This window comes from Halichoerus grypus, chromosome 10 (genome assembly GCF_964656455.1).
Source record: "Halichoerus grypus chromosome 10, mHalGry1.hap1.1, whole genome shotgun sequence".
NCBI classification, from domain to species: domain Eukaryota; kingdom Metazoa; phylum Chordata; class Mammalia; order Carnivora; family Phocidae; genus Halichoerus; species Halichoerus grypus.
This window is the reverse complement of record NC_135721.1, coordinates 52,654,507-52,726,595: the sequence shown is the minus strand read 5'-3', so window position 1 is coordinate 52,726,595 and position 72,089 is coordinate 52,654,507. Positions and strand designations below refer to the sequence as shown.

Sequence of the window (72,089 nt, the reverse complement as noted above, 5' to 3'; positions counted from 1 at the left end):
ATCTATAATCCAGCGTGATCATATTTGATCACATTCTGTTTTTGTTTTGTTTTGTTTTGTTCTGCTTTTGTTTGTTTTTATCTTTATCTTTTTCTTTTTTCTTTTTTTCTTTCCTTTTCTTTTTTCTCTCTTTCCCTTTCTTTTCCCACTGCTTCAGGTCTTTTCTGATTTGTTTAGAGTATATTTTCTGGGGACGTTGTTACCCTGCTAGCATTTTGTTCTCTCATTCATCTATTCTCCTCTGCACAAAATGACAAGACGGAAAAAATCACCTCAACAAAAAGAACAAGAGGTAGTACCAACTGCCAGGGACCTACTCAATACGGACATTAGTACGATGTCAGATCTAGAGTTCAGAATCATCACTTTAAAGATACTAGCTGGGCTTGAAAAAAACATGGAAGTTATTAGAGAAACCCTTTCTGGAGAAGTAAAAGAACTAAAATCTAACCAAGTAGAAATCAAAAAGGCTATCAATGAGGTGCAATCAAATATGGGGGCGCTAACTGCTAGGATAAATGAGGCAGAAGAAAGAATCAGTGAGATAGAAGACCAAATGATGGAAAATAAAGAAGCTGAGAAAAAGAGAGATAAACAACTACTGGATCACGAGGGCAGAATTCGAGAGATAAACGATACCATAAGACGAAACAACATTAGAATAATTGGGATCCCAGAAGAAGAAGAAAGAGAGAGAGGGGCAGAAGGTATCATGGAGCAAATTATAGCAGAGAACTTCCCTAATTTGGGGAAGGAAACAGGCATCAAAATCCAGGAAGCACAGAGAACCCCTCTCAAAATCAATAAAAATAGGTCAACACCCCAACATCTAATAGTAAAACTTACGAGTCTCAGAGACAAAGAGAAAATCCTGAAAGCAGCTCGGGAGAAGAGATATGTAACCTACAATGGTAGAAACATTAGATTGGCAACAGACTTATCCACAGAGACCTGGCAGGCCAGAAAGGACTGGCAGGACATATTCAGAGCACTAAATGAGAAAAATATGCAGCCAAGAATACTATATCCAGCTAGGCTGTCATTGAAAATTGAAGGAGAGATAAAAAGCTTCCAGGACAAACAAAAACTAAAGGAATTTGCAAACACGAAACCAGCCCTACAACAAATATTGAAAGGGGTCCTCTAAGCAAAGAGAGAGCCTAAAAGCAACATAGACCAGAAAGGAACACAAACAATATACAGTAACAGTCACTTTACAGGCAATACAATGGCACTGAATTCCTATCTTTCAATAGTTACCCTGAATGTAAATGGGCTAAATGCCCCAATCAAAAGACACAGGCTATCAGATTGGATTAAAAAACAAGACCCATCGATATGCTGTCTGCAAGAGACTCATTTTAGACCCAAAGACACCCCCAGATTGAAAGTGAGGGGGTGGAAAACCAATTACCATGCTAATGGACACCAAAAGAAAGCTGGGGTGGCAATCCTTATATCAGACAAATTAGATTTTAAACCAAAGACTGTAATAAGAGATGAGGAAGGACACTATATCCTACTGAAAGGGTCTATCCAACAAGAAGATCTAACAATTGTAAATATCTATGCCCCTAACATGGGAGCAGCCAATTATATAAGGCAATTAATAACAAAAGCAAAGAAACACATCGACAACAATACAATAATAGTGGGGGACTTTAACACCCCCCTCACTGAAATGGACAGATCGTTTAAGCAAAAGATCAACAAGGAAATAAAGACTTTAAATGACACACTGGACCAAATGGACTTCACAGACATATTCAGAACATTCCATCCCAAAGCAACGGAATACACATTCTTCTCTAGTGCCCATGGAACATTCTCCAGAATAGATCACATCCTAGGTCATAAATCAGGTCTCAACCGGTACCAGAAGATTCGGATCATCCCCTGCCTATTTTCAGACCACAATGCTTTGAAACTAGAACTCAATCACAAGAGGAAAGTCGGAAAGAACTCAAATACATGGAGGCTAAAGAGCATCCTACTGAAGAATGAATGGGTCAACCAGGAAATTAAAGAAGAATTAAAAAAATTCATGGAAACCAATGAAAATGAAAACACAACTATTCAAAATCTTTGGGATACAGCAAAGGCAGTCCTAAGAGGAAAGTATATAGCAATACAAGCCTTTCTCAAGAAACAAGAAAGGTCTCAAGTACACAACCTAACCCTACACCTAAAGGAGCTGGAGAAAGAACAGCAAATAAAGCCTAAACCCAGCAGGAGAAGAGAAATAATAAAGATCAGAGCAGAAATCAATGAAATAGAAACCAAAAGAACAGTAGAACAGATCAACGAAACTAGGAGCTGGTTCTTTGAAAGAATTAACAAGATTGATAAGCCCCTGGCCAGACTTATCAAAAAGAAAAGAGAAATGACCCAAATCAACAAAATCATGAATGAAAGAGGAGAAATCACAACCAACACCAAAGAAATACAAACAATTATAAGAACATATTATGAGCAACTCTATGCCAGCAAATTAGATAACCTGGAAGTAATGGATGCATTCCTAGAGATGTATCAACTACCAAAACTGAACCAGGAAGAAATAGAAAACCTGAACAGACCTATAACCACTAAGGAAATAGAAGCAGTCATCAAAAATCTCCCAAAACACAAAAGCCCAGGGCCAGATGGCTTCCCAGGGGAATTCTACCAAACATTTAAAGAAGAATTAATACCTATCCTTCTGAAACTGTTCCAAAAAATAGAAATGGAAGGAAAACTTCCAAACTCATTTTATGAGGCCAGCATTACCTTGATCCCAAAACCAGACAAAGACCCCATCAAAAAGGAGAATTACAGACCAATATCCCTGATGAACATGGATGCAAAAATTCTCACCAAAATACTAGCCAATAGGATCCAACAGTACATTAAAAGGATTATTCACCACGACCAAGTGGGATTTATCCCTGGGCTGCAAGGTTGGTTCAACATCCGCAAGTCAATCAACGTGATACAATACATTAACAAAAGAAAGAACAAGAATCATATGATCCTCTCAATAGATGCAGAAAAAGCATTTGACAAAGTACAGCATCCTTTCTTGATCAAAACTCTTCAGAGTATAGGGATAGAGGGTACATACCTCAATATCATAAAAGCCATCTATGAAAAACCTACAGCGAATATCATTCTCAATGGGGAAAAACTGAGAGCTTTCCCCCTAAGGTCAGGAACGCGGCAGGGATGTCCACTATCACCACTGCTATTCAACATAGTATTGGAAGTCCTAGCCACAGCAATCAGACAACAAAAAGAAATCAAAGGCATCCAAATTAGCAAAGAAGAAGTCAAACTCTCACTCTTTGCAGATGATATGATACTTTATGTGGAAAATCCCAAAGACTCCACCCCAAAACTGCTAGAACTCATACAGGAATTCAGTAAAGTGGCAGGATATAAAATCAATGCACAGAAGTCAGTGGCATTCCTATACACCAACAACAAGTCAGAAGAAAGAGAAATTAAGGAGTCGATCCCATTTACAATTGCACCCAAAACCATAAGATACCTAGGAATAAATCTAACCAAAGAGGCAAAGGATCTGTACTCAGAAAACTATAAAATACTCATGAAAGAAATTGAGGAAGACACAAAGAAATGGAAAAACGTTCCATGCTCATGGATTGGAAGAACAAATATTGTGAAGATGTCAATCCTACCTAGAGCAATCTACACATTCAATGCAATCCCCATCAAAATACCATCCACTTTCTTCAAAGAAATGGAACAAATAATCCTAAAATTTGTATGGAACCAGAAAAGACCCTGCATAGCCAGAGGAATGTTGAAAAAGAAAAGCAAAGCTGGCGGCATCACAATTCCAGACTTCCAGCTCTACTACAAAGCTGTCATCATCAAGACAGTATGGTACTGGCACAAAAACAGACACATAGATCAATGGAACAGAATAGAGAGCCCAGAAATGGACCCTCAACTATATGGTCAACTAATCTTTGACAAAGCAGGAAAGAATGTCCAATGGAAAAAAGACAGTCTCTTCAACAAATGGTGTTGGGAAAATTGGACAGCCACATGCAGAAGAATGAAACTGGACCATTTCCTTACACCACACACAAAAATAGACTCCAAATGGTTGAAAGACCTCAATGTGAGACAGGAGTCCATCAAAATCCTAAAGGAGAACACAGGCAGCAACCTCTTCGACCTCAGCCGCAGCAACTTCTTCCTAGAAACATCGCCAAAGGCAAGGGAAGCAAGGGCAAAAATGAACTATTGGGACTTCATCAAGATAAAAAGCTTTTGCAAAGCAAAGGAAACAGTCAACAAAACCAAAAGACAACTGACAGAATGGGAGAAGATATTTGCAAATGACATATCAGATAAAGGGCTAGTATCCAAAATCTATAAAGAACTCATCAAACTCAACACCAAAAGAACAAAGAATCCAATCAAGAAATGGGCAGAAGACATGAACAGACATTTTTCCAAAGAAGACATCCAAATGGCCAACAGACACATGAAAAAGTGTTCAATATCGCTCGCCATCAGGGAAATCCAAATCAAAACCTCAATGAGATACCACCTCACACCAGTCAGAATGGCTAAAATTAACAAGTCAGGAAATGACAGATGTTGGCGGGGATGTGGAGAAAGGGGAACCCTCCTACACTGTTGGTGGGAATGCAAGCTGGTGCAGCCACTCTGGAAAACAGTATGGAGGTTCCTCAAAAAGTTGAAAATAGAGCTACCATATGATCCAGCAATTGCACTCCTGGGTATTTACCCCAAAGATACAAAAGTAGGGACCCGAAAGGGTACGTGCACCCCGATGTTTATAGCAGCAATGTCCACAATAGCCAAACTGTGGAAAGAGCCAAGATGTCCATCAACAGATGAATGGATAAAGAAGATGTGGTATATATATACAATGGAATATTATGCAGCCATCAAAAGGAATGAGATCTTGCCATTTGCAACGACGTGGATGGAACTGGAGGGTATTATGCTGAGCGAAATAAGTCAAACAGAGAAAGACATGTATCATATGACCTCACTGATATGAGGAATTCTTAATCTCAGGAAACAAACTGAGGGTTGCTGGAGTGGGGGATGGGGTGGGAGGGATGGGGTGACTGGGTGATGGACACTGGGGAGGGTATGTGTTCTGGTAAGCGCTGTGAATTGTGCAAGACTGTTGAATCTCAGATCTGTACCTCTGAAACAAATAATGCAATATATGTTAAGAAAGAAAAAAAGAAGAAGAAGAATGTAGCAGGAGGGGAAGAATGAAGGGGGGGAAATCGGAGGGGGAGAAGAACCATGAGAGACAATGGACTCTGAAAAACAAACTGAGGGTTCTAGAGGGGAGGGGGTTGGGAGGATGGGTTAGCCTGGTGATGGGTATTGAGGAGGGCACGTTCTGCATGGAGCACTGGGTGTTATGCACAAACAATGAATCATGGAACACTATATCTAAAACTAATGATGTAATGTATGGGGATTAACATAACAATAAAAAAATTAAAAAAAAAAAAAAAAAAAAGAAATAATAATAAAAAAAAAAGTAATGAAACCAAAATCTGGCTTTTTGAAAAGGTCTTAAAAACTGATAAACCCCAGGGGCACCTGTTTGGCTCAGTCAGCAGAGCATGCAACTCTTAATATCAGGGTCATGAGTTTAAGCCCCACACTGGGTGTGGAGCCTATTTAAAAATATTAAAAAATAAAAAAATTGATAAACCCCTAGAAAAACTGAGCAAGAAAAAGAAGACAAATTACCAATATCAGGAATGAAAGAGATGCTATCAGAACTTTATACCAATATAGTTAATGAAATGGACAAATTCCTTAAAAGATACAAACTATCAGTAGACCTCCATCTACTAAGGAAATTGTATCTGTAGGTAAAAATCCTTCCAGAAAGAAAATTTCAGGCCCAAATGGCTTCACTGATAAATTCAGACATTTAAGGAAAAATACCAATTCTATATAAATTCTTTCATATAATGGAGGAAGGAACACTTCTCAATTCATTTTATGAAGCCCATGTTAACACCTTAACTTGGCAAAGATATTACAAGTAAAGGAAAATTGCAGACAAAAATTCCTCATGGGCTTATGCATAAAATTTGCTTTTAATTTTTATTTGCTTGAATTAGTAAATCAAATCCAGCAATAGGCTTTTACAACAGTACCAAAAGAGTTTTATTCTTGGAACTCAAGGATGGTTCAATATTTTAAAATCCTTATAATTCACCATATTAACAAAAATAAAGGAGAAAAAGCCATTATTATCATATCCATGGATGCAGAAAAAGTATTTGGTAATTCAACATCCATTCATGATAAAAACTCTCAGCAAATTAGGAATAGAAAGTTCTTCAACCTGATCAAGGGGCATCAATAAAAAAACCTATAGTTAACATCACCCTTAATGGTAAGACTGAGTTCTTTCCCTATAAGATGGGAAATAAGGCAAGAATATCAGCTCTTACTATTCCTATTCAGCATTGTGTTGAAGGTCCTAGCTACCTTATGGCAAGAGGGGAAAAAAAAGGGAAAGTAAAACTGTTTATTTTTACAGATGGACAACTGTTTGCAGAAAACACTAAGCAATAGAATAAAAAGCTACTAAAATTAATAAGTGAATTTAGCAAGTTTGTAAGATACTATATCAATTTATAAAAATTGCTATATTTCATAAAGAAATACACTAGCACTGAACAACTGGTATTATTTTTTAATATTTCACCAATTTTGTAGGTAAAAATTGGTATTGCACTATTTGTATTTTTTTCACCAATTGTGAAATTAAGCCATTTAAAAATATATTTATTGGGGGTTTGGGAGGAAGGGTTAGCCTGGTGATGGGTATTAAAGAGGGCACGTTCTGCATGGAGCACTGGGTGTTATGCACAAACAATGAATCATGGAACACTACATCAAAAACTAATGCTGTAATGTATGGTGATTAACATAACAATAAAAAATTTAAAAAATATACATTTATTGATTATTTGGATTTCTTCTTCTGTGAATTGCCTATTTATTTATTTTTGCTTATTTTCCCATTTCCCACATCCTATTGTTATTTTTTTTCTCATTGGCCTCTAAGAATTATTTATATATTAAGTTACAGATCTTTCCAAATGACTCCACAGAGCAGACACAAAGGAACGACTTTTCTATTTGGGAGGACATGCATACGGCTACCTAGCTCTGCACGCACAGCCCCCTAACAAGCTTGCATACCCTGTTACCTTATTCCTCCTAACTCCCATCAGTCTCTCACTGAAGAGGGCCAACAAAAGGGGAACCACGGAATGATGTGTGCAGACAGAATCTCCACCTGGACTCTCCCCTAGGAGGGACTGAATGGGGCATCAGTCACATTAAGGTACAAGTCAACACTGCTGTTTGAAATGGGGGTTGAGAGATTTTAGAGCCGGGTAATTCACTCCCGCTACCAGGGCCCCTGGAAATATCTGAATAAAGAGATCACTGCCATCAACCTAAGTCAGGTATCATTGGACTACTTCCTGACTTCAGCTTCCGTGGGCAGTAAAGGGCTGTGGAAAGTCACTATGGGCTGCAAGCCAAGTCTGCATCGGCAGTGGCTGAAAATCAAGGCCACATAGCCTGGGAGACTGTGCATGTTACACGTAAGTTTTTCACCAATTGTTACTTGCCTTTTAATTTAAATTCTCTTAAGGAAAATATAATTTAATTTCATGACTTTTGACAGAAATTTTATAGTGCATGTAATCAAAGCTTTCAATTTTTAGCTTTGGATACCTTCTATTTCTTTTGGGTTTAATTCTTTTCATATCAATTTTTTAAAAAGTTGACTTTTTACAGTTAACCCCTTGAACCATCTGAAATATATTTTAGAGTATCGTATCAGGAAAGAATAACAGTGACGTTTCCCCCAACTAGCCAATAATCCCAGCATTATTTATCCAATGATTAAAAAATTAAAAAAAAATACTTTGAAGTAACTTTACACTCCTAAGAAGTTGCTCTTGTATATCCTTAATTCAGCTTCCCTTACTGGATTCCCCTATTTGATTCATTGGATTACTTGCACATTTCAAGACTTCCTTGTTGTCTCTGAAGGTGTGGTTGTGTCTGTAATTTACTTAAGCTTGAAACATTGATGACATTGATGACAAAAGTCATAAAATAGGTTAAAGGCTATGTGAGGCTTTTATTACTAGAATGAAATTTGAATTTAACATTAGAACTGCTGACTTAATCAGGATCAGGAAAACTTCTCTAACTTCTATTGTTTTCCTTAGAATCAGCCTATTACAGATAAGATACAAATACATGGCCAATGCTCATACCAAAAGCCATGTGATCATTGTTGGAAAAATCAACTATCAATCACTTGCTTCTTCTAGATGTGGACATTCCATTAAGAACCTAGGCTTTACTATTGAGACTCATAAAATGCTAATACCATCTTAAATCCTTTGTAAGATGATATACAGTATAAACATATAAATCAAGTTTGAATGAGGGGAAAGTTAAATAACAAAATCTAAAATTGCAGAACAAATCAAAATAGACTGTCAACTCTGGAAAAATAACTTTCTCAAATTTAAATACAAGAAATCATAAAGGAAAATGAGAGGTTTAAATGTAATTATGTTTCTACACAATGGAAAATGTAAGCAAAGCAATACTGAGAGAAATAGGACAGATATGACAGATCTTTAAAAAATCTTTACTAGGACTCTGATTTTTTAAGATTTTATTTATTTGAGAGAGAGAAAAAGAGAGTGCATCGGTGTATTCACACAAGCGGGAGAAGGGGCAAAGGAAGAGGGAGAGAGAGAATCTCAAGCAGGCTCCCCTGCTGAGTGCAGAGCCAGACATGGGGCTCAATCCCACGACCGGAGAGATCATGAGGCTTAACCAACTGAGCCACCCAGGCGCTCCTAGGACTCTGATTTTTAAAAAATAATCTTCCATAGAAATATTAACAAAACATGAAAGAACTAATTTACACACACAAAAATAAAATGAAATGTTGAAATGTTCATTCTTGTAAATGATAGTAAAAAGTAAACTAGGAAAATTTATTTTTAATTTTTTTTAATTTTAATTTTTTTTAAAGATTTATTTATTTGACAGAGAGACACAGCGAGAGAGGGAACACAAGCAGGGGGAGTGGGAGAGGGAGAAGCAGGCTTCCTGCTGAGCAGGGAGCCTGATGCAGGGCTCGATCCCAGGACCCTGGGATCATGACCTGAGCTGAAGGCAGACGCTTAACGACTGAGCCACCCAGGCGCCCCCGGAAAATTTATTTTTTAAAATAATTCCCAATGCTGTCATAATTATAGCAAAGCCACCAGACTTCTATACTGCTGCTAACATTGTAAAATGTCACATACAACACTTTAAAAAAATACCCGAAATGGCTGTATGTGGGAACAGCCATAAAATTCATTCCTTTTGGGGGCGCCTGGGAGGCTCAGTCAGTTAAGTGTCTGCCTTTGGCTCAGGTCATGATCGCAGGGTCCTGGGATAGAACCCCGCGTCGGGCTCCCTGCTCAGCGGGGAGTCCGCTTCTCCCTCTTCCTCTGTCTCTGCCCGCCCCCCATGTTCTCTCTCGCTCTCAAATAAATAAATAAAATCTTTAAAAAAAATTCATTCCTTTTGACCAAATAATTTTACTCCTATTGAAGTAGCAGCACAGAATAATTCATTATAGCACTTTTTACGATGAGAACAATTGACATATCTAATATCTGAGGAGTAGTCTAATCATTACAATACAGCATGGTAGAGCCTTATATTGCCATTAAAACTGTAATAATGAATATGTAGAATGTTGGACAATTACATAATAAAATGGTTGCAACTATAAAATGTATATATGTGGAATGTAATCTGAAAATGAACTGAGTCAAAATGTAGGGATTACTGTTGCTTTAAAAATTTGCTCAAATTTCTGAAACTTATGTTATTTAACATTTTTTTTTTAAATCCTGCAAATCCCTTGAGATGCTGGGATGTATCCCCAGCCCTCCTCTCTGTATCTGTGCCCAATAAAAAGGAATCCTACAGGGACTTGTTGGCCTTCAGTCCTATTTGGTGTGTTCCTAAATGATAGTATTTGAGAATCTGACTTTCTTCATCACATAACTAGCAGCATCCCCTTAAGGGTAAATTTGTAATCCTTATACCACGTTAGAGCTGAAAGGGGCCTCCGAGATCAGGTAGTGGAATCCACCTATGCTCTTCCAGCTTTATCATCTTGAGCCAGTCTCTACCTCACTCTCTGCTCCACCCACATTGGGCTTCTCTCCTTCATTACAACACATGATGCTCTCCCCCCAGCTCTTGATCTCTGTAACTCCTCTTTCCTCAAGTGTTCCCTCTCCTCTCAATGCTCATTTATTGTTTATTTCTCACGAAAACCATCCCCAAAATCTTGGATTAGAATAAAACCTTTGATATATGCTCCAAGGGCACCATGATTTTAGTACACTTCGTGTAATAATAATTATTTACTTTATTATTGATAATCACATATAAAGTATGTTTTCCTTCTCTGGATTAGAAGCCCCATGAAGCCAGGAATATCTATTTTGTTCATTAATTCTCTTCCAGTGCCTGATAGGCAAGAAATCTCCATATATTTGTTGATGAATCAAGCAAATAAAAAATTAATAAAATAGAAATCTAAAAATCCTAAATAAAATATTAGCATATTGAATTTAGTGACATATTTTCAAAAATACATAACATTTAAGTAGGGTTTATTTTAGGAAATAAAGGGTAGTGTATTATATAATTATTAATGTATCAAAAGAGATCAATTATCTCCATAGATGGGAAAAGGAATTAGATAAAATTCAACACATCTCCCAATTAAAAAAATGTCTTGGGGCGCCTGGGTTGCTCAGTCAGTTAAGCATCTGCCTTTGGCTCAGATCATGATTTCAGGGTCCTGGAATCAAGCCCCGCATAGGGCTCCCTGCTCAGCGGGGAGTCTGCTTCTCCCTCTCCCTCTGCCCCTCCCCACTGTTAGTGCTCACTTGCGCTCTCTCAAATAAATAAATAAAATCTTTTAAAAAAATGTCTCTTAGTGAGCTAGAAAAAAGGATGCTTTAGCACGATAAATATTTAAAACAAACATTGTACCTAACAGTAAAACCCTGAAGACAAGGATACCCCTTACCACCATTAGTGAGCAACATTATTCTAGAAACATTAGCCAATGCAGTAAGGCTAGAAAGAAGATTCAGAAAATGATAGTTGTATGTAGATTATGACTGCCAATCTGAAAAACCTAAGATTAAATGAAAAGTTTTAGTAAGCAAGTTCAATAAGAGGACCAGTTACAAAATACATGAACACACTATAAAAGCAATACATTTAAAACAATGCATATTAGCATAAGAATAGACAGATCAATGGAATAGATTAGAAAGTATAGAAAGAGATTTAATTTTTTGGCCATATAAGAAATTACTTTGAAACTGACCATTGAAGAAGCATGAATTATTTAATTAATTGTATTAGGATATTATGGACAAATAGATTCCAATATGAAACTATGAATTAAGATAATATTTCATACTTTCATAATATTTCCTTTTATTTCTTAAGGGGAGATACTGATTGTTTTCTCTTCCATGGTTTCTGTTTGCCCTGACACCCTCATGCAGGCCTTACCGGCATTGTGATCTGGATGGGTTGCCGTTCTCCACTCTTGGTTGGGGCCACACCTTCTGTGTCATATGTGCCCGTATAAACAATTCTGTCCCCATCAGGCTCTTTAGACTTCAGCTCCAGTGGGACAACCACACCACCAATGGAAATGTTCCTGCAATGGACTGGAGTTGACTATACATGGTAGGAATTAATTTAGGCACCCTGTCCTGGTCTGGACCATAACCCTAGGCAGGAATCCTACAGGGTTTGATTAAAGGAGACATCTGGTGGGGTAGAAAGTTCTGAAAGGTCAGGAGGCTTGAGTTCTCCAACTTACCAGTCACGTGACCCTAGAGCAACTACTTAATCTCTCTGGACTGACCTTAGTATTCTCATCCAGACTACTTGTACAAGACTGAGTTGAACTCTATCAGTCCTACTCTATAGTTTCTTATCTGTGGGACTATTAAAAACTTACCTATACCCAGCCTCATCCCAAACCCCAGAATTTAGAATTCAATGTGGTCAGGTATGGTTTGGGCACAGTAAATTTATTTTAAGTTTCTCTAGGTGATTCTAATATACAGGTAGGGTTGAGAACCAAGAACCACTGAACTAGCTCTTAAATGATTTTTTTCTGTTCCAACAATCAGAGATCCCCTGATTTGGGGTACACAAAGCCAACCACATAACCAGAAATTCTCACTGGCATCATTCCTTTGTGTTAAGTTAGTGATTCTCAAGGGTTAGTCCCTGGATCAGCTGTGTCAGTATTACCTGCTCACGTATTAGAAAACAAATTTTTAAGCCCTACCCCAGACATAGTAAACTGGAAACTCGAGGGTGGGGCTCAGCCATCTGAGTTTTAACAAGCATTTTAGGTGATTCTGACAGACACTCAAGTTTAGGAACTACTAGTTTAGGGCAATGAAACACCCTTGATAAAATTAAAATGTAAATAGAAAAAGTAGTTCTGTCATTAACACAAATTCATTTTAGATTAGTTAAAAAAATAGAGAACCACCTTGAAGAAAATGGGATAGAGAACAGATAACTTGGGAGAATTTGCCAGGAAATAAGGGAAAGGAAAAGTCTGGATTATATGGAGATGCACGGAACACTGGGAAATGTGAAGGTAACTGGTGTGTGGAGCTGTGGGGGGTTGGTGACAAGCAGGGGGACCAGGAGCACTAGAAACAACCCACTGTGGTTCTAGGTCCTTGAATTAGGGCCTGACACCTAGAAGGCCAACACAAGTTTATTGAATTAATGACTATCGATGGAGACTGCAGCTATAAAAGTTATCTGGTGGACTCAAAGCCCTTCCACGCCCCGCTTCCACATTAGACTTCACACCATGCTTAGGTGGAAGCTGAGAGGTAAAGGACTTCATCCCTAGATACTTCCCTATAAGCTATGGCACCCTTCCATTCTGACTTTCTAGCCAGAAGTCTAGTGGGTGCACCAAACTGTGGTAGCAGGGAAGAGATAATCCCTGCCACAAATAAACCAAGAAACATCCTTTTGTTGCAAGGATATGGCGAATCCCAGGCACCATCCCCAGGGTGAACAAACAACTCAGGAGAAAATGAAAAACACATGGCAGGGAAAACGGTGAGACTAGGCCCAAGGCGAGGAGGCTGTGCTCTGACTTGTGGCTGCCCCTCCAGCCCCACGGTCTCCAGCCACGTAAGGGTGGATGGATGGTGGAATAGGGAGCGTCCCTTCGGGAGCCCCAGTAACTACCTCACCCTCGCCTTTACACCTCACTCCTCAGCCTTTCTCCCTCCTTCGGCCTCGCTGTTGGCAGAACCCCGCGGGACGCCAGGGCTGGGGAGAGGAGGGCTGGGATTGCGGTAGGTGAACAATCCGGGGCGCCTGGGGGTGCCCCGAGGGCTGGGCAGAAGGAATGAAAAATTTACAAGAAAATAACCCCCCGCGACCCTCCCCCCAACCCTGGCTTCCTGACGTTGTTTTAAACATCCCTCCCCAAGACGGGTGGAAGGAAGCGTGAATAGGGACAAGCAAGCGTAAAACAGAGGAGGGGACCAAAAGGAATAGGGACTGACCTCTTCCCCCCACCCCTGGGCCGCTGGGCACGACGCGAGGCCAGAGAGGCGGGGGAGAGGCTCGGGCTGCCCGGGGGCCTCGGTCCTCCGCGCGGACCCCAAGGTGGGGTCGGGCAGCCCCGGCGCGCGCGCTTACTCACTCGACCTGCAGCGTGGTGGGCTTAATCTTCACCTCCACCTTGTAGGAGGAGCCGGTGAGCAGCTTGATGGTGCGGTTCTGGCCGAAGCGCTGGCCGTCCACCTTGAAGAAGACCGGGCCGTCGTTGGGCTGGATGCGCAGCGCGATGGAGAGGCGCACGAGACCCGGCAGGTCCCCCATGGCTGGGCGCGGAGCGAGCGCGGCGGCTCCGCCGGGCGGAGGACTGCGCGGGCTGCGACCGAGCGGCTGGAGCGCGGTGGGCGGAGAGGAAGCTCGGGGCGGGAGAGGGAGGTGGCGGAGGGGAGGCTGCAGCTAGGAGCCCGCGCCGTTGCGGCCGTTCGCCCTGGCTTTTGAGGACCAGCTCCGGAGGCCGTGGCCTTCCGCCCCACTCCGCAAGGAAGCGCGCCCGGGAGACAGCTCCGAGGCCCCGAGCTTCCCCATCCCCCGCCCCGGTGCTGCGCCCTCCGCACCCTGATGGGTTCGCTCCGGCCCGCAGGCCTGGGGCAGATCCGCGCAGCTGGGGGCGAGAGAGTTAATCCTGCTTACGCACCACAATCCCCTTCAGCTGGAGAAGAGGACATTTAGGCTCCTCCTAGAGCCAGGCGGGGCGGGCGGAGGAGAGGATTGGGAGGGAGGAGGTATTGGGGTACTGGGGTTAAGCAACACTACACCAAGGACCGAGACCTCGGAATCTGGATACCATTTTGGTCGACTAAGGGATGTGGACATCATTGCTGGAGAATCGGGCCCCAGGCAGGCAGGAGGAGGCTGAGAGGCAAAAGGGAGACGGGAAATGGGGCAGGAAACAGCTAGCCAGTGATTTAAATTTCAGGAAATAAGAGTCTTTCTAAAGCTTAGGGGAAATGGCCGAGGGAAGGCGCAATTCCATCTAATGTGACCTGAAAGCTACACTGGATTAGAAATGTGTGCCAGAAAAAGAAAAAGAAAATAACCAATATATATTCAAGGAACTGCACCTTCTTGTAGGTGTGTATTTCTATTATGCATATTCTTGTCTCAAGAATGACACGGTGTAATGAGTTATATTTACATGGATCTTGAAAGGTGAGCTATTAACCCTGTAAAAGGCTTATGTCTAAGGCATAGTTTGTGACCAAGATTATTGACAGGGCACCCCTTGCGACACGGCAGAATTTAGATTGGCATAATAGCGTGATTAGAGCGTCTCCATGGGAGAAGTCCGCTGACAGCTCGTGATTTTGGAAGCAAGAGGAGTCCAAGGCTATTAAGGCTCTACTGAGAATGGTTTCGCAAAGCGGAGAGTATACACCTGCTTCAGCACCACCTAGGTGGATAGTACCAGAGCCACTGGCACACCTGGGGCATGGAGAAGCTTGTTAGCGAGGACAAATGGGTTGGGAAGGGTCGTATCGCAGTTTTTATTCAGTCAGATTAGTATTGCTTTCCTTTAGAAATACCACCATCTCGAAAGTGAGTTGTTTCCTACATTATTCTACAAAAATACATCAGATTTCTCTCATTTCTGAATTGTTTGCCATATTTCCTGCACTACTCTTCGAATAGTATTAAATTTCGTAGGCTGCAGAGTTTTGTGTACTTATTTGCTTCTCTACATTGACAAATTTGCTAACCACACCATAGTCGTTAACATTAAATAAAATCCCTTAAAAAAACCCCGATACACATATTCCTTACATAAAATGTATTTTGGCTCCCCAATAAGATTGGGGGCAGGAGCTCTTTTTCAGATCACCCAATAATATCTACCATAGTGTCTTCTGCAAAGGGACCCATCAAATATTTGTGTTTATCCAAGTTGTTCAGACTTCACTAGAAGGGAGGGAATAAGGCTGGAGAGAATGACTTGAAAATGTTCCTTGGCAGGAGAGGCAGTTTGTGTAGTAGTTAAGCCCAGAAGCCTTATAGTCAGACTTGTTAAAATCCTCGCTCTATCACCGTGCCAGTTGAGTGACCTTGGGCAAATTTCATAACCTCTCGGAAATGGTTTTCTTATCTGTAAAAGGGCTGGAGGAAAGCAGATGCTATCCCTCTGATAGGGTTGTTGTGATAGTCAAGTGAGATGATGCACATTCCAGGGCCTGACTCTAATATTAGCTATTGTTATTAAGTGGAGGGAAATACAAACGGTCAATAAACATATATCAGGATGCTCAACCACATCTCTAGTAGAAAAGCCAGAGGAATGTAGACCAGGTCAGTAATATCAAACTTTTTTTTGTCTGTCAGCTTGGCAGAATTTTCAAACACTTTAAATTCAGTATTGGTAAAGATGGGGCGCCTGGGTAGCTCAGTCGTTAAGCGTCTGCCTTCGGCTCAGGTCATGATCCCAGGGTCCTGGGATCGAGCCCTGCATCGGGCTCCCTGCTCCGCGGGAAGCCTGCTTCTCCCTCTCCCACTCCCCCTGCTTGTGTTCCCTCTCTCACTGTGTCTCTCTCTGTCAAATAAATAAATAAAATCTAAAAAAAAAAAAAGTATTGGTAAAGATGTAGGGAAATCAGCACTGTCATAACCTGGTGGAAGAATATAATTGCAACGGCCTTTTATTAGAAGTAATTTAATGAATTTATTGAAAGTTAAACCATAAATGGGGTGCCTGGCTGGCTCAGCTAGAGCATGCAACTTTGATCTCGGGTTTGTGAGTTCAAGCCCCATGTTGGGTGTAAAGATTACTTAAAAAATAAATAAAAAATTTTTTAAAGTTAAAAATATTAAACCATATATTTATGGATGTGTCTGTGAATGTATGTATGTATACACACACACACACACACACACACACACACGCATACTGCTGAGTCAACAATTCTACTTTTAAAACCAATCCTTCAGAAAAAATAAAGGCATTATTACATTGAATATATGTAATTTGGGTGTTAATTGCAACATTGTAAAAATCAAAACAAAGAATAAACTGAATGTCAACCAATAAATACATGGCTGAATAAATTCTTATATACCCATGGTATAGAATTTATGCCACTGTTAATATAATAAATTATATGTTGTACTGGCAAACACATATGCTAAAGCTGCTAACGATAAAAGCAGGGTGGCTACACAGTGGCAAACTGTGGTAGCCTGAGGGTAAGCACTTTGTTTTATGCGTTGCTGTATCCCAGCCTGCACAGAACAATGCCGGGCACATAGTAGGTACTCCGTGAATATTTGTTGAATTGAACTTCTGTCCTTGTTTTAAACATGTTCATATGTAAATTCTCCCATATCTTGAAAAGTAATGAGATCCACGTGATTTATCTGGAGTAATGTAAACTGAAAAAAAATCTAATTGCAAATAATATCTATAGTATGATGGTATTTCAAAACACTAAAAATTTTAAAATCATATACATGTGTATATGTTTTTATTAGCTCTTTTTAAAAAAATTAGAAGGTACACAGTACACGTAATTTTGGTTACCCTGGTGGATAGAGACTGGAAAGAGGGTGATACTCTTGAAATTATTTTAAAGTCTTTTTGGAAATTTTACTTTTTTCCTCCACTTTTTGTTCAGTAATCCCAGTCTCAAGTCAGCTTCCATCTGTGTATTGAAAAGAGTGTTGGATGTGGAGTAAGATGACTTCAGTTTGAATGCTGGCTCAGCCACTAACTGGTTTCTTTATGCAAAGCACTTAAAATCTTTGCATTTCAATTTTCATTATGTGTAAAATGGGAATTAAAATACATCCTTCCCAGTGCTATGAGAATTCAATGAGAAGATGGAGAGCATTTAAAAAAATAAGTTACTTTTCAAATATGAGGTGTTATGGATGCTGGGCAAAATGCATTAGGGATGACATTTTGAGAATGATAAAATGCAACTTCTTAAAATGGAATTAATAAATGTAAAAGTAACTGAAAATTTTCCTATACTGATGCAAATGTGCAAAGACTATGGGTATGCAGTATAATGGATCTGTGTTTGTATCCCAGGTTCGCTGATTATAGGCTGGTGACCTTGAACAAGCCAAGCTACTTAATTTCTGAGAGCCCCAGGTTTTTCACTTGTTCAATGATAATGGTAACATATATGATGATCATAGAACCCAATGAGATTATATAAAACACGCAGGAGTATCAGTCACATATAGATACTTAATAAATTATAGATATTTTTGTTTATTTGAAAATATATTACTATATATATATATATTAAAGATTTTATTTATTTATTTGCCAGAGAGAGAGAGTACAAGCAGGGGGAGCGGCAGGCAGAGGGAGAAGCAGGCTCCTTGCTGAGCAAGGAGCCCGATGCCGGACTTGATCCCAGGACCCTGAGCCGAAGGCAGATGCTTAACCGACTGAGTCACCCAGGCATCCCTAGTACTATATTTTTAAGATCTCTAGTGTTATTACCTCAAATTGATGTCCTAAAACATTGTCTATCAACAGGGCAACCGTTATTACTATTCTTTTGGAAATTGGTAAATTTAGCCCAAGTGAATGATGCGCATGGTAGAGGAATCAAGTCAACAACTTTCCATGTCCACTGTCCATTCTCTGTGCTGAATTCATATTATAGACTTCAAAAAGCAATCAGCATTATGACACAAGATATAGCTCTGTGTGTGTGTGTGTGTGTATAAACATGGACGTACATATAAGACCCAATCCCAGTACTCTTAGCTACTTTTTTTTTCATTTAATCTATATTCAGGTACAGTTTAACATCTACAGGAGCTCTTTCTTTCTTTCTTTTTTAAAAATCAGTGTCAGTAATTAACGATGTACAAGACTTCTCTTCTCCTGCCTCAGATCGACTTCCCATCAGAAATCTCAAGTACTTTACTGTCCATTTTATTAGGATTTACCCTCCTAGTTTCATTTGCTAGACTTGAAGGCATAGCCACTCTCCTGGACCAATTCTGAAGAATCCAGTTCCTACCTTAGGCCCAAAGGAGTCTGTAGCCATGGCGATGAGCCACGGCCTACTGTTTGTCTGTTAGACTCTTGGGGGAATCTGGTTACCTTCTTACACCGTTACTGTGCAGACTCTGGCTCAGTGATGGTGATCCTCACCTCAGTTCTTGCTTGCATTTGTTCTGGACCAATTCAGCATAAGAATTTACATCCAAGGGACCCCTGGGTGGCTCAGTCGTTAAGCGTCTGCCTTCTGCTCAGGTCATGATCCCAGGGTCCTGGGATCGAGCCCCGCATCGGGCTCCCTGCTCCGCAGGAAGCCTGCTTCTCCCTCTCCCACTCCCCCTGCTAGTATTCCCTCTCTTGCTGTGTCTCTCTGTCAAATAAATAAATAAAATCTTAAAAAAAAAAAGAATTTACATCCAAATAAAACTTTTGTTGATTCCTGCTATGGATGTAATCTGTGAACAACCAGGACAACGGTACTCGCTTTATTTATTTATTTATTTATTTATTTATTTATTTATTTATTTTAAAGATTTTATTTATTTATTTGACAGAGAGAGGCACAGCGAGAGAGAGAACACAAGCAGGGGGAGTGGGAGAGGGAGAAGCAAGCCTCCCGCCAAGCAGGCAGCCCGATGTGGGGCTCGATCCCAGGACCCTGAGATCATGACCTGAGCCGAAGGCAGACGCTTAACGACTGAGCCACCCAGGCACCCGGTACTCGCTTTTTCTTCACAAATGTAAATAAATATTCAATTAAAACTAGATTTCATAGAGATGGCTTTCTATATTTTTCTATACAGACTTTTTAAAAACAATTGTGGTTACAATATGCATAATATAAAATTGACCGTTTTAACCAGTTTTAAAAGTGTATAGTTCTGTGGCATTAAGTGCATTCATCATTGTGCAACCACCACCAACATCCATCTCCAGAAGGTTTTTATCTTCCCCAATTCAAACTCTGCACTGGTGAAACAGTAAGTTCTTATTCTCCCCTCCTCCCAAGCCCCTGGAATGTTATTCCTTGGCATCTCTGTATTCCTCGATCTTTCTCTCCATTCAGGCCCCTCATCAAATGTTAGCTCATTAGAGAGGCCTAAATTTAGCCCCCATGCCGTCCACCTACTTTATTACTTTTTTCAGAACATTTGTCAGCATCTGGAGCTATAAAATATACATGTACTTGTCTACTTGTACATTGTTTCCTCCACCAGCATATAGGGCATATAGGGCAGGGATTCTATCCTATTTACAACCTTCTTCCCAGTACCTAGAACTGAGACCAGCAAATAATAGGTGCTTAATATTTGTTGAATGAATCAGTGAATGAATTAATTTTTCAGAATTATTAGTAATGAACCCACCCAGCAAGGCCCAAGTCAAGTCTTGCCTTCTCCTTAAAGCTGTTACTGACTAGCCCACCCTTCACCAATACTCACTTCCTTTGAAGTCTTAGAGCAATCACAATATAGTCAACTGACAACTAATTGGAATATTGGGGGCAATGGCAGACTGCAAGAGGAGAAGATGGACATGGATAACCCTAATTCGTAATGAAAATAGAATTAGTCAAAATCTAATACAAAATGAATATGATATTTAGAGTACATTTAATATTTTATTTACTTATTTTTTTTTTTTTAAGATTTTATTTATTTATTTGACAGAGAGAGACACGGTAAGAGAGGGAACACAAGCAGGGGGAGTGGGAAAGGGAGAAGCAGGCTTCCTGCAGAGCAGGGAGCCCGATGAGGGGCTCGATCCCAGGACCCTGGGATCATGACCCGAGCCGAAGGCAGACGTTCAACGACTGAGCCACCCAGACACCCCTTATTTTTTAAGTAGGATCCATGCCCAGCATGGAGCCCAATACAGGGCTTGAACTCACGACCCTGAGATCAAGATCTGACTGAGGATCAAGAGTTGGATGCTTAACTGATCGTGCCACCCAGGTACCCCAAGAGTACATCTAATATTTTAGAGCAATATTGTTTGCTTTTTATAGATTCCTTCCAAAAGGTGAAGGTTATACAACTACTTTTAGGGTCACAGAATGTTATATACATTGTTTGACCAGGAAATGGCCCAGCATTCTTTCTTGTTCTCAAATAATACAACGAAGCCCATGAAATATGAGTCTATGATTGAGCAAATTATCTTTCTAGAGATCTACACTTTCTACCTATAGTCTGAAGTATTGGTCACAATTTTATAGTATTTTATTATTATTATTGTTTTAAAAGATTTTATTTATTTATTTGACAGAGAGAGACACAGTGAGGGAGGGAACACAATCAGGGAGAGTGGGAGAGGGAGAAGCAGGCTTCCCGCCGAGCAGGGAGCCCGACGCAGGACTTGATCCCAGGACCCTGGGATCAGGACCCGAGTTGAAGGCAGACGCTTAACGACTGAGCTACCCAGGCGCCCCCACAATTTTATTTTTGCTCTCTGCTTCCCTCCCCCACCATTCTTCATCCTCACACTGAACCACCTCACATAGATGTCATTTCTGTGTTCACAAACGAGGTTTCCATGTACTCTATTCAAGCTGTTGTTCATTTCCATTTTCTTCATTATGTTCTCTGAAAAGCTCATGGCATTGTATCAATATGGTTACCCAACAAAAAGGCAGTGAAGCCATCTTTTGTTCTTAGACTGCAAAAGTTTTTAGTTCAATGCAGAACAAACCAGAGCAGGGCATTTACTGAGTCTCCTGTGATGGGCTCAAACTATCACCATAGATTCCCTTCCAACAGGAGCACTTTTAAAAAATAGCCCCTCCCTTTTTTTCACTCTGTTTAATGCAAGTGACAAGGATGGAGATTGCTTAATCTTTTCCCCTCTTCCCATTTGTTCAGATATTTTGAAATTTTCTTCAATGTTAGGATGCTGTTAGGATGCTGACATTTTGATTACTAAGGTTATTTGAGTAATACTTAAACTTTTAGATGTTCAGCAAGAGAGTATGGCTCAGATTTTCATAGAACAATGGCAGAATGTCTGGCTATGGCACAATATTATGGATTGTATCTGATTGGAGAGGGGTTTAATGCTTAGCATATGATAATAACTAATATATATCTTTTAACATGCAAGTGTTCTGGTAATTCTAATAATTTTTTTCACAAATGGAATATTGCTTTTTATTTTATTTTTTAATTCATTTGTAATTTTTAAATTTTTTTAAGTAGGCCTCATGCCCAGTGTGGAACCTTATGTGGGGCTTGAACTCACAACCATTGAGGTCAAGACCTGAACAGAGATCAAGAGTCGGACACAACAGATTTAGCCACTCAGGTGCCCTGGAATATTTCTTTTTAAAAAAATTTTTAGGGGCACCTGGGTGGCTCAGTCAGTTAAGCGTCTGCTGCTGCTCTGCTTGCTTGTGTTCCTTCTCAAATAAATTTTAAAAAATTAAAAAAAATCTTTAAAAAACAAAAAAATTTTAAAGATTTTATTTATTTATTTGAGAGAGACACAGTGAGAGAGAGATAGAGAGAGAGAGCCCGCACATGACCAGGGGGGAGGGTCAGAGGGAGAGGGAGAAGGAGACTCCCTGCTGAGCAGGGAGCCTGATGCGGGGCTCGATCCCAGGACTCTGGGATCATGACCTGAGCGGAAGGCAGACGCTTAACTGACTAAACCACCTAGGCACCCCAGAATACTGCTTTTTAAATGCTCTTTAGCTGAAGTCCACTTAATACACCACCAATAACTGATTACTATAATAATTATATTCATGTACTCTCTTACATAATTCTTTAATTTTTTTTTTACATGTCTTGTGTTTCAGTCAGACCATAATTTCCTATTCTTTTATTTATACCATGACATGTAGCACAGTTTAATTAGTCAGGATTAATTTGCAAGTATCACAAGGAAAGGAACTCAGTTTTAACCAGCTTAGGTAAAGACCAACTGGGTATTTTATGAAACAAAAGGAAGAGTCTATGGAGCAGCACATACATGAAGGAAAGTATCAGCTGGACCCCTCAGGAATAACTAGAAATAGAACCTTTAGAACCAAATGGTTGGAGAGAGAGAGAATCATTATCCAAAAGAAGGGGTGTTGTTTCCTAAAAAAGGGCCAGTGAAGGTCCTGGTCAGGCAAAAGAACAAATAAAAACAAAAACAAATGATGGAGGAGGAATTCGAGCTGAGATGGTCCAAGTCTGGTGCCTGAATTCTGAGGACAGTGCCTGGCAAGGTCTTCACCACTGGTAACCCTCATCAACCCTTGTCACTAGACCCTGTCTAATTTTGTAGAAGACATAGTTATGGAGTTCAAAGACCAGATGGGGATTTTTAACGGTCTCTTGAAGTTTATTCTACATTTAGAGTTCTCTGATTAATTAAGAAACAACTTGAATAAGGGAAGTTAAAACAACTGGGTATTTCGCACTTCCTGAACCCCACCTCTCTTTCCCTTATGTGCTCACATGCCCACGTGCTCAGGTGTCTGAAACCCCCTCACACCCGAAACAGAAGGTAGAGAAGGGGTTTGTGGACATTAAGAAAGTCCCATGCACTGAAATCACAAAATACAATGAGATGATTTCTTGCTAATGATGACTGGCCTGGCTCCAAGCTTCTGTGAGGATCATGTGATTGGCTTGGCAGAGGGAGCATTATTATTATATTATTATTTTTTTGCTTTTCCTGTCTTATGTTTTACAAAATGTCATCTTGAATAATCATGGGACCTTTAATAACGAGGAGCGAGAGTGGAATAGACTGTGCGTTATATGGAAAATCAGGAGACTGAAAAACAGCACAATTCTCAAAGATAGAACTGTCACTTTAAGTGCAATATACTGTCTGAAAAGAAACTGGAATGTATGAAAAGGAGAGATGAGGAGTCACATAAGTAGGTTAGGAAGCAGCAAATTCATTTTTTTTTCTTCGGGGAGAAAAATGCTATTAAACTACTGGATTCAGAAAATCCAACCAGTGTTTTATGGAAAAGAATGCACAGGGAACTGTTCCTCTCTCCTTTTGCTAGTTCTGTATGTGACACACAGACATTCCAAAGGCTAGAGTTAAGTCTCAATTTCAGGGAGTGTCTGAGTGCAGCAGGGTTCATGGACTGGGCACCCAGACAAGGGGTTGTGTTTTGAATCAGAGCAGAGGGGGCTTGAGAGCAGCATGATGGGAGGGGTTAGTGTCAGGAGCCCAACAGATCTTGGTCATATGTAGACACTGCTTTACTTATCTATGGATGCATAAAAAATGACCCAAAACCCAGCAGCTGAAAACAATGCACATTTATTATCTTACAGTTTCTGGGGGGTCAGGAGGTCAGGAGGGTTTCACTGGGTGATTTTGGTGCAGAGTCTCTCATGAGGTTCCATTCAAGCCATTAGCCAAGGTTGCAGGGTATTCTTCTAAATTCACTCCCGTGGGTGTGATCAGGAGGACTCAGTTCCTCTCTGACTGTTGGCTGGAGGCTTCAGTTTCTTGCTGTGTGGGCCTCACCCCACAACATGGCAGATTCCGAGAGCGAGAGTGAGAGTGAGAGAGAAAGCATCCAAGACAGAAATCACAGTCTTTATAACTTCATTTTGGACATGACATTCCATCACTTATACTGTATGCTATTGTCCCATGGGAGGGGGAAACAGAAGCGGTGACTACCAGGACGTGAATATGACTGGGGGCCAACTTGGAGCTAGGTCCCACAGATACAAAAGCATTTATTAAGACTGTTCTCCCTAGGAAATGTCAGGTTGAATCTGAAATCTTCCTAATAAGGAAGTCCAAAAGCATATACATGTTTTTGCTTGAACAAATAGCTCTTTTTGGGGGGTGGTCACTGTGCCACAAATATTTAAAACATGGACCAGCAAACAATAGTCCTCGGGCCAAATTTGACTCTTCCTATTTTTGTATGAACTGTGAACTAAGAACGGCTTTACGTTTTTAAGTGGTTGGGAAAAAAAGAAAAAGAGTAATGATATTTAATGATGTGAAAATTCATGATTCAAATTTCAGTGTCCATAAATAAAGTTCTATTGGAACACAGCTCTATTGGAATACATATGTGTGTGTGTGTGTGTGTGTGTGTGTGTGTGTGTGTGTGTGTGTATGGGGGGGAGGCAACTTCCTAGAAGTTAGTTTGATATAGTGCATTTGGCTATCCAAAAATATAATATAGTAGGCAATGTTTCCCAAATGTATTTTGGCTGCCACAACCCTTTCCTCAAAACTAATATTAATATCACGGAGTATACTAGTGTTCCATACGTGGGTGTTCCCACAAGTATTGAGAAATACTGCATTAGATACACATCTGAGGATAATGCCTCTTAGGTCTCATGTGTTGAGGGTATAGAATAGATGCACACCATCTACGGTTAAATTTTACAATAAGCAGAATCAACCTTTGTTTTGCTCTAATTGTGTGTAATATTCTTAGGGACATTATGGCCTCCTGCCGAGTGTGGACTCCCTCTTCTCTCTTCTCCAGTTGGCCCAGCCATCTTTGGTGGGACAAGGGGCAGGAAGAGCACGGAGGCTGCAGACAGCCACATTCCCTAGCAGCTGATGCCTGCTCAGGAAATCCACTAGGAGAATGAGAATCAGGCCATGGTTTCTTTCTCACAGCAGTGGCATTACGTGTGGGGCAACATAAATTCATTAACACTTGGCTGTGACTACACAGGAGAGAGGGAAAAACAAAAAACAAAACAAAACAGGTGGTGCAGTGGTTTGAAACACTTCCTTCTATTCACCTTGATTTTATGTTAACAGAACCACCCTGTACTCATTTGTACCGGTTCTCTGGCTCTGCCCCAGCCCATGCAGTCTTAGTGGGATTGCTGAATGCGGTGCTTCATGCTGGCCCACACCCAGGAAAAAAAGTAGTTTGGAGATGAGTCAGCCAATGGCCAAGTCCAGAGGAGACTGTCTGTGATTTTTATTGCTGGGGGCTGAGAGCCACCAAGGTTACTGTCATTCGGAGGCCTGGCTGTTTTACTTGAATTATGGGGGCTCTCCAATATCCTTCTAACAAATACTTCTTACTGTTTTAAGTAAGCGAATGGCCGTGGAATTTGCCACCCCAAAATATGCCACAATATTTTGGCATAATGATTAATTTGAGCTGAAGGCAACTGACAAGAGTGGATACAAGGAAAGCTCTCTGCCCTCTCGCCATTTGCCTAAAAAAGCAGGACATATGTTTGTAAAGATGTAACCCCTTCCTCTCTCTACCCGGTAGGTCAGGAGTTAATTACTGAGACTACTCTAGAAACTTACCAACCAAGAGATGGCATCCAAAAAATCTACACAACAAACCTCACTGAAAATTGTTCTTCTTTTCTAAGGTACTATAATGAACCCAAGCTCTAACCATTTGAATTACTCACCACTGGGTACTCCATGGGTTAAATGTGATGTACATGTTAATAAATCTCTGTTTTTCTCTTGTTAATGTGTCTCTTCTCAGTCTATTTTGCAGGGCCCCAGCCAGTGAACATAGGATGGGTGGAAGAAAAAGAAAAATTTCCCCCCCACATAAGTCAGAGTCAGTTTTCCTATCTGGCAAGGAAATAACAATAGAGTTGGGGTGGTAGTGGGGAAGGTATAGTCAGAGGATGTACACTAAGGTTTTACTAGTAATAGGTTTTTAAATATTTTATTTATATTTATTTTTTTATTTTTCTTGCCTGTATTTCCTACAATGAATAATGAATATGTACTACTTTTATGACAGAAGTGAAAGGGTAATCACTTTATTTTTGCAAACAGGATCAGAGACAGAAATGGGACCTGAGATGTACTGGTTACCACAACTGAGCCCTTCGTGTAGATCTGATTTTTCTGGAAGTTAAGGAAAAAAGTTGAGACAGGAAACATATGGGTTATTTAGTCTGATAAAAAGAAGCAAACGTATTTTTCTAAAGAGACAAGGTTTTTCCTGGCATTGAATATAAGGAGTTTTTTTTTTTTAAGATTTTATTTATTTAATTGACAGAGAGAGAGACAGCGAGAGAAGTAACACAAGCAGGGGTAGTGGGAGAGGGAGAAGCAGGCTTCCCACCGAGCAGGGAACCCGATGCGGGGCTCGATCCCAGGACCCTGGGATCATGACCTGAGCCAAAGGCAGTCGCTTAACCAACTGAGCCACCCAGGCACCCCTACAAGGAGAAATTTTTTAAGTGTGTGGGTTCTTGTTTAAGGTACACTGAGTAATTTAATAGATACCTTGAAATGTGGTTTTGCTAAAGACAGAATGTTCTTTGAGTACATTTTTTTATATTACTATGCTCTAGAAACTAAGAGGTTAACATCATATCTTAATATGGTAAAGACATTTCTGCAACAGGCTGAAATAATAAGATCAAGGTAAGTTTAATTGTCCAGATACTACTTGATGTAAGTAATAGACCCTAGCTCTCACTCTTACTGCAGAGTCAAATTTAGAATTTCATTACCTCATCCAAAGTAGATCCAAATCACATTATTCTTTTTTAATTTTTTAATTTTTATTTATTTTTAAAAAAGATTTTACTTATTTGACAGTGAGAGACACGGTGAGAGAGGGAACACAAGCAGGGGGAGCGGGAGAGGGAGAAGCAGGCTTCCCGCTGAGTAGGGAGGCCGATGCTCAGCGCAGCTGGATCCCAGGATCCTGGGATCATGACCTGAGCTGAAGGCAGATGCTTAATGACTGAGCCACTCAGGCGCCCCTGGACCAGATAGTTTTGAGAGAAGCCTCTTCTTACAAAGCAACTAGAACTCACATAAAACACAACTTTTATTACATTGCTTTTATCATAGCAAGTAGGAAATCTTCCGAAGGGAAACAACCAATGAAAACCCAATGAATCTCAGTGCCTCTGAGAAGGTAGAGTTGAGAAGGAACAAATGAAATTGCACTATCAGCCCTGCAATCCAGAAACTAAGTAAGTTCTTAGGCCAGTGGCAAGATGGAGCGGGGAGGTGGTAGGAATGAGCCTGGGGCTCCTCATGCTCCAAATATGGGTTAAAAGTAGTTGTGGATTTGTAGCAGTCCCTGGCTCCTTGAAGAAGCAAATAAAAATCATATCTGGAGGAAGCATGCTCAACTTAGACCACACGTTTCAATAGATGAATATCAACCAAATGTCAACTTACAATCAAAGATCAACAAAACCACATAGATTAAAGAATGAGATTCCAAACAAACAATAAACAGCCCACTTAGACCATGAAGAACTTCAAATATTAGAATATTAGATAGGAAATATAAAATGGCTATGGATGAAATGTTTAAAAACTCAAAAAATGAAATCACAAAGAGGATCTAAGTTAAAAAAGACTGTATAAAATATACTCAGGGAGCTATGAAAAAGAATTTCAAACCTGATGAGACTGGGTAACAGCAATCTATTTCCAAAAAATACCATAGATTTTGGGAAAGAATTAAATATCCACCAGCAATAGAATGGACAAATAGGGAATACCATACTTCAGTGAAAATGAACAAACTGAGCTATATGCAATAACAGAAATGCATCTCTCAATGCTAAACCAAAAAAAAAAAAAAAAACAAACCCCAAACCAACAATATCCTCAAGAGTACAAATAGGATTCTACATAGTTCCAAAATAAGCATAATTAAGCTAGAGTAATCAAAGTAGTTTGGTGTTGGCAGAAAGGCACATATGTAAACCAATGGAATAGAATAGAGACCCCAGAAATAAACCCTTGCATATATGGTCAAATGATTTTCAACAGGGTGCCAAAACCCTTCATTAGGGGAAGGGACAGTTGTTTTCAACAAATGATGCTGAGAAAAACTGGAGAGCCATATGGAAAAGAATGAAGTTGGACCTTTAACCTACAGCATTTAAAAAAAATAACTGAAAATGGATCAAAGACCTAAATGTAAGACCTACAGCTATAAAACTCTTAGAAGAAAACATAGGGGAAAAACTTTATTACATTGGCTTTGGCAATGATTTTTTTGGTTTGATGCCAAAAGTATAGGCAATAAAAGTAAAAATAGATAAATTGGACTACCTCAAAATTAAAAATTTCTCTGCATGAAAGGACACAAGCAACAGAATGACAAGGAAACCTATGAAAAGGGAGAAAATGAGAATCATATTTCTGGTAAGGGGTTAATATTCAGAATATGTAAAGAACTTCTACAACTCAATAACAAAAAAATCCAGATAACTTCATTAAAAAACGGGCAAAGAATTTGAATAGACATTTCTCCAAAGAAGATATGCAAATGGCCAGCAAGCATATGAAAAGATGTGAACATCACTAATCATTAGGGAAATGCATATCAAAACCACAATACTGTATCACCTCACCTCCCTTAGGATGACTGTTATTAAAAAAAACCCTCAAACCAAAAAAACAGAAAATAGCAAGTGTTGAAGAGGATTGGAGAAATGAGAACTCTTGTGCACTGTTTGTGGGAAGGTACAACGGGCAGCTGCTGTGGAAAACAGTATGGTGTTTCCACAAAAAAATTAAAAATAGAATTACCATATGATTCAGCAATACCACTTCTGGATATATACCCAAAAGAACTGAAAGAAGGGTCTTGAAGGAATGATTATCCAGTCAGGTTCATAGCAGCAATATCCACAAAGAGCCCAAAGGTGGAAGCAACCCAAGTGTCCACAACAGGTGAATGGACACATGAAATGTGGTATATACATACAGTGGAATATTTTTTTTTTAGGTGATATCTTTTTTTAAATTATTGTGTTATGTTAATCACCATATATTACATCATTAGTTTTTGATGTAGTGTTCCATGATTCATTGTTTGTGTATAACGCCCAGTGCTCCATTCAATACGTGCCCTCTTTAATACCCATCACCAGGCTAACCCATCCCCCCACCCCCCTCCCCTCTAGAACCCTCAGTTTGTTTTTCAGAGTCCATTGTCTCTCATGGTTTGTCTCCCCCTCCGATTTCCCCCCCTTCATTCTTCTTCTCTTGCTATCTTCTTCTTCTTCTTCTTTTTTTTAACATGTAATGTATTATTTGTTTCAGAGGTACAGGTCTGTGATTCGTCAGTCTTACACGATTCACAGTGCTCACCATAGCAAATACCCTCCCCAATGTCTATCACCCAGCCACCCCATCCCTCCCACCTCACACCACTCCAGCAACCCTCAGTTTGTTTCCTGAGATTAAGAATTCCTCATATGAGTGAGGTCATATGATACATGTCTTTCTCTGATTGACTTATTTCACTCAGCATAATACCCTCCAGTTCCATCCACGTCGTTGCAAATGGCAAGATTTCATTCCTTTTGATGGCTGCATAATATTCCATTGTATACATATACTACATCTTCTTTATCCATTCATCTGTCGATGGACATCTTGGCTCTTTCCACACTTTGGCTATTGTGGACGTTGCTGCTATAAACATCGGGGTGCACGTACCCTTTCGGATCCCTACATTTGTATCTTTGGGGTAAATACCCAGTAGTGCAATTGCTGGATTGTACATACAGTGGAATATTATTCAGACTTAAAAAGGAAGGAAATTTGGGAACCTGCTACAACATGGATGAAACATGCTATGTGAGATAAGCTAGTCACAAAAAGACAAAATATTGTATGATTTTACTTACATGAAGTATCTAAAGTTAGTCAAACTCATAGAAACAGAAAGTATGGTGATTGTCAGGGACTTTGGGGGAAGGGGAAATGGGAGTTATTTAATGAGTATGAAGTTTCAGGTTTGCAAGATGAAAAGTTCTGGAGATCTGTTGCACAGCAATGTGAATGCACTGAACATTACAGAGCTGTACACTTAAAAATATTACTGTGGAAAAATTTGTGTTATGCGAATTTTACCACAATTAAAACATGTAAAAAAACAGGCAAAATTGCTATACTGTTTAGAAATACACTTCTCTGGGGCGCCTGGGTGGCTCAGTCATTGGGCGTCTGCCTTCGGCTCGGGTTGTGGTCCCGGGGTCCTGGGATTGAGCCCTGCGTCAGGCTCCCTGCTCAGCGAGAAGCCTGTTTCTCCCTCTCCCACTCCCCCTGCTTGTGTTCCTGCTCTCGCTGTGTCTCTCTCTCTCTCTCTGTCAAATAAATAAAGAAAATCTTTAAAAAAAGAAAAAAGAAATACACTTCTCTGTGTGCATTTATGTGCACAAATAAATTATAAAGGACACCCAGAAAATGATTACTATGCAGTCAAGTTGTTGCTATCTCACTGGGGAGGGACAAATAGATGAAGGGGAAGGTCATACGGGGGTGTGTAGGCTAGGCTGCTGGGAATATTCTATTTCTTGACATGGGTGATGGGTACACACATATTTACTTCATAATTTTTCTTTAAACTGGTTATATATTTTATGTATACATATATAACTTCTTATTTTTTTAAAAAGTGTTTTCTTTAAACTATATATAATATATATGTGTATATATGTATATTTATGTATTAGGTGTTTCTTGCTGCTGTAACAAATTACAACAAAGTTAGGAGCTTAAAACAACACAAATTGGGGCGCCTGGGTGGCTCAGTCGGTTAAGCGTCTGCCTTCAGTTCAGGTCATGATCCCAGGGTCCTGGGATCGAGCCCTGCATCGGGCTCCCTGCTCAGCGGGAAGCCTGCTTCTCTCTCTCCCACTCCCCCTGCTTGTGTTCCTGCTCTTGCTGTGTCTCTCTATGTCAAATAAATAAATAAAATCTTAAAAAAAAACAAATAGCACAAATTAATTATCATACAGCTTGGAGGTCAAAAGTCCTAAAATAATGTGTTGGCAGGGCTGCAGTTTTTTTTCTGATAGCTCCAGGGGAAAATCTTTCCTTGCCTTTTTTAGCTTCTAGAGATGACTTGCATTCTTGGGTCATAGCTTCAACTTCTGTCTTCAAAGCCAGCATAGCATCTTCCAATCTCTCTCTGCTTCTGTCATCATATTGTCTTTTCCTGACTCTGACCGTCCTGTCTCCCTTTTATAAGAAACCTTGTAATTACATGGAGCCCAATTGGATAATCCCCGATAATCTCCTCATCTCAAGATCCTGAACTTTATCATATTTAAAGCCATCTTTTGCTGTGTAAGGTAAAATATGCACAAATCCCAGGGGTTAGGATGTGGGCGTCTTTGGGGGGCCATTGTTTAGCCTACCATAAAATGTTTATTGATTTTTTTTTTTTTGGTCTTGGGTTGTTAGTTTTTTTTATTATGGAGTTTTGAGACTTCTTCATATATTCTAGATACAGTACAGAAATGTGATCTGCAAATATTTTCTCCCAATCTGTGCCTTGTTTTTTTGTTTTCTTCATGGTATCTTTTAAGGAGAAAAGTTGTTAATTTTAAAGAATTCCAATTCATCAATTTGCTTGTCTTACGGATCATGACTTTACTGTTGTATCTAAGAAATCTTTGCCTAACTTAAGGCCACAACATATTTTGCCTGTTTTTCTTCTGCAAGTTTTCTAGTTTATGTTTTGCATTTAGAACTATTACACATTCCGAGTTAATTCTTGCATAAGGTGTGAGGCATGTGTCTTTTTTTAGGGCTTTCAATCTTTTTTTTTTTTAAAGATCTTATTTATGTGACAGAGAGAGACACAGCGGGAGAGGGAACACAAGCAGGGGGAGCGGGAGAGGGAGAAGCAGGCTTCCTGCTGAGCAGGGAGCCCAGTGCGGGGCTCGACCCCAGGACCCTGGGATCATGACCTGAGCCGAAGGCAGACGCTTAACGACTGAGCCACCTAGGCATCCCAGGACTTTCAATCTTGAATGAAGAATGCAAAGACTAAAATACAGTTAGAATTCACTGGTGGAGGTGGTGGTTCATGGTGTATGTTCTGTAGCCATAGCAGCCTCTTGGCTGGGTTCCTGCCAAAGTACGCTTGATTTCTCTCCTCAAGCATGACAAGGTAACCAGGCTATAGATAAAAGTTGTATTTGTGTTCACCAAAACACAAACAATATCCCCAAACAACATCAACACCAAACAAAAACACCTTCCTTAAAAACCAGTTTGAGATGATAAATACCCTTTTATCTACCACATTGAAAAATATTCAAATAGAGGTTTTATTATAGGTACTGAACAAGAATAAAACTGATTTACATTGCACTGTTTATTTGAGAAGTTATGTGAGGAAACCTGAATGGAACAGTATAATTTTTATTTATCCCAATGCTATTAGGTTGACATACAGATTGATGTCCTAGAATATTGCTTGTTTGGCCCATCCCTTAATGCAGATCTCTGTTTATGTGTCTCTTCTCAGGTTTCCGTAAGGGAAAGAGATTTCCCCCTTATTATTATAGTGTAATATTGTGTTCTTATTTGGTTGAAATTTGGGAGAGGAGGGGGATGGCATATTAGTCTTCAAAACACTCTGGGCCTTTGAATGCTTAAACATGATTTCTATGTTTACCTTTGCCTTTACGCTGTTGTTTATTCTGTTTATTTTATAACATACATACAGGTTTACATGGATATTTTCTGAATGAGCACTCACAGATGCTAAATGCTCCAGGATCAGAATGGGAGAACATGGGCCTTGGCACTAGGTAGATCTGGGTTTCAATCCAAGCTTTGGCACTTCCTAGACTTTAGAGAGTTTCCTAGTCTCTCTGAGCCTCAGTTTTCCCTTCTGCAAAATGGACGTGATGGTACCTTCCTTGGAAGCACAGATTCTGTGCTTTATAAACACAGCTCTATAGAGGAGGCCGTGGAGGGTTGAGAGGAGGCAGAATTTACATTCTCCAGAGCATTGACTGAAGAGAGCTCTGGGCTGGGTCCTGAGAGATGAAATAGGCTGCTTTCTCTGACTTTTGCTTTTCACCTATTTTTTGTCACTGTGACCAAGCGTGCGTCCCGCCCCCACTGCCTGTCTTTGCTGTTACCATAGCAATCCAGGTTCTATTTAGCCAGAGTTTGTGGCAGGACAGATTGGTTTTGTGATCTGTGAAATCTCACTCTCTAAAATAGGGACCAGTCACAGAAGCAGTAACTATGTGTCGTGGGGCAGAGCTTCTGCTGCCTCTCACAGTAGGGGGAAAACCTGTTGCTAGCCTGGCTCTTCGAGATATCAAGGAGGGCCGTACCTGAACTGGTAAGATACAGCATTTGAGAACTGCCCTTAGCTCTTTGGTTTCCCTTCCCTGCAGCTTCCTTTTTTTTTTTTTACACTGCCTGCTTTCATATTCGGCCATCAAACCCCTGTTCTCAGATGAGTCATTGTTATGAACTTGACACAGAAGTTATTTAGTGGGCATTAAACAGAGTTTCTTATCATTAATTTTAGAAAAGTTTTTATTATGGGAAATTTCAGACATAAAAAAGTAGGTAGTATTCCTCACCCAATTTCAATAATTATCAATTCGTGACCAGTGTTTAGTCTCATGCAATTTCACCCTCACCCGTATTTTTGGAAGCGAATTTCAGAAATTATATCACTTAGTCCATGAATATTTCAATGAACTTCTAAAAGACGAGGATTATTGTTGTTGCTGGTGTGTGTGTTTGCACATCTTTAACATGACCGCAATATCATTTAAATTGACCTTGGAGATAGTCTTTATCGCTCTTGGAGAAGTACGAAGGATAAAATTATTGATTTATACCTCTTCCCATGAAGGTTTAACTGCAACAAGAATTTCCCTCCTGTAATAAGGAGCTAGAAATTCAAACAGCAGGAGCAACTGTTTCCAGACAGTGGCCAGCAGAGCAGGTAGCCCAGACTGTGAAACCTGAGGGAGGGAATGATTAAGACGAGCCCTCTGATGGCCCCCGCTGGCTGGGTGAACCCATTTCCAGGCCGTGCCGCAGCAAGGAGAACTGAAACAGAGCCCAGGCCCCTCACCAAACTGAGGAGCAGAAATGAGAAGGAGGGGAGACTGGCTAGAATTTGCAGGGCAGGTTGTCAGCGGGGAGAGATGGAGCAGAGAGATCGAGAATGCTCTAGATGTCTGCAGAGCAGTCCGCTTGGGTCTCGGCTGACTACGGATCTGTGCAGGTATGGGGCAAAATTCTACAAGGCCAGGAAAGCAAGCCGCGGGGTTGAATCATTCCCAGAAGTAGGGCTGGGAAGAGTTTGCATTGCTACCAGCCAGAGTGGAAAGACTTCCCAGTATCTGCAGCCTGTTTGTTGGACTTTACCTTGGACTTTAATGGGCTAAAATACATAGAAGCCATACGTAGATAAATATTGTCCAGTCTAGGCCCCCTGATACAGAACCCATGCTGTGATAACCAGTTAGCAGGAACAGTCTCCTATTAAATCATAGGATAATTCCGAGTGGTATAAAGATAAAGCAGTGCAGTGCAATCCATCTTTTAAGTTTATTTCTTAATAATTTTTAACAATTCTTGGATTCTCCGTAAGCTTCTCCTTATCTGTTTCATTTATTACACAGGGAATGGAAAAAAATGTATTTTTCTTTACTCTTATGTAATGTATATTTTAGTTGTTATGAAATAGGAATATTTACGGTTATTTAACTATGGTCAGAAAGCTTAATATAAACTCCTTATAATGCAAGTTATTATTTTTTTAGCGTCCCTTACCTCAAAACCTATTGATTGATTTTCAACAACTTCATAGGGAAGATGAATATGATTAATTACTTTAGGCTGTATTATTTTCCAACGTCTCTCTCCTGACGGGATGAGTAGGGTCCCATGCTCAACCTCTGCCTATTTACTGCATACCACTCTTCTGTAATGTCTGCTTGATAATATCCCAGTTCAAAATCATTATTGCCTATGATATACAATCTCAATTAATCATTTATATGTTTACATATATGATAAAGCAGACCACAACTGTTTTCCAATAAAAACCTTTATTTTTTTAAAGATTTTATTGATTTATTTAAAAGAGAGCAAAAGCAATCACAGAGCAAGAGGGAGCAGCAGACTCGCTGCTGAGCAGGGAGCCCGACTCAGGGCTCGATCCCAGGACCCTGAGATCATGACCTGAGCCAAAGGTAGACACTTAACCGACTGAGCCACCCAGGGACCCCCCAGTAAAAACCTTTAAAGAAATCCTGTAACCACCAAAGGTAGAAGTGCACTCATTTATTGAGGTGCGAATTACTTGTGCCTTTGACCAGACTTGGCCTGTGCCAATGGAAGCAATATTACCTTTTTACACAAATGGTAACGTGCAGTGTTACTATTGTGCACCTTGATATTTTTCACTTAACATTATTCATCCATCCATTCGTTTATCATTTAAATCTTATTTACAGAGTTGCTCATGTGTACCAGGTCCTGTTCTAGATGCCAGGGATGCAGCCTGCCTTCTGGGGCACTGTCCTGCCACCAGGAGTAATTCCAGGTTCAGACTAGCAAGGCAGCTAGTAGGACTCAGTTGGACCAAGTCTAGCAGGAAGTTTACTCTGTAGACCGAAACAGGTCAGGAAAAACAGCATGCAAAGCCCGTTTGGTCTTTGCAGTGGTCCAGCAGCTCCATGTGGGGAGTACAAACATAGTTTCAGGTAAACGAGGTCAAGGTATGTGTGATTCATTCTGAAACAGAGAATGTACTGGCCTAGGTCCCCACCTCCCCTGTAATTCCAGTTACATAGGCCCAAGGCTTGAGTGCCAGTTTGCGCCTCTCCCAGTAAACAGGACAGATAACCAGTTTGTGGTCTCCGCATTATGCTGTGAGAAGGCAAACCGGGCTCCCCAGGCAGGCCTGCTCCTCACCCTTTACGCACACGCACACTCGCGTGGGGGAGGTGGTCAACACAAATAAGCGGATCCTGAGGACAGTATTGGTGCTATTGTGACCAAGAAAGGAGAAAGAAATAGAGGATGGTGGAAAATACTACTTGTACCTTAGTGAGGGGAATCCTTGTATCTTTGTTGTTTGCACGCAGGTAAATATATCCAAGGACTTTTGCTCAGAAGCAGATTTTCTGGGTCGAAGAATATGTGCTTTCTGTAATTTTGGTAACCATTGCCAAATTTTCTTCTGTCGGGTTTGTTCTACTTAATCTTCCCACCAGCCATATGCCTATTTCCCTGCACATTTATCAACAAAGAGTGTGATCAGAGTTTTGAATCTGAGCCATCTGATATGTAAGGAATATCATCTCGTTCCTTTGCGCATTTCTTATTATTATGAACGGGTTCACACATTTTTCATAAGCTTAGGAATCATTTGGTCTCCCTTTTCTATGAGCTGTTGGTTCATATTCTTTACCCATTTTCTGTCTTTATCTTATGTTTATGTGCATTCTTAGTACACTAGGGAAATTAGCTTTTTGTCTGTGACTATATCATCATTTATTTTCAGTTTGACATTTGTCTTTTTGATTTGTTTTTCTCATATGTAATTTTTAACTTCTATGTAATTTAATCTGTCAATCTCTTATGTCATTCCCATTCTGGGATTAGAAAAATAATTTTATCTCATGTTTTCTGATAGAGCTTTCCTGATATTTTTAATATTTTTGATCCATCTGAAATTTATTTTGATATAAAGTATGAGATGTGGAATCCAAATTTTTGATCCATCTGAAATTTATTTTGATATAAAGTGTGAGATGTGGAATCCAAATTTATCTGTTTTCTTTCCTTTCTTACCTTTACAGCATTGCTGCTAGAGGGTGCGCGATGTCACTCGGCTGCTGGAGCTCCACCCGGCTCGGTACCCCACCGTGTCCCACGCAGTCAGGCGGTCATCAGCCATGACTGTCGCTGCTGCAGACAAGACATTGTGCTGACCTCGAAATAACAGCTCGGAGCTGATGATGCCAGTAACTTTTAAAATAGCTTCTTTAAACATCTCTTCAGTGACCTCAGCCACACTTAATGCCACTTAGCTCATCTGGAAGTGGGCAGGAAATGTAAGAAGGATGGGTGACAACTGGGACTCCAAGCAGCAGCTGTATCTTCAGAAGCCCGTTTTAGGAAAGAACTTGTTGGAACCAGTTGAAGAGTGAAGATACCCTAGGTATCTTGCATCAGTGACCGTGATGCAGATATAGAAACTGCGTGTCCCCAGCCCCACAAGTCTGGGGGAAAGTCTGGCTCCCAGCAGCAGTTGCACATGGTACTTTTCAGCTGTGCACAGAACTTCCGTGATGGGAGCTCTGGCCCCCTTCCCTGGGCCCCTGTGTACTTAGAAGATGTTGCGGGAGATGACTCACGTGGACTCATGGACACGGCCCCGTCAGTTACTCTGGGCTTCCCCTGCTGGCCCTCCTTAGATTCTTTCCTGCAGCCCCTGAAGCCACCGCGGTGCGCGGTGCCTGGTGCGTCTGCTGCATCCGGCCTGTGAGTGCCTGACACCAAGGATGCTGCCATCTGCTGTGTGAGCACGTCTCCTGTGGCAGAGCCCAGCCGAGGGTGGTGCTGCCGCCCCAAGTGCTGATGGGCCGGAGCTCCTGAAAAGCTGTGCTCGGTCTTCTGGAGCCTTCGTGTGCTAAAGCTACACCAAAGCAGTGGGTACTTCGGCATTCATTAATGCCATTCCTCTGTTAATTGGACACCAAAGCTATACCATAAAATCTCCAACATGCTGTCCCTATAACTATTGAGATATTTATGGTCATTATTAGACATGGCTTGTTAAAAATTTGACAGTTTATTCCTCAGCACCCAGATGATCACAGGACTCCACCCCCTTTCAGCTTAATAAAGGTTCCATGTTCGCTATATAAAAACTAGCACATAAAGTCTCCAACTGGTTTGTGTTCTGCTTTTTCCATTTATTCCTATTGAATTCCATTTATTTTATTCTACTTGTGCTTCATAAATCAGTTAACTAAGCTTTTATTCTTGTATATTTAGATACACTCCCCAGCTTCTCATTATTATAAACCATACTGCAAAGAATTATACACTGCATTAAAATCTTAAGCTGAACCAAGGCACACTCTTTAAAAAGAGGTCTTCTATACCTCCATAATCCTCAGAAGGAGAGAAAGAACCAACAAAACAGTTCCCACCGCAAAAACAGTTCTTACTGACTTAAAGCCTTTCTTTTTTTATATTGAGGTATAATTGACATATAACATTATATTAGTTTCAGGTGTACAACATAATGATTCAATATTTGTACATTTTGAGAAATGATCACCACAATAAGTCTAGTTAACATCCATTGCCATATATAGTTACAAAACATTTTTTCTTTGTCATGAGAACTTTGAACATTTATTCTCTTAACATCTTTCAACTATGCAATACAGTATTATAAATTATAGTCTTCACACTGTATATTATATCCCCAGGACTTACTAATTTTTTTTTTTATAACTGGAAGTTTGTATCTTTTGACTTACTTCCCCCGTTTCACAGCACCCTGCACTCACATCTCTGGCAACCATCAGTCTGTTCTCTGTATCTATGAGCTTGGCTTTTGTTTTTGTTTTTTTAGGTTCCATATATAAGTGAGATCCTATGGCATTTGCCTTTCTCTGATTTATTTCACTTAGCACAATACCCTTGAAGTCTATTCATGTTGTCACAAATAGCAAGATTTCATTCTTTTTTATGGCTGAATATTTCACTATATATATAGGTACACCATACCTTCTTTATCTATTCATCTGTTGATGGACACTTAGGTTGTTTCCATATCTTAGCCATTGTAAATAATGCTGCAGTGAACATGGGGATGCAAATACCTTTTCAAGTTAGTGAATTTAAAACCTTTCTGAACAAATGGAATGTGAACATAACTATATGGAAATTGTTGCATTGGAATCTCCATCTGCACGTTATGGAAATGAAGAAGATGAAGATGAATTAACCAATATCTGTATATTATTATTATTATTTAATTTTTTAAAAGATTTTATTTATTTGTCAGAGAGAGAGAGAGCACAAGCAGGAGGGCGGCAGGCAGAGGGAGAACTGAACAGGGAGCCCGACATGGGACTCGATCCCAGGACTCTGGGATCATGACCTAAGCTGAAGGCAGACGCTTAACTGGCTGAGCCACTCAGGTGCCCCTATACATTATTATTAACTAAAGTCCATACTTTTAAAGATTTATTTGGGCTTTTCATAACATGCTTTCTCTGTTCTGGGATCCCAGCCAGGATCCCACATTACAGTTAGTTTCATGTCTCCTTAGGCTCCATGATAGTTGCTCAGACTTTCCCTGTTTTTGATGACCTTGACAGTTTTAAGGAGGGCTGGCCAAGTATTTAGTAGAATGTCCCACAACTGAGGTTTGTCTCAGGTTTTTCCATGATTAGGTATCAAGGGTACATACTCTCAACCTGACTTATCACTGTTGATATTGACTTTGATCACCTGGGTAAGGTAGTGTTTGTCAGCTTTCTCCACCATAAAATTACTCTTTTTCCCTCCTTCCATACAGTACTCTGAAAGGAATTCACTGTAAGCAGCCCACAATTAAGGAGTAGAGATATATGCTCCATCTCCTTAAGGGAATAGTATTTACACAAATTATTTGGAATTCTTGCCATAGATTTGTTTATTCTCCCTCATTTATTTATTTATTCAATCATTTATTTACCTATTGTATACCTTGAGATATATATAACCCAATACTACTTTACTTATTTTGTTGCTCAAATTGTTCCAGCTTTGGCCATTGGAAATTCTTTCGGTTGGCTCCTGTGTCCCTTTGACATAACCCATCATTGTGGTTTTACTTTTTGTTTTTTAACTAAAAAAAAATTTTTTTCAGCGCTTCCTTACTTCCTGGCACTACAAGATGCTCCAGGCTCATCTTGTATATTTCCTGCTCCAGTCCTAGAATCATCTATTTATCCAGGAAGCCCAGTGCCTTTTATTGGAGAATAGTATATCAAGATCAGGGCACTGTGTGTGTCTCAGTCAGTTTAGGCTGCTGTAACCAGCTACTGCAGACTGGGTGGCTTATAGACAACAGACATTTCTCACAGTTCTGGGGGCTGAATGTGTAAGGTCGGTGTGCCAGCAGAGTTGGGTTCCTGGGAGAGTCTTCTCCGAGTTGCAGACCCATTTTATCCTCACGTGGCAGCAGAGAGAGAAAGTAAGCTCTCCATGTTTTTTATAAGGACAGTAATCCCCTTTATGACCTAATTATCATTTAAAGGCCCCACTTCCTAATACCGACACATTCAGGACTAGGATTTCAACATATGAATTTTGGGGAACACCGACATTCGGTCCATACCATTATGCCCATTGCTACAGGGGTGTTGCTGCTTCTAGGCCCTCTTAGCTGACAATGCAAAGAAATATATGTATGTAAATACTTTCTTTGAAGCAAATGGGTATATGTTTGTTCACACTTTTATATTTCTTTTATCATTTCCACATAAATTTTGTGTATGTGTGTTTGTTGGGAGAGAATTGCTCAATATGTGGGCTTGGTTCCCCATCTTGAGCTGAAGCCCCATTGGGCACCAAGTAGATATTTTCTAGTGGGTTCAAATGAATGAACAACTTAAGGCTTTCCTTTTGTCGGGAGATAATTCTCCATGGATCTCTTATGTTTCTCTACAACTTGCAAGAAGAGGCACTATCTTTTCATGGATGTTTGTATAGTGAACAATAGCCTTGAAAGATAGAGATAGTGTATTCTTCCAGAGCCAAGGTCAGATTTATTCAGTATAATCGAGAAACGTGGCAACCTACTGAATGCAAATCATATATCTCATAAGGGGTTAATATCCAAAATATGTAAATAACTCACACAACTCAATAGCAAAAAACCAAACAATCCAATTAAAAAATGGGCAGAGGATATGAATAGACATTTTTCCGAAGAGGACATACAGATGACCAGCAAATACCTGAATAGATGCTCAACGTCGCTAATCATCAGGGCAATGCAAATCAAAACCACAATGAGATATCACTTCACACCTGTTAGAATGGCTATTATCAAAAAAACAAGAAATAATAAGTGTTGGCAAGGATGTAGAGAAAAGTGAATGCTTGTGCACTGTTGGTGGGAATGTAAATTGGTGTGGCCACTCTGGAAAACAATATGGAGTTTCCTCAAAAAATTGAACATAGAACTACCATATGATCCAGCAATTCACTTGTGCGTATTTATCCAAAGAAAATGAAACTCTCAATTTGAAAAGATATTTGGATCCTCATGTTCATTGCAGCATTATTTATAATAACCCAAACATAGAAACAACCTAAATGCTCACTGACGGATGAATGAATAAAGAAAATGTAGTATATATATGTAGAGTGGAATATCGTTCAGCCATAAAAAAGAATGAAATCTTGCCATTTGCCACAACGCAGATGGTCCTTGAGGACAGCATGCTAAGTGAAATAAATCAGGCAGAAAATGATAAATACCAATATAAAAAATCTAAATACCAATCTAAAAAAAACCACACAAAACAAAACAAAAACACTGAGCTCATGGATATAGAGAACAAATTGGTGGTTGCCTGAGGCAGGGTTAGAGGGTGGGTGAAATGGATGAAGGGGTCAAAAGGTCCAAGTTTCCAGTTATAAAGTGAGTAAGTCATGCAAATGTAATGCACAGCATGTTGATTATAGTTAATGATACTGTATTGTGTATTTGAAAGCATTTGGGAGAGTGGATCTTGAAAGTTCTTGTCAAAAGGAAAAAAAATTTGTAACTACATATGGTGACAAATACTAACTGAATTTATTGTAGTGATCATTTTATATGGAGTAAAGAAATGTTAAAATCAATTTACAAATGGACGAAAAGCTGGCTTATTTTAGTGGGGGTAGGGTGGGGAAGTGGAGTGGAATAGAGTTTATTGAAGAATAGAATAGAATATACATATAATAGAATGTATTTGCATGTTTATAGACAAGTTATTTGCATTGCTATCAATTATCCGTAATTTACAGAGTTGTAAAATAATTCAAATACAAGGAAAAGCACAAATTCCATAGAATCAGATAAGCTGGAATAGTGTGCTGTAAATGATGCATAGTTTTCCACTGGAGACAGTAGTCTTGTTTTGCTTATTCCAAAGTCTTAAATTTTCCTTACACAGGTATGATGTCCTATAAGAATGTTTCCAAGGTGTTAGTCACATGTGAGAATTAAAAGGAGGACAGAAAGAGATTTTAAAAAGTAAGCCTAGACACACGTACATGAAAAAGATATTGGAAGAGGTAATTTTTTGATCTGGAAATAGGATCTGCAAGAGCTGAAGAGCATTTGCTCAAACTGGTAAGTGAAGGAAGTCCTAAATAAAATGTCATTGATTCAGGCAATTCCTACACTGACCACTAGGTGTTGCTAACCAGGCATGATGACCTGTGGCCGGAGAGGCAGGAGAGGCGGCATCCAATCCATCCGTGGTACATTCAGCTGATCAACAAATTTGGGGCGCTCTTGGTGGCAAGACATTTTTACCTAGTCCAGCACATGGTAACCACTAAACACATATTTCTTGAAATGAATTATTCAGAATGCAGAGGGTGCTTTTACTCTGTGGGCATCCAAAAAATACGACATTTCCTGTGTAAGGGTTCTTCGTCATATTAGGACAAAGAGAGAAAACGTTATAAATTAGAAGTCACTTGATGAATTAAACAAAAGAAGATCAATTTAGTCACGAAATCAGACTTCGTAAATCCAAGAACTGTTTCCATTGCCTATACAAACAACCATAGCAAAAATACTTGTTTAAATGCAGACATTGCAAATCATCCCTTTATTGTTTCTGTTTCGCCCAAGTGCCATCAGATGTGGATTCTTCCACTCCTACTCCCCCCAGGTTTTGAATAATTTTGGTGCAATGACAAAGTGATGGCAGGCCATCTATAATTCTCCGTAATTTGCATTAGCTAAAAGTGAGAAACAGAGGGGTAGCAGAGAGCGAATCAGGAGGCTCTTAGAAAACCCCAAGAGCAGATCTTCTTCCCGCTCCCACTTTCCTGCTTCCTCAGATGCCTTCTGTGGACATCAGTTGGTATTGCCGGCCTAGGGACCTTTCACACTTCTACTGTGACTAGCGCCTCGATTTTCCTTCGGGGGATGAGCCCCCGCACATTGGGCGCCGTCCCGATGGGCCGTCAGTTCGCGGCCTCCCCATTCAGGAGAGGTGAGCTCTCAGCCAAGGGAGGCCGATCAAAGGCTCCGTCCCTGGGAACTTGTACAAGCCTGAAACCCATTGGGATTCTTTCAGCTTGGTGTCTCGAAAAGACCATCCATTAGTTCTCGTTTCCTGGAACCCCACAGTTGCCCTGGTTTCTGTTTTTCCAAAGACCTAGTTTTCATTTTTTCTTCAAGTCTGTGAGCCACCCCATATCCTTCCAGTAAATTAGCTAGAGTTGGTTTCCGTAGACTGCAGCCAAAGAATGGTGACTGGTGGAATGAAGAAAGGGAGCTAGTAAAAGAATCTAGTCCTGTGATGACTTCTGTAACCTCTGCTGAACTTGTCGTTGAAAAAGATCAGCCCTAAGGTAATGGATACTCCCCGAAAATGGGGAATATGACATTTACGAACACTTACTTTGTTCCAGACAGTTTTAAAAACACTTACACACATATATTTTTTTTTAAAGATTTTATTTTTTGACAGAGACACAACGAGAGAGGGAACATGAGCAGGGAGAGTGGGAGGGGGAGAAGCAGGCTTCCCGCCGAGTGGGGAGCCCGATGCGGGGCTCGATCCCAGGACCCTGGGACCATGACCCGAGCCGAAGGCAGACGCTTAACGACTGAGCCACCCAGGCGCCCCAACACTTACACATATTATCTTATTTAATCTTCAGAATGACTCAGTTGAATAGATGTTACTATCCCCATTTTGCAGATGAGAAAACTGAGGCATAGAGTGATTAAATAACCTGCCCATTTTCACACAGTCAAATTAACATTCTCAATGTTTCTTCTATAGAATACCAGTTTTTGAGAATTGTATTAATTTCCTGGGGCTGCTCTAACAAAGTACCACAAATGGAGCTTAAAACAAATTTATTGTCTCACAGTTCTGAAGAGTAGAAGTCTGAAATCAAGGTGTTGGTAGGACCACGCTCTCTGTGACTACTCTAAGGGGAGAATCCTTGCTTGCCTCTTCCAGCTTCTGGTGTTTGCCAGCAGTCTTTGGCATTCCCTGGATTATAGACCCGTCGCTCCAATCTCTGCCTCTGCTGTCACGTGGCTGTCTTCCCTCTTCTTATAAGAGCACTAGTCATATTGGATCAAGGGTCCATCTACTCCAGTATTACTTCATCTTAACTAATTACATCTATTTACAAATAAGGTCACATTCTAAGGTACTGGGGCTTAGGACTTCTTTTGGGGGGAGCACAGTACAACCCATAACACGAATGGTAATAGCCATTGTTGAGAAAGGAATTCTGTAGCCAAGTAAGTTTGGGAAACAGAGGATTGAACACCATTCCAGTAGGATTCTTTGCTCTAGTACTTTGGGAGGGTCTTTAATTTGTTCATCTGAAGGGGAGTCACAAAGCTGGGACTATTATGGAGAATTTCTCAAACATATTTGCTCATGGACTTCCTTTTATACGTCTACTGTGGGTTCCCGTTCTGTGTGACACCCAGGTCTCAGGCCAGATGTGAGGCAGCAGACCTGGTGAGGTCCCTCCCTACTGTTCTGGATCCACCTCTTGACCTCCTGTGTGACCTTGAGGTAACTGCTTTCTTCTCTGAGCCTGAGTTTCCTTTTAGCTAAGAAAAAGACAATAATATCATTTCCCCATGGGTTTCCTGTAAGAACTAAACAAAATGAGGTTTTCTTGCTCATTTTCCTCTTCCTTTCACCGTGTTTCTCTCCGCATCCCCCCCCCCCCCAACTTAGGAGAATGTTTTTGTTTATGGTAATAAAAATTTACCTGGGGTAAATTTTCAACCCAACTGCCCTCTTAGTAAGTCTCCCATGTTAGCAAAGAATGGGTTGTTTCTCTCTGCAGTTCCTCATTCTGGTCTTCCACCCCAGTGAGGGGAAGAGGATGTGATCATGCGATCGCCAGCAGATGGGAAATTGTGAAAGGGACCTCGCTCTAGAAAAGCAGCCCACAACTGCCTCAGCTGTCAGAGGAGGCTGAGCTTCTAACAGGACTTGTCTGACAGTGGACTCGGCTGTCTGTTTGTCCATCCGACATGGAGCCAAAACGGATCAGGGAGGGCTACCTTGTGAAGAGGGTAAGCAGAAGTACCACCTACAAGGGTATCACTGAAGATAGGGTGGGGGAGGATTGGTGCCTGGCTTTGGACTCTCTACCCACTCACTTTAGGAATGGTTTATGCTGAACCTATTGGGCTGACCCAGGAGAGCATGACGGCCTGTAGAGTGTTGGGAGGGAAACCAGCTCAAGTTCCACTGCGTTCTGTTTCTTAAAGGTGAACTAATCCAGCTCAGACATCAGCACAGCTTGATCTTGTGGGACTGAGAATTCTAGACTGCAGGGTCTGGAAGGTGGGGGCCTCAGCAAAATCTAAAGCATGATTTAGAGCGTTTTTGTCACGAGCCGCATGTGTATAGTATTCTGGAAGACTCACACTCTTGTGCTATAGAGGTTACTCAAAGAGATTATTCCTTTGTTACTTAAATTCCCCTCTTCTTATTTATTTATTTAGGAGAGGAAAAAGAAAAGGATTAAAGAGAAGCTGATATAATGACACAGTAACTGTACTTTATTGCTTGGACCATCTTTTTAAAATCGGTGCATAAAAAACCTTTTCTTTTTCTTAAGTTGGGCTCAAATCTCTTCATTGACCATTCTGAGTGATTTTGTATCATGTACTGCTAAGGTAGTAGGAAGTAATTTTGAAGTTTAGGGAATAGGGCACAAGTTTATTAAAAAATGCTTGGTCTCACTGGTATGGCTTCAAAAAATTGAATTTTCTTAGCACTGCTTGTTTTTCTCCGAATGCTGGGTGTATGCCATATCATCATGTGAATTCACACCGGGCTGGTTGGCATCCTGTGGGCAACACCTCTGGGAAAGATGTTCTCACAATGACCCAAGTGAGCTCAGCATGTCAGAAGTGAACTGAAGTCAGTACATTCTTTCAGACTCTTCAACTGAATGAGCACCTAATGTGACCATTTTAGGTCATTCGTTGGTTTAACATTTAGCCTAAAATGTTCTACTTATGAGGGGGTTAAGCAGCACACATTGCTGCCTGATTCTGTTTTGATTTAAAGCTGGAAGGGGGGTGTCTGCGTGGCTCTGTTGGTTGGGCATCTGCCTTTGGCTCGGGTCGTGGTCCCAGGGTCCTGGGATCGAGCCCCATGTCAGGCTCCCTGCTCAGTGGGGAGCCTGCTTCTCCCTCTCCTTCTGCCTCTCCCCCAGCTTGTGCTCTCTCTCTCTCTCACACACACACTCTCTCTCAAATAAATAAATAAATGGATCTTAAAAAAAAAAAAAAAAGCTGGAGGGGGCTTTAGATCACCTTGCCTCATTCCTCCATTTCCAGAAGAGGAAACTGAGACCAAGAAGCTGGGTGACTGCCCAAGGTCACATGGCTGTGACGGTTGATTCCAGCAACCCACTCGCTGGCTTTGGTTTCTGCCTCATGGTGCTGAACTCTGTCCAGTACACCAAGATTTTATTAGGGTCAGTGTAATGTGGTTTAGGTTTTGTAATGTATTTGGGGCAGTGAGAGTTATAAGTGGGTGCTGGAGAATAAAGGAGCCCACAGCTGATGTGCTCTTTAGCTAGCATAGCATCTCTAGCTATTTTGAAACATCCTTTGGAAAAGACACACATATACACACAGAGAGGTGTATGGGGATTCTTTGCAATAGATACCAATACTCTTTTTGAATGTTGAGTACTAATTGATGTTGGCCTTTCTTTCCTGATTGCTTGGGCTAGTATCTGGAGAAGAGCAAGTGAATGGAAACATTTTGCACTGAAAATTGCTGTTATTAAGTTTGTATGTTCACATTTTAAACTCCATAAATTATAAAAAATATAGAAGACTAAATCTCTAATAAGTGAGGCTGCCCCACTAGAAAATGGGGATAAAAGAGTTAGGTTTGTCAAGCTTACAGATTTATATTAATAGTTTTTAATCAGTGAGAGTAATTCTCTCAGATTATGGCCTATAAAAGCCAATTTAGAAAATGGACCTAGAAAAAAAGCACAGTGAAATTTCATATTGATATTTCCACAATTTCCATCTTCCTAATTTTCATGTCTATAATTTATATCTTCCATAATTTTTGCATTTTTCTCTGGGACCTTTTGAACAGTCTTTGTTATAATGTGTTAAGAGCCTCTAATTTATCATTTTGAAGGCATGCTTGATTCAGAAGTATTCCCTTTGTTGGCTACAGAACTACACCTGGGGGGCGCCTGGGTGGCTCAGTCGTTAAGCGTCTGCCTTCGGCTCAGGTCATGATCCCAGGGTCCTGGAGTCAAGCCCCGCATTGGGCTCCCTGCTCCGCGGGAAGCCTGCTTCTCCCTCTCCCACTCCCCCTGCTTGTGTTCCCTCTCTCGCTGTCTCTCTCTCTGTCAAATAAATAAATAAATAAATAAATCTTAAAAAAAAAGTGCTTAAAAAAAAAAACTACACCTGAAGCCAGAATTTCCCAGTAATGTTTTTAGACGTTAGGTTTCTTTCAGTTACCTCATACATATGGATTAAAAACGATGTATGTCAGGACCCGAGCACATAGTAGGTGCTATATATGTCATCCTGATTATAGCAGTACCGACATACACTTCTGTAGATAAGGTCCTTTTCTAGATGCTAACAGGGATATGTACTGGTGCCTGGGTTGGTTGTCGAGCTAATAGTGAAGAGAGGACCATGGAAATCTTTCTCTGGCAAGGCTGTTAGATGCCTTGACTATGGTTATTGATGTTAGAACATGACAAGCAGTAATATATGAATCTCGCTTCATTTACTTTTTTCTCGTGGGCAGTTTAAGATACCTGGGTAGTAATAAAGATATCTTTTTCCCTATGTCTTGTTTTGTGAGATAACTTTATTGGAGATAAGATGTTTTGGGTGGCAAAATACAATATTAGAAATGCTGGTGCAAGGATTTTGTCAAGTCAGAAATCTTGGGGTCAACAGTCAATGGCATTGACTATGAAATGTTCTTGCTTTTCTTCTGTGCAAGATAACTACACACATTCTACAATTCCAGTTTCCTCCTTTGCCTCCTGCCTAAGGTCTTTATTTTTTTATTTTATTTTTTTTAAAGATTTTATTTATTTGACAGAGAGAGACACAGCCAGAGAGGGAACACCAGCAGGGGGAGTGGCAGAGGGAGAAGCAGGCTTCCTGCAGAGCAGGGAGCCTGATGCGGGGCTCGATCCCAGGACCCTGGGATCATGACCTGAGCTGAAGGCAGATGCTTAACGACTGAGCCACCCAGGCGCCCTGCCTAAGGTCTTTAAATAGAAATTATGGTTAGAGAAGGAGGGAAAATACATGATTCTGTCACTTTGCAATTTTTTTATTCTAAGTAAGACCTAGATTTCCTTGTCCCAGAGTCTTGACACTTTTGACTTTTAGGAAAAAAAAAAAAAAAAAGCACTTCGAGCTGACCATACAGCAGCTAACAACTGTACGATCATGATCTCATTCAATCCTAATCACCCTCTGTGATATTACCCTTATCCCCATCTTACAGATGAGAAAACTGAGGCTCAGAGAGACTGTGTGACTTGCCCACAGTCAAACCGCTGGTAAGAGGATGACCTGGGATTCAAATCCACGCTTGCCTAACAGCAAAGCCCACCATCTTATTGATCCCATTTAGCATTCTAAAAGGCAGGCTTACCCAAGCCAGCAAAAGGGAGGTTAGACAAATTTATCAGAGCTAGAGTGGGGCCTGGACAAATTGCACTGTTTGCAAGATCGGGTTTAGTAACCTCAACCTCCCTTTGTCTCTGATTTGGGGTTAATTCCAACCAGTAAACCTAGATATCTTTCGGATGTCCTTGAAACCATATTACTGATCTGGATATGTTTATAATCAATCATAGCTTTAAAAAAGATAGATAAAGAGAGAGAGAGAGAGAGGAGCAATTTCTATGCAATGAATAAGCTAGACTCCACCAAGTCATGTCCCATACCAACCTCATTTCTAGAGGTTTCTGGAGCTTCTGTTCTGCAACTCAGCAGTGTGGCCTCAATGTCATGAAGAGCCATGCCTAACTGCGTTACTTGGGGCCCTCACGGGCTCATTTTGCAGTGATTTTCTTCTCCAGAGCACTGCTGCTCTGGAGCCAACTTTCACCCCATGGCCTACAGACTGAAATCTTCTCTGTCTATGTGGTTACCATTTTTTGAGCACCCTATAAGCTAGCCTCCGGGCTAAGCCCTTTAGTATATTATCTCATTTAATCTCCCTTAAGTATATGATCTCATTTAATCTTTGCAACAGTGGAAGTAGGTGCTTTATTACTTTCATTTTACAGGTGAGGAGACAAACTTTTGGAAAAATTAAATAACTTGTCTAAGGCCACACAGCCTGGAAGAGGCAAAGTTGAGATTTGAAAGTGAAGCCCCGAGACTCCAGAAATCATTGTGTTGAGCACTTGGTACCATTTCTCTATTGCTCACCTCACATATTTTTATTGAGAAATTGTCCAATTTAGACTTTTTACTTATGTAAAAAATATACTCCTGAACAGATTAGTTTCCTTGCCTTCAAAGAATTTAAATAGGTACAAAATGACCATTTATCGGGGATGTTATACAAGTGATTTCACGGATCAGTCTGGAAAACTAGCTGATACAATTTACAAGGTAGCAGAAATCAGGACTTTAATACAACAGCAACTTAAGATGACCTGTCCCATGAGTATGGGAGGATAGATGACACTTATTCACAGTTCTGCTTTAGTTAGATATGTAGTTTTGCTCATAATACGATTTCCTTTGAATTCCAGCTAAGCAGCAATGGCAACGTATGGAAAGAGAAGTCTGAGGGGAAGGGAAAGGAAGTTAAAGGAGATGTCTGCACTCTGTGGGAGGCGTCTGGGAGGGGTTCGCAACACCAAATTCAAATTGCCCCAACCCACAGCAGTGAGTCATGGCTTCTTTCAGCGAAGCCACACAAAACAGGCCTCTGTTTGTGCGCTGGTCACACTTAACTGGAGCTGTTGATGAAGGTTGCTCTCTCCCCCCGGTTAAGGTGGGGACAGTTTAAGCAGAGACTGCCTCTTGGTCAATTTTACACCCCAACCCCCAGGCCTGTGTCTGAAGCACAGGAGTTGTTTTACCCTAATATGTTGAATGACGGTGTCTCAAAGAAAGAAATCTGCCGGAAATAGACCCAAGAAATCAGGGTTCCGTATTATAGTAACTTAAAGTATTAGAAAACATTTCCAATGGAGTATTCAGTTTTAGATGATCATGTTAAATGTTTTTAAGATGTATTTATTTTTGGCTTGTAGGTGACACCCAAGGTTTGGCAGGGCATTGTAAATAGAAGACTCAAGGGATAGAAAGGACAATAGGTTTTTTGGAATAGGTGTGTAGAATCTGAGAGTTGAAAGGAATATTGAGTATTTTAATAAGTATTTCATTGACCTTTCCCATGTGTGGCTTACATTTGTTTTACTAATTCGCTAACAAGCATGCTGGAATACCTCTTGTGACAGGGAACTCACTAATTTAAATTTCTCCCTTAAGTTATGCAGCAGACTGGTTTTTTTTTTTTTTTTCCCCTGAAACCTCCACCTGTTGGGCCTCCAAACAGTCTATGATAATGTTTCACACCTTTGAAGACAGTCCTCATCTGCTCTACCTGTCCCCTTATGGGCCAAAACCTAGCTGCTTCCCCCAATAATTCTCCGAGAGAGAGAGATGCCAACTTGTCACCTTCTTTTGAACAGGCCCCGGTTATCTGCAGCTTTGAGGTTTCCTGAACTCAAGGCCATTCTCCAGGTGCACTTATGAGCACAGAATTACAGGGAATAAGGAGTATTTATTGGGTGCTTACTGTGTTCTAGATATTCCCCTAAGCAATTTACACAGAATATTTTATTTAATCTCCCAATAACACTAAGAAAGAGATAGTAGCATTATCCCCGTTAGCCAGATGTAGAAAATGAGGTTTAAAAACTTGCTCAAGGTCACATTACTAGAATGTGGCAGAGCTGGGATTTGAGCCTGGGCTATTCAGCTCCAGATCCATGGTCACCTACTGGCTATTCTCCATTTAAAGTTAGAATATTACTTTCATCACTTTAGATCTTGTGCTTCTATTTATATAGCCTACAATGACTTGAATTTTTTTGACAGCCCACATCAAACTGCTGACTCACAGAGCTCCTTTTTTTTTTTCACATGGCAATTTCCCCAAATCTTCACCAATACATTTTATACATCTTTTGAAAAATTTTATTAAATAAAAAGATTATACCTTGTTTAATTTTAATTTGCATTTCTTTGAATGCTGTTGAAGCAGTGCATTTTCGTGTTTATTCAATCCAGGCTTTTCTTCTTCTGAGAATTGCCTGTGTATATTGTTTGCCCATTTAAAAAATTAGGAGTGTTTGTATATTTCTAATTGACTCTAATGTGTTTAAAAAATATATTAAAAACATTAACCTTTAATTATATGAGAATACATTATAAATATCCACACATTAATATTTGCTTTTCAGTTGTTATAGGATTTTTTTTAATGTACAGAAGTGTAGTTTTGTATATGACCAAATATCTTGTCCTTTGAGGTTTCTTCCTTTGGTGTCATGCATTGTCAGACTCTTGTTCGCTAAGGTATACCAGTCCCAGGATGATGAACAGTTGTTTGCCCAGAAATTTTAAATCTGACTCAGCATCTAAAACCAGCCCATTGTGACATGAAATTGTTTAGGTTTTGGCCTATAATGGGAAAAAACAGACATATGTTCTATATATGTATGAAAACATGAAACATATCTATAAAATCATGATATAATATGGTTTAGGTATGTTTTATGATTATTTACACGATTATTTTTACTCGATTATAAACAAGTCCCTATGTTTATAATTATGTAATATACATTAAATATTATACATTTATGATATATATTTTTATATATATGTGCATATATATTTGAGCTTATATATATGGCTAAATGGCCTAAAGATTTTCGTTTAAAATCCAGAATTACTCACAGTTATGTAAGAACAGAAATGAAGATGGCATCTGAAGGAAAATGGAAAGAGCATAACATTGAGAATCAGGAGACCTGGATTCTAGTCAACTGGGCAGGTGGACCAGGCCCAGTCACTTAAATGGGCCTCAACATTCTTCCCGGTAGGATGAGTGTTGGTAGATGATCCTAAATGCCTTTCTGGCACGGACGCTCCATGATCACACTCCCAGGTGTGCTACTGAATGGGCATCAAGAAGCTTGGGGACAGAAGGGGTAAATATAGGGGTGGCCGAGGAGAGGTGCTGTCAGGTTACTCCAGTGAGCAGCTGCACAAATAGCTGAGAGGAGAGAGATCACACACAATTTCACCACCCTAACCTAATTCACCACTGCCAAGCCTGGAAGACAAGCTTCCACTTTATAAATGGTCAGATTTCTTTTGTTTTATGGAACTTCGGCCTCCTTTCAGTGCATGAGCCTGAATCCCAGATGACACATTCTCCTCTGAGTGAGCTGACAGAGGCCCTAAGGCTACGTTTGAATTAGGAAAGCCCAAACTCCTTTTGAACAGTTGGCTCTGGAGTAGCTTTATTTTAATTGTCTACAGAAGGAATGCAGTGCTGGCTGACCTCTCCCAGTTTATCCCAGTTCCAAGGTCAAAAGCCCTGAGTCATTATGGCCATTATAAATCTTTGATAAGGCCTGAGGTAGGATATAAAATTTTGGACTTGAAAGGCATTTTTGCAGTCATCTAGCCCAACTTCTTGCTCCTACCTCTGTGAATAGATCTTTGATTATTTTTAGTTATTTTGCTTTTTTATTAGATAGATTTCCCATATTTCTCTAAAAATACATCCTGAATTTTGATATATAGTAGTGCCATGGGTTGTTCATTTATTTATTAATTTTTCTCAATTATTTTGAAAAATTTCAAACCCACAGAGAAATAGGAAAAACAGTAGATTACCTAGATTTAGCAACTGTTAACACAAGGATGCATTTGCTTTCTCTCTCTCTACCTCTGTATCTCTGTATAAATACACACACACACACACACACACACACACACATTTTTACCCTGAGATCTTTGAGAATAATTTGCAGACATCATGCTACCTCACGCCTAAATACTTCAACATATATCTTCTAAGAAGTAGGACATTCTCCCGGTTTCCAAATTGGATGGACCATTCTGCGCTCCTGCCAGCCACGTATGGGAGTTCCAGTTACCGTCTGTGCCAAATCTTGCTCTTCTTAATCTTTTTAATTTTAGATACTCTCGTGGGTGTGTAGAGGTATCTCATTTGGTTTTAATCTGCATTTCCCTGGTGAAAAATGATTTTGAACACCTTTTCAGAGGCTTTCTGGATATCCTCTTTAACAAAAAGTCTCTTTCGGTCTTTTGCCCATTTAAAAAATAGATTGTTTGTATTTTTCTTACTAATTTGCAGGAGCTCTTTATATTCTGAATATGAGTTTCTCTCAGATAGATATAAAACAGAAAGGTATTATTATTTCATGTGTTGGCATGGGGTCTGACATTGCTTATTTTTTAAACAGGGAAATAATCCAGTGGTAGTATGGATAGTTATTCTGCCTGTGCAGAAAAGAGATAGTGTGTTCTAATTTAAAATTATTTTTTCAGTAACTAAAACAAAGGAAACACTTGGACAAGCAAAACGATAGTCTGCAAGTATTTATCTTTGTTGCATAAACAGTCTTCCTTTTGGGCAACTGGACCTTTATATAGAAGCTCTCTGTATTTTAAGATAAGCAGCAGGATCTGCTGGGAGCTGGATGATAATTCTGTTTTGTGGTAGTCATGACAAGGTGACACCATGGGTTCAAAGATGAGAAGCAAAGAACCTCTTCCTTTTCCAAAGTCCTCCCAAAATATAGACAAGAAAGAGACTTTCTTGATGTAGTCAGAATGGTTAGTTTATTGCTACAAGTGTGGTTGGCATTAACCCCAACTGAAAACATTTTAAATAAGGATTTTCCTTATTCACTCTGATGTTACAGGACATTTTGCAAGTGATTTTCATACAACTTATCCATGCTCATACACAAGGCTGCTCTCTGAGTTTCTTCTTGATGTTCATATTCCCATAAAATCTGATGAGGCCAAAGGATGGAAGTAACTGCAGCTAGCATTCCACCACTTAGGGCTTCCATGCCCATGGTCAAAACAGCTATTGGATTATGACACTTTTCCAGTGAGTCTGGCCTCAGGCATCAGCTACTATTCAGTCTGAATTGGCACTTGAGATCTATTTGCAATCCCTAAGTGGAATGAACACAGTGGGCAGAGTTGGGAGCAGAAAATAAGCCACAGAAAGCCAGCCTGAAATGCATAAGAAGGAGAATAGAGAGCCATATCATATTCCCTTGGTAATGGCCCATGGGAAGCTTAAGACCTGCTTATAGATGTATATATATTTTATCTTAAAAAAATTTTTTTTTTAATTTCCATCTGAATGGCAGTCCCCTTCTCTCCTGAAGGCTGCTTTCCCACCAGCCTGGTCACACAAATGTGCATCACCTGCATCCACACTGGCCAAAGCTAGGCTATTTGCCAAGTTATGCACCATCTATAGAATAGTTTTAGAAGACATTGTTGTGTAGCTCTTTTTGTTGTCATTACAGGGAAGTGTGTTCAACACCTGGAAACCCATGTGGGTTGTACTGTTAGAAGATGGAATTGAATTCTATAAGAAGAAAAGTGACAACAGCCCCAAGGGAATGATTCCCCTGAAAGGAAGCACACTGACTAGCCCTTGTCAAGACTTTGGCAAAAGGATGGTGAGTCAACATCTCTAGCCACAGTGGACACCTTGTCGTGCACTGACCTTTAAGCCTGTGATAGCCCACAGCGTGAATGGTGCTCCCTGGGTCTGTTCCTCTTACCACCACCCACACTCCACCCTGGGCATTTGGGTTTCTGTTGGCCAAGCACTTCCAGAATGAGGTTGACTCAGCTGCTGTGCTTCATAAGGGACCTCAGCCCTTTGAAAAGAATCATTCTTAATGGGATGTGTTTTGATTTTTAGTTTGTGTTTAAGATCACTACGACCAAACAGCAGGACCACTTCTTCCAGGCAGCCTTCCTGGAGGAGAGAGATGCCTGGGTTCGGGACATCAAGAAGGCCATTAAATGCATTGAAGGAGGTCAAAAGTTTGCAAGGAAATCCACCAGGAGGTCCATTCGGCTGCCAGAAACCGTTGACTTAGGGTGATTTTTCTGTGTTTGCTTCACTCCACCCCTTCTTCATCCCCCAACCCCCTCACCTCCCTGCTATGGAAATCTTACAACAGATCCTGCTGCAAGGCTTGCTTTGGTCACCTCTGAAGGCTGTATCCACTCTTCCAAGTTGAGACTGGCACTTGGTATACTGAGATGTTTACATAAGTCTAAAGGAGTGATTAAAGCCTCTCCAAAGCCTAGCAGCTAAGGAGAGGAGGCTAATGGAGTATAAATTCCCTCATTTTGGGCAATCTTGGCAGAGAGAGAGAGAATGCATAATTGTATTTATGAAGTAGCCATAATAACTTAGTCTTGAAAGTAAGGTTCAGGATCTCTAGATAGGTAGAAAAAGGCAGGGGCTATGTGTCAAAGCGGGTAAGGTTTCAAGTTCAAGTTCTTGCATTTACACAGCCAACAAGAGCCAGTCAAGGTGAACACCCATTCTGGGCAGAAGCCATTGATGCCCTGACTTGGTTTAATGGTCTCTTATGTTGGCTGGTTTGGAATTGCAGGTGATAGTTGTTGCCTAAAGGTTTTCAGAGGCTCATAGGTAAATTCAGCACCTGCCAGGGGTTGGGAACAAGGTTTCTTCCTTCGTGCATGTTTCACATCTCCTCTTTCCCTAGAGTCTCTTCACTTCTTGCTAGTTTTGTTTTTTATGTTGAACATATCCTGAAACAGGAGCCCTGCCAGGAAGAATTCCATGTTGGTTGCTTAACATGTCCAACAAGGATTCTGTTTATAAAATGGGAAGGGTTTCTAGGAGGAGACTGAAAAAAACCCCTTCTGCATGCCCAACACAGGTCTTAGCATATCACAGGGATTTAATAAAGTTTGCGCTTTGAGCTTGGTGAGAATAAGCACCTTCCCTCACCAAGAAAGCTTTTTGGTAAAGAGACAGTGCCCAGTCCAGCTGTAGTTGCTGGGAAAGGTCGGCAAGTGACCATGTTTCTGGCCACAGCTGTCAGTGCTAGGTGGGAATGATGCTTGTGCTCCTTGGAGCCACAGGATACATGAAAGTGGACTTCTGTTTTGTGGTCTGCAATTTCTCTGATAAGGCCATTTTTAATTTATTACTTCAAGTACAAAAATGAGAGCTTGCTGTCTCTCAATTTTTAGAATAAGAGAAAAGCTTAGTCAAAACATTCACTTTCTTGGAGGCAATTATCAACAACAGATGGTCTCTTGAAGGACACTTAAAGAACTGAGACACGAGGATTGAGGGCAATTAAAGATCTAGAATGTGAATGGACAATTGGTCCTGAGAACCTCTCATCTTGGCACCTAACTGGGGTAACTCTCTACCTCAGGCACTCAAAGTTAAATCACTAAAGACCTTAATGAATGTAAGAGACATTAGGTACCTTCCTAGTATATTTTGCTCAGTGCTGAAAGTATTGAGCCACAGAATCATCCAAATATGAGCCCAGCCCTTTACTTATGATCCAGTGGAGAGACTAGGCTCAGGGGCCGCCTGAGGATGGGGGAAGCCTGTGGTCCTGGCTAGCCTCTTCGTGGTGGCGACTCCCAGGGAGGATTTGCCACTCTGCAGTCTCCTCACTCACCTGTCTGTTTTCATCTCTGCGCAGTGCCTTGTACCTGTCCATGAAAGATACGGAGAAAGGAATAAAAGAGCTGAATCTAGAGAAGGACAAGAAGATTTTTAATCATTGCTTCACAGGTAAAAGGCCTTGCAAGTCTGAAATGGGGCACCCGGGGAAGGCAATATTTAGATCTCGCTCAGCCTCGCCTGTGGGAGGGGGTGTGAAGCCTAGTGGTGAACTGGGTCATAGAATACAGATTGGTGAACATGAGAATTGAACTTCCCCAGGGTGGAAACAGAAAAAAAGGTGGAAAAGAACTCTGTTGTTCAAGCTAAAGTTTTGGAAGTTCAAGCTAATCAACCAAAGGGTCTCTGCCTCACCCCCATACTCCAAATAAATGACATTATGTTGAAATAGACACAGCATTGAACGAGATGATAAGCAGGAATCAAGGTATACAATGTAAGACTTAAGTGACAATACTAGAGATGTCTGAGGCTGCGCCGGGTCAGGCACTAAGTGTCATGAATTTAGGTAGATGGCATGGATGTTAAAAACATGTTCTTTGGAGCCAGACTGCCTTAGTTCAAATCCTGGTTCTGCCACTCACTTGCTATAAAACCTCAGACCAATAACTTGACTCCCTGGGCTTCACTTTCCTTGTCTATAGAATGGGGATAATCATAGTGCACCTACTTTATAGGCTTGCTGTAATGTGTTTAGGACAGTGCCTGGTACACACTAAATACTATATGGTGTGAGCTCTCAGGGTGGTTATTATAATTAAGAGGTCACATGTCTGCGCAGACAATTCTGAGTTCAGAAGAGAAAGAACTGAAGAGGTTGTTGGGATGAACAGAAGTAGGCACCTAAATTTTACCCAAAGAGATGGTGGCATTTCATTAAGTATGGTGAGGACAAAGTTATGGGGCAGAGATATCCAGAATACGCATCCAGAAGAAGAAAATGACCAGCTTGGTAGAGCTCATGGGTTCATTAGGGGGCTAAATGGGACACACAGTTTGGGACCAGGTTGTTAGAAGCTGGGCATGTCTATCTTACGGTGACAGAAGAGATCAAGAGAGGAAAACTCTGAAAAGTTCCAACAGCTGTAGAACCTGAGGGGCTATGCAATCAACAGATAATTCATGAAAATAGTTCAGGTCAAAGCCAGGAAGGTGAAGGTGTGATCTGCAGTAGGAGGGTAGTATCCCATGGGAATCAGCTTCAGAGAGTTAAGGTTGTAGCCTAATAGCATCAGAAAAGTTAAGGCTGAAATTTGGGATCAAGATACTAAGCTGTGGCAGTGGTAAGGGAAACTGACAAGAGCATGGCAGGGCCCTAACTCTAGCAGGAGTGACATCACTAAGACAGATCCTCTAGAAAAGGAAGAGGACAAGTAAGAGGTTCTGAAATAGGTCTGGGCACAAGGTCCAGGCCATACTTATTCCCTGTGTAATGTGTTACTGAGTCCCAGAGTATAGGGCTAGAACTTTTGAGTCTTGTCCATCGAAGGTCAGTGGGTTCTAGAAATTCAGGTGGGCTCCAGTTTTCCTGTGGGAGCCTGGTGGTCTCAGTGGAGAAACAAGACAATGGCAGAGACTGGGACTCAGGCACTGCTGACAAGTAATGGAGGACCTTGAATGTTGGGTGACAGGGAGATGGAACTTGTCTTTCCAAGCTTCAGCTTCAGCATGACTGACTGAGCAAATATGAACTCTAGGGTTAGAAAACTTGAGTGAAGGGCCATTACCGGTGCAACTCAGGCCTAAGGTCATTTAAACTCTCTGGGCCTTAATTTTCTCATTCTTAAATGAGGTCTGTAATTATTGCCCTAATTCTTTTATAGGGTCACTATGAGGATTAAGAGCAGAAATGCAGTATTAATTAGTTTATCCTTCTACAAAAGAAAAGTGGGTAAAAGCCTTTCATATACGAAATTCATGGAAGGCTCACTAACCAACTCCTGTTTCAAAGATGGTATATCCTATTGCTCTCGCTTTGACGACCCGGAGCTTGTTGCCTGTTACCTTGACTCCCTGGTTGGCTACATTTGTACAGAATATGCCATTTTTAATACAAAGCTTCACTGTAGCTTGCTAATAATCCAGTTGATGGGTCAATTTCCTTTTATCCTCTTTGCAATCCTCTCTTGAGGCAGAAGTTTGAGTAGATGACTTCTCAAGGTCATTACTAGACCCTGCAAGTGACGCGATCAAATTTTAATTTAGGACCATACATGTCTGATCATGTTATTTTCTGCTTAAAAACTTGCAATGGTTCTTCATCGCCAAGTTTCTTAATATGCCGTCAAAGCGCTCCCACTCACCTTGTGCCTTCCTCTCTCTTGTTTCACCTTCTTTTCACCAGCTCTGCCCTCCACCCCCCAAAGGGGCTGCTTCATGCCTGTGAGGCTCTGTTCCCATGCTGCTGCTCCCTCAACCTGTGCTGGTTCCCGTTTCACGTGCTTGGCAAACACTTACTCATATTTTAAGCCTGAGCCCTACGCTACTTCCTTTATGAATTTTTTCCCAACAGTGCATGCCAGCCCCCCTACCCTACCACCCTATTTCACACTTTCTTGCAGATTTGACCCTGTAGCTCCACTGTATTGCATTGATCCACGGCAGAAGGCAGAAGGCTTGTTACAGTCCTTAAGTTTATCCCATCTCTTCCTTTCAGACTCCCCGAGGGAGCATCCCCAATATCCATCACAGCACTTAGCACCCAGTAGCTGCTCAATAAGTGTCTGTTCATTAGTGGAGTAAATGAGTGAGTTAGTAAAACCTGTTTCTTTGAAGCATGCATTGCTCCTGAAGGAGCATGTAGATGCTTTTAAAAACCTTCTACAGGGTGCCTTTTGTTTTCAAGTATCTATCCCACTGATCTCATTTTTCCTTCTTGGAATAACAGGGAACACGGGACAAGTCAGACACGTGGGGGCTCTGGAGCTCTTCAGGGGTGACTGTCAGTGGCTTGTTCTTTGGTACTTTGGTAAGGAGCATTAACCTTCCTTCTGATGATCCCATCCAGGTAACTGTGTCATTGACTGGCTGGTGTCCAATAAGTCCGTTCGGAATCGCCAGGAAGGCCTCATGATTGCCTCCTCGTTGCTCGGTGAAGGGTACCTGCAGCCCGCTGGAGAACTGTCCAAGAATGCAGCAGATGGAACTGCTGAAAACCCTTTCCTGGACAACCCCGATGCCTTCTACTACTTTGTAAGTGAGAAATGCTACCCAGTTACTCTTCCTGGAACAGGTGCTGCCCCTTGCAGATTCTACATTGATTTTAATATATATCCCCATGTGCAAAAGACAGGACCCAGCCCCGTGGAGAGTAGTGAGATGTCTCTGACTTGTCCTCCTCTGCAATGCCTGCTGTATCCAGTGATTCAGTTTGAAGAAAAAGGTTGTTTCCTTGAATAATTTTTTTTAAATGGACTTTTAAAACTTTATTCTTAGTCTAAGCAGTAATTCATCTATAAAAACTTATTAGACCCTAGTACATTCCAGGCACTCTCCTAGACAAAGGAGATACAGTAGTTAAAAAAAAAAAAGGGGGGGCAAAAATTATGGCCCTCAAGGAGCTTCCTTTCCAGAGTGAGATCTGTAAAATCACAATGTGCCAGTTGCATTTTTCCAAATATATATTATAATACACTACTCTTTTTTTTATCTTTTTATTTATTTTTATTTTTTATTTATTTATTTTTTTAAATTTTATTATGTTAGTCACCATACGATACACCATTGGTTTTTGATGTGGTGATCCACGATCCATTGTTTTCGTATAACACCCAGTGCTCCATGCAGTACGTGCCCTCCTTAATACCCATCACCGGGCTAACCCATCCCCCCACCCCCTCCCCTCTAAAACCCTGTTCGTTTCTCAGAGTCCATAGTCTCTCATGGTTCATCTCTCCCTCCAATTCCCCCCCCTTTTTCCCTTCCTTCTCCTAATGTCCTCCATGCTATTCCTTATGTTCCACAAATAAGTGAAACCATATGATAATTGACTTTCTCTGCTTGACTTACTTCACTTAGCATAATCTCCTCCAGTCCCATCCATTATAATACACTACTCTTAACACAGAAGGTGTCCATCCACATCCTCTCCCCCAATCATCTTGTTTATCTCCCATGTACGCTTACCCCAGATTGGGAAACACTACATTGCACAATATGGACCTAATCTTGTGCCATATGAGAAAGCCAAGAACCGTGGGTCTCTAGGGGGATTTTGGCAGTTTTGTTTCAATTTGGGGTCCGAGAGCAAAAGTTAGGAAGCTACTTAAGAGAACCACCTTCTTACAAAAATGAAGTGAATATCCCCGAGAGAGTTTCATTTCACTTTGGGGGAAGTTCCACTGTCAGTTTTTTTTTTTTTTTCCAGACCTTTGATCTGGTTGTTTATAGCCATTTAAATGTGGGATTCTAAAAATACCCGCCAGAGCGGCTTTTCTTCCTCTGTATGATTCATTACCAGCTTATAGCTGAGCAAGTCCCAGTTCCCTCTTGACCTCAGAACATGAGACTGGATGGACCCATCATGCTCTTGGTCTTCTCATAGTAGAAGGGGCTAAGTAGTAAAGGTCATAATGGAGATTGTGTCATGCAGTGTCTTATGTATGAGCCAACTCTGCTTTCAAGGACGTGGCCATGAGGGGCCAAGAGAAGGAAGGCTTTGAGCAAGGAAGAAATGTGCTGAGCTAGACTTACAGTATCACTTGGGGAACCCAAGAAAATGAAAGGATACTGACAAGGTCACACTTGAGTGGAGATGAGAGAGCATCTAGCAACACGAAACAAGCAGCTAGAGACAAGAAATGGGGAAGGGACATGAGCTCATCAAGGAAGACCTTCATTTTTGATTTTTTATTTTTTTAAAGATTTTATTTATTTGACACAGAGAGACACGGGGAGAGAGGGAACACAAGCAGGGGGAGTGGGAGAGGGAGAAGCAGGCTTCCCGTGGAGCAGGGAGCCCGATGCAGGGCTCGATCCCAGGACGCTGGGATCATGACCTGAGCCAAAGGCAGATGCTTAATGACTGAGCCACCCAGGCACCCCCAAGGAAGACCTTTAAAGTTTAGGTTGGGGTATGAACCACAGTAGGAAGGAGAAAAGGAGCCTACTCCAGTGGCTGGAGGGCAGAGAGAGAAAGGAAAATGTACAAGTAGCCATCTGCCTAAGACTGGTAAACAAACTTGCTGTTTGGTTTCCCAATAGCCAGATAGCGGGTTCTTCTGTGAAGAGAATTCCAGTGATGATGATGTGATTCTGAAAGAAGAATTCAGAGGGGTCATTATCAAGCAGGGATGTTTACTGAAGCAGGTGAGTGGCCACCACTATTCCCTTCTTGTCTTTTTCCTCTTACCAAGTCCTTTTTACTTCTATGTTACCAAATGGCATTTGGAGAAGATCATGTACCACTGAAAGCAAGGAAATCGTATCCCAGACTGTGGGTAGGACATGGGGAGACCGAATCCAGGGCACGCCTGAAGCCAATTCTGCAGGAGCCACAGCAGACAAAGGTCCAATCCAGTCCTATGGCATGCGCTCCATCCTGCGGGGAGGTCACGAGCAGTTAGATGACAGGTCTCCACAGGCACAGGCCACTGTCAGTCGGGGAGGCAACGGCTAGGGTGGACTGAAGAGCTCTAGTTGGTTACCAGATGCTAAGGCACAGGATGTCGAGAGGTAAGAGAATGCAAAGGCAGGAACTGAGTGAGGAAGCCAGGGCCAGCACCTGGCTTGGTGGGAATATTCAGGGTGAGAAAACTGATCCTAGTGTATGGTATCATAGAAACTAAAGCTGCTTTCTAAAGCCAAGGTTTTGCTTTCCCAGCTGTGCTGTGAGCTGTCTTCCAGGCACTGCTTAGTATATAAAGTATGGGACTGAGATTTAACTTACCTCATAAAAGGACCCCGAACTTGCAGGGTGAAGAGGAAAGAACCGAAGTTGAGCCTATATTCATATTTATTTTTTTAATTTAATTTAATTTTTTTAAAAGATTTTATTTATTTATTTGACAGAGAGAGAGACAGCGAGAGAGGGAACACAAGAAGGGGGAGTGGGAGAGGGAGAAGCATGCTTCCCACGGAGCAGGGAGCCCGATGTGGGGCTCGATCCCAGGACCCTGGGATCATGACCTGAGCCGAAGGCAGACGCTTAACGACTGAGCCACCCAGGCACCCCCTATATTCACATTTAAAAAGAACTTTGGACTAGTTGAAATTAGGTATAGATATGGATTTTGAATTTCACTCGGGGAAGTGGGGCATTATGGGAAAAACTGACCTTAAGATCAGGTTTTGAGAGAACAGGGTCCTAAGAGATACTACAGCAAAGATGTAGAAAGAGTTAATTCACAGATGATTCTAACAACTTTTATGACAGGGGGACCACTGACTAGATTGAAGGAAAGTATAGGAGTAGGGCCAGCCTTCGATAGGGAAGGTTCTGGCAATTGTGAATTTTGCCCATCACCAGCTCCCTCTGGTTCTGCCAAATGTTCCCATGTTCCTGGCTCTTTGATTATAGGGGATGGAAGGTGGATGTTAAGACAAGAGGAACTTGGGAAGGAATTTCATTATTTCCTTATTTTGTTGATTCTGTCTATAATTCTATTTTGTTATCAGTTTGACTGTTCTTGACTTAGTTGACAAGTCTTAGTCTAGAGTGCAGCCCTGAGAAAAGTAAACATGAAGGTTGAAAAGGGTAGACAAAGTCTGTGTTGGACTGAAGTCATGTTTGGGCAAAGCACCCCACTGGGTGCCCTGGACAGTCAAAAAATTGGCTGAGGGTAATGGTTATCTGAGTGTGTGTTGAAGATACTGGAGACTTGAAGTAGGCTTACTTCTGTGTTTTTCTTCACATCCCTTTACTTGGCTTTTGATAGGTACAATTTAGCCTTAGCTAGCCCAGTTGGTACACATTTTAATCCTCCAGGGATCTGTTAAAATTGCACCCCAGGCCAATTAAATCAGTCTCTGGATTTTACAGCCCTTCAAGTGATTCTGATGTGTGGCCAAGGCTGAGAACCACAGAGCTAGCCTTTTTCTTAAAAGTGAATTTATCCTATTATCAAAATACCACTATTTAGGGGCACCTGGGTGGCTCAGTCATTAAGCGTCTGCCTTTGGCTCAGGTCATGATCCCAGGGTCCTGGGATTGATCCCTGCATCAGGCTCCCTGCTCGGTGGGAAGCCTACTTCTCCCTCTCCCACTCCCTCTGCTTGTGTTCCTGCTCTCGCTATCTCTCTCTCTCTCTCTATTTAAATAGTCATCCCTCTTAGCCTCCTCTTAACATAAAGAAAACAGAAATCTATGTGTATTCAGGAATTTTGTTCATTTCCAATATTCTTTCCTCTAATTTTTGGGGGAGAGAGAGGGAACAGAAACCTCTTCTATTTTGATTGATGGCCCCCCTTTAATGTTTCCAACCTCTTAGCTCAGTGGTTTATAACCTGGTTCATATCAAAACCACCCAAGGGAGTTAAAAAAAATTTTTCAAGTGTCATAAAGCTAAACCATTCTGTGTCTGCTGTTGGGAGTTAGCCAGGGTTAACATGTGTAGAAAACTTATCATGAAAAAGGACACCTATGTCCCACACCTCACAGGTAGAAAGTAGCTGTGTCCAACTGGAGGTCAGTCATCCCCCTATTCTTCCCACTTCTTCCATCCCAGAGGAAATAATTCTACTTGGGGGATGCAGCAAGTTTGAGGATGAATGATAATGAATTATATTCAATATAGTGCCTTTAATATAATTCATTCTGTTGTGACAATGAATAAAATATCTAATTTCTCAACCACGTGTAGGTTTTTTGATGAAGGATAATGTATTATATGTGTTTTTCTCATGTCTGTTGCACAGTTCAGCATCCTTGGTCTATAATAGATAATAAATCTTTGTAGATCAAATGAATATAAGTAGCTGGCAGATCAGCAACAATTCTTAGAAACCCCAGGCATGCACACATTCCTTAAAATCCCCCAGGAAATACTCATTAAATGAAGGATGGCAGATACCCACTTACTAACACTAAACTTTTCAACATATCACATTGTGATGTCAGTGAGGGCTTAAAGGTCATAGGTAGCTGGCCAGGGTTGGCTGATTTCACATCCTCCTGTGGCCTTCCTCTTCCACAATTCATAAGAACTTGTTATTCACCCAGTGGTTGTGTGAGAGATCCTGAGATGTGTGTGCACAAGTCAGGAGGAAATGGTGTCGGGCAGAAACTTGAGTATTCTCATCTTATGGGCAACATTAGCTAAGGCAAAGAGCAAGAATTTGTAAAAAGAATTTTAGAAACTGATGCTTTGCAAAAGCCATTTTAGATATGATGTACAGATAGAAATATTCTCTGTTCTCCCATTTGACTCTATAGGGTTCCCGGCTTCATCCTTCAGGCAAGTAAACGTGTCTTTGGAGATGAGCTCCTTGACCAAATGCTTGGCCAAATAATTAGACCCATTCTTGAAAGCTCTCTTCAAACTCCTTTGACCTGGCATTATGATGGAGGCACTGTTTGCTAAAACCATAAATGTTTCACTATTTTCTATATGAGCACAATGAAAAATACAGGAAAATTTGTATGTGTGCCTGTCAATACGTGGTGATTTAGAATTAACAAATAATATGCTTCATATTGGCAAGATAGAAACTATATATCTTCTAATCTAACATATATATATTTTTGTTATTGGAGATATTTGAGTCATTTGAACTTTCCATGGGAAATAATGAAATCAGGTTTACCATGACATTTAAAAAAATTGTTATAAGCTAATTGAAGAAACTGGGTAATTCAAGGCAATTACAAACAGATATGAAGCAGCTTCTGGGGTGAGATTCTCTATGCCAGGCACAGGGCTGGGTATTAGAGGAACAAAGGTAAACAAGACACAAATCCTGCCTTCCAAACTCACAGTCTAAATGACATCATTCTGTTGCGAAAGCCCAGGTCCTATTCACTTTCATCATGTCTGTCGCAGTGCCGATTCCTTCCCATTTCCATTGCTGCTACCTGATATTAGTTCCTAGTAATTCTACGTGTGGATTGTTGCAATCATTTCCCAATGACCTTCTTTTTACCTTATTATCTTTCCCCTGGCTTATCTTTAATCTAGCCAGCTGGTCCATCCTATATATGGTTGCCATATTAATCTTCCTAAAATGTGATTGTACTTTTTTCACTTCTGACTCAGAAGCTATCAGCAACGACCCTCGCCTTGTATTTCAAGTCTCTTTCTACTTTCCCAAATTTGCCTCTGCTGTTCCTCATGAACCCTGTGCTCTAGCTAGACTGGTCTTAGTCACCAATGTCTGCATATGCCTGGTATGTTCCCACTGCTGCTTTTTTGTTGTCAAGCCTTCCTATCCACCTCTTTTCACCCATCTGACTCCTGTGTGTCCTATGTGAATAAGTCCAGATCTTTATGAGGCTCTCTTTGACATCCCAAACCCACAACTACATATCCCACATATAATTCCCTTGAAATCCATTATCCATACCAATTACTTGATTTGGACATTTGCTATTTTATATTTCCACATAGGTTATAAACTCTTTGAAGAGTAGGGCTATGTCTTAATCTCTTTATATCCCCCATGTTACCTAATAACATACGATGTATGTACCTTGTATATAATACCATCTTATATAATACTAAAGCTGGAAGCCAATCTTAGAAGTAATTAATCCATGGGGCGCCTGGGTGGTTCAGTCGGTTAAGCATCTGACTCCTGGTTTCGGCTCAAGTCATGATCTTCGGGTCCTGGGATTCAGCCCCGTGTTGAGCCCCAAGTCGGGCTCTGTGCTCAGCATGGAGTCTGCTTGTTCCTCTCCCTCTGCTCCTCCTCCTGCGTGTGCTCTCTCTCTCTCACACAAATAAATAAAATCTTTAAAAACAGAAAGGAATAATTAATCCATAATATCATAACATCCAAATTGTTCACTGGCCCTAGGGCTATCTCCCTGACAAAGACCTGGGTTGGGCCCTGGTTCTTCTGGAGATAATATTTCATCTTTTTTTTTTCTTTTTTCAATTCAACAAAGACTTATTCTGTAGCTACGATGTGTACAGAGTAATGCCAAGAACTCATCATTCCTCTTCTTATGTTGATCCTGGATATAGGGGCACAGGAGGAAGAACTGGAAAGTGAGGAAGTTCATTCTGAGAGAAGACCCTGCCTACCTGCACTACTACGACCCCGCTGGGGTGAGAGTCTGGGGTCCACAAACCCATCGCGCTCAAAGCCTCCGCTGTATCTGCTATCTGGGCCTCCCATTCTCCTTTCTGCCTGGTTTCTCTCCCCATTTTCTCTTTAGCCTCCCACTCCTTTTCCTCCTGCTCTCTTCTCCCTTTTCCTCTCCCCTTTCACTGTGAAGATGTGAGGTCTTAGGCTTTGAGACCAGCATAGGCTCAGGGATGAAAGAAAATATCACTATATTGTCATTTACTTGGTCAACTCAACATATTTTTTTTGTTTGTACCAATCTGATATTTTCAGAGGAATTCAACCAGTCCAATTCATTGTTCTTGGTTTAATATGCACAAAAGTGATAATTCCTCCTGTGAGCCAATTTGGATGAGAGCATTGAGTAAGTCCAGCCATTTGGGCTGTTGGCTATTCAGAAGAGGGCCTTTTCCTTAATAAAAGGAGCCAAATCTAAAGTGTAAAGACAGCTCCGTTTGGGTTGGGTCCTCAGCCTCTGCTTGTAGTGCAGGTTCTTTGATTCTGTCCTGCGAGGGTTATGCCACTGTGTCAGTTTCAGGGGGGCCAAAGAGCTCTGGAAACGTGCAGCGGTTCTCTCATGGGACATGGTGAGGCGGTCTCTCCACCTGCCCTGCCACTTTCCTCTAGGACGGAAACTCAGATTGACTTGTGTCTCCTTGTCCAGCCTCCCTGAGTAAAGTGGGGGGTGGAGGCTCTGGAAGGGGTTTTCTTCAGTCTCCTTCTGCTCTTACCCATTTGGGATGCCCTAATCTATACCAGAGAGAGTCAGTGTGGCTTTTGCGCCAATGGGATAAGGCACATTCATACGCTGGAAACATAACGAAGGACTCCTCTCTTCTCTAGGGGGAAGATCCTCTGGGAGCAATTCACTTGAGAGGCTGTGTGGTGACTTCAGTGGAGAGCAACCCCGATGGTAAGAATGAATTTTTGTGGGGCGCCTGGGTGGCTCAGATGGTTAAGCGTCTGCCTTCGGCTCAGGTCATGATCCCAGGGTCCTGGGATCGAGTCCCACATCCGGCTCCCTGCTCAGCAGAGAGCCTGCTTCTCCCTCTCCCTCTGCACCTCCCCCTGCTCATGCGCTCTCTCTCTCTCTGTCTCCCTCTGTCTCAAATGAATAATAAAAAAAAATCTTAAAAATAAAAAGAATGAATTTTTGTTTGACAGAGGTGTGTCTGCTCAGGTTTCCTTCCCACACCTGGGCATCCTGACCAACAGCAATCGATCACTCACTTAATCAATCAGGCTAGGCATGAATGAATTTCCGCCTGAACACCTGGGAGAAACCAAGAGTTATTTTCTCCCAGATGCTGCCCTGGCTCTTTGGGCCTTGGAAAAGAGGAGTGGCTTTCTAGATGCCTTGAGTAAATCTTGGAGCAATGCTGAGAAAAACCTTCCCCTCGGAGCTGGCTTAGATGGAGAGACTTGTTACCTCTTGATGGCTGTAATTGAGCCATGCCATTCCTTAAAGGGGACCTTTAACATATCCAGACCAAGAAATCTCCCACAGATTTGTGCAGTGAGTCAGGGTAGTGAATGGAAGGTGCACCTGGTTTATAGTTATGTCTGTGCTAGTCGATTAGTGGCATGGTCTTGGGTGAATCACCTAATGAATCCGGGCCTTAGCTCCTCCTCTGGAACGAGGGGTCACACTAGTGACCTCTGGGTCCCAGATCACAAGTCGAAGATGTGGTGCATGGAATAACCATGCCGGTGTAGGCTGACTTCACAGGTGCGGGAATGAGGGGTGTCCCAGGGGAGAGGTGGTTTAGACAGCCCGGCCCTGGTTTTGCCACGTCGTTTTGGGTTTATGATGTTATAGAGGCTGCCAGGAAAATACCACAGCTGGAAGAGCTAGATTTTTACTACTCCTGAGATCTGCTCACTGTCCTCTCCTCATAGAATGATGATTTTTGATTTGATGTGGATGCTTTAAGTCACATTATTGGCCAGATTACTATTTTTCGGTCTTTCAGCAGAGACTCTAACTTAGCCTGTGGTAAAAACAAGTTCAGGCTCTACTGGTGGCCCTGGAAGTGGGTCTGGGTTTTTGGTTTTGTTTTTATTTTTAATATATCAGAGTCAGCTCTTGGTTCATAGTATGAGTACAGGAAATGTATTCATTAGGCGCTATTAGAGGTACTCATTAGACACAATTGGTGTGCAAAAGTGAGAAATTTAGTTTGCTTGTAAACTATAAAAGAAAATGTTTGTCCTTGAGTATTTTGCTGATTTCTTAAGCACACATGCTCACACACATGCACGGAATCATACTATGGACTTATCTATATAAACACTATATATATATATACACATAATTATACAATAAATATATATGATCATACAATGATGGTAAGTTTGAAAACCATATATTTAATTTTCTTAGGACACTAACAAACTTAAAATTGCATTCCTTGCAAAAGGAGGGTGAACTGGGCGGTCTTTCCGGTGCACGCGTGCTGTCATTCACTTTCTTTTTCAGCAGTCAGGAAGAGTGAAGAAGAGAACCTCTTTGAGATCATCACTGCTGATGAAGTTCATTATTTCTTGCAAGCGGCCACCTCCAAGGAGCGTACTGAGTGGATCAAAGCCATCCAGGTGGCCTCCCGGACTGGGAAGTGAGAATATTTCTGCAGCTCATTGTCACTCTCCCAAGGGAACCCCACGGAGAGGCTGGGTCTGGGACCTGTCCATTTCTGGTGACACATCAATGAGAAAGGGCCCAGAGTTGGGAAATTTTCGTCTGCAGAGGTTCTGAATGTAACTAACCACATGCTGCGTCCTGTTCACCCGCACCGACCACATTGTTCACTGAAGCCTCTCTGTGTACCTCAAGCAGATATAAAAAACTGTGTGGCCTGGCTTCGCTGCTTAATCTCTTCAGGCCCGAGCTTCAGAGCCAAAAGCCCTGTGATTCTAATACCCATGGAAGTGAAAATGTCTCTAGTTGCCCAGTAAGTAAGTGTCACTCTTAGGCTCAGTCTTGGCCTTCAGAACCTGACGCATTCTTCCCTTTAAATCTGTTCCCAATCTGTACTGGAGGGGCTAGGCATAAACCTCTTGTTCCCGTTTGCCACGTCCTCTTGCTCATGCATCATGAAGGAGAACTTTCTTCTTCCTTCCTCACTCTGACCAGAAACTTCCTGAAAGCGAGTGCCCCAGTGGCAGCTTTTAGGTTGAAGCCTTCTATCACTTACTAGAGCCTGGAAAGTTCTATCTTCTGAGAAAATGACCCAAGGAAACCAGGCATAGCCGAGGGTCTTTTCCGTGCCCTGAAGCCACCTAGAGCCGGCATATTCCCCTCCCACTTGAGGCTGATCTGAGACGCATGTATCTTCGTCCCTTTCCGGAGCATTTCTCTATCATTGATTATAATTAGGAGGGGGAACTCCAAATCTTTGAGGTTCTGTTTCAATTGAATGTTTGCAGGAAAAAGTGGTCAGATGGGTTCCCTCCATGGGTGAAGGGCCTGGGGGGCTGGACTGAAGGCAAGCAGACTGAATGATGGGCTTTGACAAAGCACTGAGACGACTTAAGTCCAGACAGAACTCACGGAGGTGGCCGTCTACACTGCAGCGCCTTCAATTCCCTGGTCAGTGATACTCGCGTTGTCCCTGAGCTTTAGGCACAAGCTGTAGTCGCCCTTGCTTGGCCTCTGCAGGGCCTCATGAACCCATTACCAACCAGAGTGATCTGACCTAGATTCAAATGGGGCACCTGTTTTCAACTTTGGACCTGTCCACCAACGAATGATTCTAACCCCAATTTGAGAAAAACCCCAGGTATGTGTGTGGAGGTGCATTTTCCAGTTTTGGATTTCTAACTTTAAGGCTCTAGTGAGAAAGGAGAGCAGAAAATTCTTCCTGATTTTATCACCTCCCCTCTTTCCCTCCCCCAATTGCACATAATATCCATGAAGCTACTCCTCCTCCCAGGTTGTTTTCTCAATGGCCTAGGGGTAAAATGTTACCTTTCTTCTAATTCTTTAGTAAGCTGTCTTCTTAGAGCATGCACAATAGTTTTTCTACATTCAGTGTTAAAAGTATTTATTAATATGGAGTCAACTTTATGTTTTGAAATAAACATGACCATGTTTAGTGTCTCTTTGGTGTGATGGATCTGATGTTTTGCTTCCCATTGATGACTCTCCTTTTCTACACCCCACTTTCACTTCCTGAGGATAATACCATCTCTCATCTCTCAAGTCATCTCAATGACTTTAGAACATTTTTTTTTTTAAAACAAAATCAGTCTATTCCAGGGAATAAGGCAAATATGGGGACAATAAAAAGTAAGTATCACTAATTTTTTTTTTAAAGATTTTTTATTTATTTATTTGACAGAGAGAGACACAGCGAGAAAGGGAACAC

The 72,089-nt window shown here is 41.1% G+C and overlaps 2 protein-coding genes across 5 annotated transcripts in view; one reads left to right on the top strand and one right to left on the bottom strand.

Moving 5' to 3' along the window:
• Positions 1-14,155, bottom strand: part of CNRIP1 (cannabinoid receptor interacting protein 1) — a 22,052-nt gene extending 7,897 nt beyond the window's left edge. Inside the window, exons 1-2 of the mRNA XM_078056460.1 lie at positions 13,859-14,155; positions 11,671-11,821 (exon numbers count right to left, since the gene is read on the bottom strand). Of these exons, the coding sequence (XP_077912586.1) occupies positions 11,671-11,821; positions 13,859-14,037 (330 nt within the window). The 5' untranslated portion in view covers positions 14,038-14,155. The remainder of the gene's footprint in view (positions 1-11,670; positions 11,822-13,858) is intronic.
• Positions 14,156-45,629: 31,474 nt separating this feature from the next.
• Positions 45,630-71,821, top strand: PLEK (pleckstrin). 4 transcript variants are annotated; one of them, XM_036078624.2, is made up of 9 exons: positions 45,630-45,767; positions 55,331-55,486; positions 55,735-55,916; positions 57,518-57,609; positions 60,506-60,690; positions 62,701-62,805; positions 67,620-67,703; positions 68,566-68,635; positions 70,205-71,821. In XM_036078624.2, exons 1-9 carry the CDS (start codon positions 45,726-45,728, stop codon positions 70,339-70,341), a joined length of 1,053 nt encoding a protein of 350 aa, XP_035934517.1. In that variant the 5' UTR covers positions 45,630-45,725; the 3' UTR covers positions 70,342-71,821. The 4 variants fall into 4 exon arrangements, with proteins under 4 accessions (XP_035934517.1, XP_035934516.1, XP_077912585.1 ...); XM_036078623.2 differs by having other exon boundaries at positions 70,202-71,821; XM_078056459.1 differs by having other exon boundaries at positions 55,310-55,486.
• The last annotated feature ends 268 nt before the right edge of the window (positions 71,822-72,089 follow it).

Coding starts and splice junctions, on each gene's coding strand:
- PLEK (XM_078056458.1), top strand. CDS start 45,726: ATGGAGCCAAAACGGATCAGGGAGGGCTACCTTGTGAAGAGG. Junction 57,610..60,505: donor TTTTAATCATTGCTTCACAG/GTAAAAGGCCTT, acceptor GATCCCATCCAG/GTAACTGTGTCATTGACTGG. Junction 62,806..67,619: donor AGGGATGTTTACTGAAGCAG/GTGAGTGGCCAC, acceptor TCCTGGATATAG/GGGCACAGGAGGAAGAACTG.